Raw genomic sequence first — 51,637 nt, 5'->3', positions numbered from 1 at the left:
TTATTTACGTCTGTGACGTCATTTTCATGGGAGATAACTCAAGTACAAATCAACAATCTCAAAAGGTTATTCGCCGGTGAATAATAGGGTTATTCACCGATGGTGGAAATTTTTAGTGTTATATAATTCGTCCTTCCTTACAATTGAATGAAAAACAACTGAATTATCCCATGTCACGTGATAACATTTCACCCAATAGAATTGTTTAAAATATATGTAAGGTATAATAATATTAATACACCTTTATATCGCTATTTGTCCGCCATTACTGGATATCACACAGGTTCCCGTATAAAATTGTTGACGTCACAAAACAAAACATCTGACGCCACAATGGAAAAGTGATTGTTGTATGCGTCAAAAGTTCAAGCGGCCGGGTCAGCCGGGATTAGCGATAAGGTGTATTAAACCCTGTTATCCAGTGGTTGTCGTTCGATGCTCTGTTGTATAATTAAACCCTGTTATCCAGTAGTTGTCGTTCGATGCTCTGTTGTATACTATTAATTAAACCCTGTTATCCAGTGGTTGTCGTTCGATGCTCTGTTGTATACTATTAATTAAATCCTGTTATCCAGTGGTTGTCGTTCGATGCTCTGTTGTATACTATTAATTAAACCCTGTTATCCAGTGGTTGTCGTTCGATGCTCTGTTGTATAATTAAACCCTGTCATCCAGTGGTTGCCGTTCGATGCTCTGTTGTATACTATTAATTAAACCATGTCATCCAGTGGTTGTCGTTCGATGCTCTGTTGTATAATTAAACCCTGTTATCCAGTGGTTGTCGTTCGATGCTAGGTTGTATAATTAAACCCTGTTATCCAGTGGTTGCCGTTCGATGCTCTGTTGTATACTATTAATTAAACCCTGTCATCAAAAATGTCAATTTTGTCGTCACAAAAATGAATTTTGTCGTCACATAATTGACTTTTGTCTCAACAAAATTGACAAAATGTCAATTTTGTCGTCACAAAAATGAATTTTGTCGTCACAAAATTGACTTTTGTCTCAACAAAATTGACAAAATTGACTTTTGTCTCAACAAAATTAACAAAATTGACTTTTGTCTCAACAAAATTAACAAAATTGACTTTTGTCTCAACAAAATTAACAAAATTGACCTTTGTCTCAACAAAATTAATTTTTGTCTCAACAAAATTGACAGAATTGACTTTTGTCTCAACAAAATTAACAAAATTGACTTTTGTCTCAACAAAATTAATTTTTGTCTCAACAAAATTAATTTTTGTCTCAACAAAATTGACAGAATTGACTTTTGTCTCAACAAAATTAACAAAATTGACTTTTGTCTCAACAAAATTGACAAAATTGAATTTTGTCTCACAAAATTGAATTTTGTCTCACAAAAGTTAATTTTGTCTCACAAAAGTCAATTTTGTCTCACAAAATTGAATCTTACCTCACACAATTGACTTTTGTGATTTAATTTCCATATCAGGTAACAAAAGTCAATTTTGTATGCAAATATGTTTAAATTTGCATACCTTTTAGACAAAATTGTCTTTTGTCATGACAAATATGAATTTTGTCTACAAAAATAAATTTTGTCATGACAAAAATGAATTTTGTCTACACAAATGAATTTTGTCATCACAAAATTGAAGTTCTCACAAAACAAGTCTGTAGCACATAGTTTTGTAAGACAAAAATGATTTTGTTATGACAGAATTGAATTTTGTACAAAACCACAAGAGTCCCATTCGGCGCCCCGTAGTTATCCAGTGGTTGCCGTTCGATGCTATGTTGTATACTATTAATTAAACCATGTTATCCAGTGGTTGTCGTTCGATGCTCTGTTGTATAATTAAACCCTGTTATCCAGTGGTTGCCATTCGATGCTCTGTTGTATAATTAAACCCTGTTATCCAGTGGTTGTCGTTCGATGCTCTGTTGTATACTATTAATTAAACCGTGTTATCCAGTGGTTGTCGTTCGATGCTCTGTTGTATAATTAAACCCTGTTATCCAGTGGTTGCCGCTCGATGCTCTGTTGTATACTATTAATTAAAACCTGTTATCCAGTGGTTGTCGTTCGATGCTCTGTTGTATACTATTAATTAAACCCTGTTATCCAGTGGTTGCCGTTCGATGCTCTGTTGTATACTATTAATTAAACCCTGTTATCCAGTGGTTGTCGTTCGATGCTCTGTTGTATAATTAAACCCTGTTATCCAGTGGTTGTCGTTCGATGCTCTGTTGTATACTATTAATTAAACCCTGTTATCCAGTGGTTGTCGTTCGATGCTCTGTTGTATACTATTAATTAAACCCTGTTATCCAGTAGTTGCCGTTCGATGCTCTGTTGTATACTATTAATTAAACCCTGTCATCCAGTGGTTGTCGTTCGATGCTCTGTTGTATAGTTAAACCCTGTTATCCAGTGGTTGTCGTTCGATGCTCTGTTGTATAATGAAACCCTGTTATCCAGTGGTTGTCGTTCGAAGCTCTGTTGTATAATTACACCCTGTTATCCAGTGGTTGTCGTTCGATGCTCTGTTGTATACTATTAATTAAACCCTGTCATCCAGTGGTTGTCGTTCGATGCTTTGTTGTATACTATTAATTAAACCCTGTCATCCAGTGGTTGTCGTTCGATGCTCTGTTGTATACTATTAATTTAACCCTGTTATCCAGTGGTTGTCGTTCGATGCTCTGTTGTATACTATTAATTAAACCCTGTTATCCAGTGGTTGTCGTTTGATGCTCTGTTGTATACTATTAATTAAACCCTGTTATCCAGTGGTTGTCGTTCGATGCTCTGTTGTATAATTAAACCCTGTTATCCAGTGGTTTCCGTTCGATGCTCTGTTGTATACTATTAATTAAACCCTGTCATCCAGTGGTTGTCGTTCGATGCTCGGTTGTATAATTAAACCCTGTCATCCAGTGGTTGCTGTTCGATGCTCTGTTGTATAATTAAACCCTGTTATCCAGTGGTTGTCTTTCGATGCTCTGTTGTATAATTGTATAATTAAACTGTTGTCGTTCGATGCTCTGTTGTATAATTAAACCCTGTTATCCAGTGGTTGTCGTTCGATGCTCTGTTGTATAGTTAAACCCTGTTATCCAGTGGTTGTCGTTCTATGCTCTGTTGTATAATTAAACCCTGTTATTCAGTAGTTGTCGTTCGATGCTCTGTAGTATACTATTAATTAAACCATGTTATCCAGTGGTTGTCGTTCGATGCTCTGTTGTATAATTAAACCCTGTTATCCAGTGGTTGTCGTTCGATGCTCTTTTGTATAATTAAACCCTGTTATCCAGTGGTTGTCGTTCGATGCTCTGTTGTATAATTAAACCCTGTTATCCAGTGGTTGTCGTTCGATGCTCTGTTGTATAGTTAAACCCTGTTATCCAGTGGTTGTCGTTCTATGCTCTGCTGTATACTATTAATTAAACCCTGTTATTCAGTGGTTGTCGTTCTATGCTCTGTTGTATAATCAAACCCTGTTATCCAGTAGTTGTCGTTCGATGCTCTATTGTATACTATTAATTAAACCATGTCATCCAGTGGTTGTCGTTCGATGCTCTGTTGTATACTATTAATTAAACCCTGTTATCCAGTGGTTGTCGTTCGATGCTCTGTTGTATAATTAAACCCTGTCATCCAGTGGTTGTCGTTCGATGCTCTGTTGTATAATTAAACCCTGTTATCCAGTGGTTGTCGTTCGATGCTCTGTTGTATACTATTAATTAAACCCTGTTATCCAGTGGTTGTCGTTCGATGCTCTGTTGTGTACTATTAATTTAACCCTGTTATCCAGTGGTTGTCGTTCGATGCTCTGTTGTATACTATTAATTAAACTCTGTCATCTGGTGGTTGTCGTTCCATGCTCTGCTGTATACTATTAATTAAACCCTGTTATCCAGTGGTTGTCGTTCGATGCTCTGTTGTATAATTAAACCCTGTTATCCAGTGGTGGTCGTTCGATGCTCTGTTGTATACTATTAATTAAACCCTGTTATCCAGTGGTTGTCGGTCGATGCTCTGTTGTATACTATTAATTAAACCCTGTTATCCAGTGGTTGTCGTTCGATGCTCTGTTGTATACTATTAATTAAACCCTGTCATCCAGTGGTTGTCGTTCTATGCTCTGCTGTATACTATTAATTAAACCATGTTATCCAGTGGTTGTCGTTCGATGCTCTGTTGTATAATTAAACCCTGTTATCCAGTGGTTGTCGTTCGATGCTCTGTTGTATCATGGAAGTAATATTTAGAAGGAATAACAACGACTAATTAGCATGTATTTATAGCATGCTGAGCTCTGTACTAAAGTCATACGATTTCATCCAATTATAGTCTCAGCGGTAAGACGCCTTTGGTTACTATCTGCGTTACCGCGGTTGTAAAAGGCATCTGGAATTTCTTATCAGTCACGTGGTTTTATCGAGTCCGGTAATTATAGCGCACCTGTGGGAAACCCCTAGTTTATTAATAACAAGGTAGCGCTGTATCACATAGAATATCTACCTTTAGAAAGAAATCGAATGGTGAAAAAAACTTGAAAAACGGACGAGAATTGTTCAAACTACAGCAGTTTAACATGGAAAATTGTATTTAATTTAGCATATTTTTGCTTTTTACCGTTTGTTTTAAACTGTTCTAAAAGTATTTTCCGGTTAAAAGCGGATCCCGAGTTAAACAGTTAAATACCGATGAATCGATCAGGTTTCACATGATGTTTAACAAAATAATGTAGGCAAATGTAGGCATAGATTTTTTTACTGTTGAAATGTGCAAATAAAATTGAGAAAGGAAATGGTGAATATGTCAAAGCGACAACCACCCGACCATAGAGCAAACAACAGCCGAAGGCAACCAAAGTTTATCGAGATTGAATGAAATAATATTTACTTTCAAGTATTCTAAATTTATGTATATGTCATAAATGTCATTGATTGCATTATTGAAACTGGACAACTAAAACGGGGATAATATTTTCGTAAATATATATTTAAAAAGTGTTTATTGTGGAATGCTTGTATTAATATAATAAGCTATACAGCAAAAAAAATAACAAACCGACGAAATGGGCTTGCATCTATCTGTCTTACGGTAAATTCATTTTTACACAAATTAGTTTATGTATCAAGAACTTAAATTGAAGGATAGAACCGTTTAGAATTGTTAATAATTTAATTGACTATAAATACACGAGAGATTTAGATTTTTCGTATTTAATAAAGGGTGTCCAAACGTATTTTTTGTACAGTCATCTTCTTAACTTTATACGGAAATGGTTTTTTAATTGTCTGTAAATTTTAAAATTGAAATGACACAACTTTGTTCTCCAATTTCGTATGTGATAGCTGTCGGTTTTAACTATTAAGTTCAAACTAACCAAAAATAGGGAAAAATTGGACTAAAATAAAAATTGAACGAATGACTCTTTTCGGCAGCGTACATCAACGGAATGTAACGAATGGACTATTCGGGTTACTTCGCATGTATATTCGACAAAAACTTGTCTGTTCGTAGTTCTCCGTGAACACGAAAATGACCGATAAGTGTCAGTGATTTGATCGATCACATGCGGAGAATAAACTTCCATGCCAGATATTGAACCAATTAACGAGTTATTGAAAGATGGGCGGTAACGCAGATGAAACCTTTGAAGTGACGACGATGTTATTCCTTCCAATATTACTTCCATGGTTGTATAATTAAACCCTGTTATCCAGTGGTTGTCGTTCGATGCTCTGTTGTATACTATTAATTAAACCCTGTTATCCAGTGGTTGTCGTTCGATGCTCTGTTGTGTACTATTAATTTAACCCTGTTATCCAGTGGTTGTCGTTCGATGCTCTGTTGTATACTATTAATTAAACTCTGTCATCCGGTGGTTGTCGTTCCATGCTCTGTTGTATACTATTATTTGTCGTATGATGCTGCAGTACAATTAATTGCAATAAAAATATCATATCTTATATCGAACTTGTGTTGTGTTGTAGCATTTCCCCCCCAGATTGTGTATGCAACTATTATCTACTTTTTTATATGCTCAGTAACTGTTATAATTGATACATCCTTGTAGGATACATATACATTTATATTATAATAGGTTGTTAAAAGTGCTTTCTAAAATTGATTTAAGTTTAGATTGATACATTAAGTTGTTTAAGGGTAAATTTTACATAAACTTTTTTCATAGTAAATCTACCAGTTACTTTGATAGAGGTTAAAGTTCTCTAAACTTAATTACGACTTTATTAATACATTTTGCTAGAGGGAGATTGAGAGGTGTGCACTAGGTGCATTCGTTTACATTTGTGTCAGTCACCGAAAATGTATCAAACTGTTTTTTTTTTATCAAGTGTAAAACTATAAATTGAAAAAGCTTAAGTGAATGTAACTCAAAGGTCTCAGATGCTCATTTCGCCTTTTAATTTTCAATTCGTTTATTTATAATTAAACGACGACAACATTGTGACTCATTCATATTATGAACCATACTTTCAATTACTGTTCAAAATTTCACATTAAATTTTACTGATTTAAAACCCGATAAGCATTCATTTAAAATGAATGTATACAATATTATTAAATGCAGTAAAATTTAACTGTAAAATATATTAGTTTCTTTAAAATCTTTCCCCTTAAATAACAATTAGAAGTCGGGTTGGATTATTTAAGTTATATTACAAAATGAATTAGCCAGCACACCTGTATTATTTTACAAAGAAAATAAGTAATCTTCCAAAGACGTTCTCACGTATGGTACAATCATTTCAGGTCTTTATACTTTTATTTCACAAAAAGTAAACATAATTTGTAAAAAGTATTTCCTCATATAAATAACACTTCACGTTCACTTTCACCTTTTATTAACTTTTTATTGTCATGAAGAATTATAATAACGGTGAAATAAATTGAGGAGAAAGTCAATTATAGGTTGACAAAATAAAACTCGAGATTTCAAATATATTAATATGATACTGGTTGATATTCAAGACTCCAGATATAGAGGTTGGGAGCTGGTATACATATATACGACTCGTCTAAACATCAACCCAACATCTAAATCGGAATATGTCTTTATATTTTTGATTTTGGGTCCAGTTTTCTAGTTGGTCCAAATCGGGGTCCAAATTAAACTTTGTTTGATTTCAACAAAAATTGAATATATGCGGTTCTTTGATATGCTGAATCTAACCATGTATTTAGATTTTGGATATTAGACCATAATAGGTAAATGTCCAATTTCAATTTTTTAAGTTCTTAGACCACATTCTTTCTGTGTCAGAAACCTATGCTGTGTCAAATATTTAATCACAATTCAAATTCAGAGCTGTATCAAGCTTGAATGTTATGTCCATACTTGCCCCAACTGTCACAAGTCAGGGTTCGAAATCTGCGGTCGTATCAAGCTGCGCCCTGCGGAACATTTTATTGTCTTTAATCTTGAAAATAATACTGATTAATAGATTGAAACTTAAAAGCAGCAAAAATTATCAGCTTAACAAGATCTTCAAATGGACGAACTCATCAGCTGATTCCTTATTAGTTCAGGCCCTTCAATAATGATTTTTAGCAATGTTTGTGTTCAGTCGATAAAAACTGTAAACATTAAACTGTAAATATTATCCTTCAAGTTGACTTACATGTAAAAGTGGACTCCAAGAAGTCTGGAAATTGTCAAGTTCGGATCTGTTTTCTTCTGTGACAATTTTGACAGTCTTTTTTACTCATAGTATTGCAGTACTAGTGCATGTGAAAAGTAAAAACACAAAAATACTGAACTCCGAGGAAAATTCAAAAAGGAAAATCAAAAATCAAAAGGCAAAATCAAAAGTCCAAACACATCAAACGAATGGATAACAACTGTCATATTCCTGACTTGGTACAGGCATTTTCTAATGTAGAAAATGGTGGATTGAACCTGGTTTTATAGCTAGCTAAACCTCTCACTTGTATGACAGTCGCATCAAATTCCATTACATTGTCAACGATGCATGAACAAAACAAACATACTCAAAGAGTAAAAATGTCAAAAATAGGGGTACAACAGTCAATATTGTGTTATCATCTTAATATCACTACATAAACAACAAATGTAACAAAGTAGCACAAAAAGGCATACATCAAATTTAACATTCAGGGGGTTTCCTTTTGTGACCACACTGGCAGTTTTAGTTTTCTTTATTTGTTTCCAAATGATACAGAAGGAAATTCAATATTATAAGAAGTCATAGGATTGCTTTTCACCAATTATACTTGGATAATTCTTGTAAACTTTTAGAAAAACTATTTGATTCATTAGTAGGTCCAATCTTGCTTTATTGTAGTGAGGTTTGGAGTCTTAATAATGTGAATTCAGGAGACAGTTCATTTTTGGACCTAAAAGTTCTGAATGTGACTAGTTCTATGTATACATTAAAGTCTAGATTGCAGAAATAAGATTTAATCTTCTTAATTATAACATATTATTTCATTATGCTGTACTACTGAATTCATTGTAATCGATGAATAATGTACGGAAATCATGGAACTGATATATGGGTATTTTTTGAAGAAAAAAAAACATTGCAAGAAATAAACTTGGTGTAAGAAAAAATAATGTTGTGTCTAATTGTTGTTTAGACAGCAAACTAACGAGGTTTATTATATATTCCTCCTCAATTTATATAAAAAATATTTATAAGATAAAAAAAAAACTACCATACAACTTCATGGCTGAAACTAAACGAAGTATGGCCGACGTAGCTGTGTGCCGAAACAACCTTGTAATCGGAACACAGTATGGCGGAAAGAGAAAGGGATCGAAAGTGCGACTATCGCCAATTCAAAAAAAGGTTTTGTTAACGGCAGTAAATTACACGACGTCATACATTTCTTTTTTTTATTGAAAAGATTATTTGCAGGAACTTCATGTGTACATATTGTAACCTATCAAAAAAGGACCAGTCGCCCTAAAATTGGTGAAGTGTTCCTTGGCCTGCCGTCTCCCTTGACTATGTTTACAATTGGGTTTATATGAAGCCTGTAGTTCAGGAGTATAAATGTGAAGAACTGAAGTTATGACTCCCGAGTTGAGTTAACAAGCAGGGCTGTTTACTGCTATCCGAAGCCTTTGAGACGTTCCGGTCACACATCCAGTTCGGCCACAGTAACAATTCGGCCATAATTATCCATAAGCATGTTTTGACAGTTTGTTTTCCAAATAAGGAATACTGCGTTAAAACAACAGACCCCTGATATCTTCAGAAAAATATTTTTATTTCATTTGTAAAATTAAAGAGGGAGGATATGACCTTTATCAAGACTCCAGGACCAGGTGTTTTTAAGCACAGGATTCAAGAGATAACTGTATTGTATTAGAAGCTTTAAGGACGTCCATCGGTAGTTTTACTGTCGCAAATTTAGTTTAACTGGCGACGCGTAGCGGAGACAGGTAAACGGGTATTTGCGACAGTAAAACTACTGATGGACGTCCGCAAAACTTCAAATACAATACAGTTATCTCTATTCAAATGCAAAACAAGTTCCTAATTAAATTTCAATCATTAATTCAGTGTCAAAGCTTCATTAAAGAAAATTCCGCGAAAAAATGTTATCCTCCTTGGTACGTACACTTGGTGACGTCATAGGTATGCTTCCGGCGTCAAACATAAACACCGGGGGTTTTCTGGCGACTGCCGCTTCAAAATATAATAAAATTTAATAAAAAGAAGATTTTTAGGTGCAACATGTGAGTTTTTTGGCTTATTATTGTAGAAATAACATGTCAATGTATTCAGCAATTCAAAATGTCGACTTCCTTAGTTACAGACAAATGACAGACAAGGAGATAGAGAATTTTACACTAACTGTCATCCAATCAGAACCATTGATACAAAATAACTGCATTAGAATTTGGGATTGACCTTTTTCGGGATCTGGGAATTCTTTTTTACGAAATTTTGGGACTTCAGGATTTCGTGTTTTTAAGCCCGGGATTTCGGGATCTGGTGTTATTAAGCCCGGGATTTCGGGATCAGGATCCCTCCTAATCTTCCCCTCCATTACACTTTGTTTGATTTCATAAAAAATTAAATTACAATGTACTGTATTGTGATATATGCCAAGTCTACTTTGTATTTAGATTTTTGATTTTGGGCCCCGTTTTTAAATTGTTCCACATTAAGGTCCAAAGGGTCCAAAATTAAAAATTTATAAAAAGTTCTTTGGAAAGATATAATATGTGCAAAGTTGGGGACATTTGTTCTTTTGTTTTGATGAGGACCTGATGTAACTGCAGAATTTATACTGATTTAAGATAGATCTGATGTCTTCCACCATCTTGGATTGTAAAATACATTGGTTGCATATTTTGGCGTTCATATTGATTCACTTATAGGGTCTTTGCATCGGAACTAAACACATTTATTCAAAAACCAGTTGTTGGCATGACACGGGTTATGTTCTTCTCATATATGTTATGATGGTATGATACTAAACCCCTAACGGGAAGGATTGTGCCTGATGTTCATATGACATGTATGATGAAATCCTAATCTTTCAGTCAGTTTAATTGAAGTCTGGAGCTGGCATGTCAGTTAACTGCTAGTAGTCTGTTGTTATTTATGTATTATTGTCATTTTGTTTATTTTCTTTGATTACATCTTCTGACATCAGACTCGGACTTCTCTTGAACTGAATTTTAATGTGCGTATTGTTATGCGTTTACTTTTCTACATTGGCTAGAGGTATAGGGGAAGGGTTGAGATCTCACAAACATGTTTCACCCCGCCGCATTTTTGCGCCTGTCCCAAGTCAGGAGCCTCTGGCCTTTGTTAGTCTTGTTTTATTTTAATTTTAGTTTCTTGTGTACAATTTGGAAATTAGTATGGCGTTCATTATCACTGAACTAGTATATATTTGTTTAGGGGATAGTTGGAGGACGCCTCCGGGTGCGGGAATTTCTCGCTACTTTGAAGACCTGTTGGTGACCTTCTGCTGTTGTTTTTTTCTATGGTCGGGTTGTTGTCTCTTTGGCACATTCCCCATTTCCATTCTCAATTTTATTGAAATAGCAGAAAACAATTGGTCTACATCTTCAATGAAATGTGCAAATTTTGAGAGAAGAAATTAATTCATTTATAACACTTATCATCTAAATGAAGAAATTACATGTGCTTTATCATATTTTTGGACTGTTATTTACAAATACAGAATATTTTTTGTTTGATTCAATCTTTTTCAACTTTGCCATATACATGTATACATGATATAAGTGGAGATAACTCAGATAATGTAACTTTTATAAATTTATGTGTTATGAATTTACCTATTTTGTTTTGTAGCAATAAAAAAGTCCCATGACCCTATTTTTTCCTTTTTCTTTTTATTTTCAGCACATTATAAGAGCTATATCTTCTCATATTTTATCTTGAAAAATCTATTTTGTAATTTTCTTTCTATCACAAAAAATTGGGTTTATCATGTACAAATGTATAATCTATACCAAATCTGAAGCTGTAGCTTGTAGAAAAGTTCTATCAATTTTAATTTAGACCCCCATCTACCTTAACTGAGAAAAAAATGTATCAGCTACAAGTACCAAAATCCCACATGGATTTCAATAGCTCTGGATCACTTTACTTGCTGTACTGCCTTCGACATTGAGCAAAACTTTATTGTACTCAATATTATACGCTAAAAATGTGATAAAAAGTGTCCTGGCATGGACTTGTCGAGTCTATCTTCTGAAATTAATTGTCTGCTTGTGACTTTTGCTTTCCAATACAAGTTAATTATATTTATTTTATATCTAGAAATGGAGGAAGAGTACCATGTGTGTCACTAGGAAATTCTTATTTGGACAACGATGTTACAGGGGAGATAACTGGAATATGCTTTCAAAAAGTTGATGACGGAAAAGTAAATCCAGTTATAGACACTGATGAGTTTTTGAAGGTTGATTGGCCCTGTGCTCCAACAAAACCTGCAGTACAACATCTATATTTGGAATTAGATTACCATTCAGTACCATCTCAGAAATGGCAATTATTTGTAGATGTTATGGCAAACTTGAGAACAGCTTTACTTGTTCAGGTAATTGTCATGTATAACACAGTTAAAATGACCTTTCACAAAGTATGAGTACAGGCATCCCCAGGAACATCATCAGTTAGGAAACTAACTGTAGATGAAGGGGGCAATGAGGCTGATACATCATCAAAAAGGAAAAATATGACTAAGGGAGAAAAAAACTTTCATTTTAGGTAACAGCATTTTTTCATTGATAAGTAAAGACATTCAAAATCATAGACAATTGATAGCATATCAGAAACAAAGTGAAAGTTTTGACTTTGAAGACCGATCTATTTTATTTCAAAGGAACAAGTCAACAATTTATGCAAACCAATCAAAATGATCAAATGAATTTGTTACTTCATTAAAACGTGATTAAAATTGTCTATAGTTTATGTTTGATCCATTTATTGCTTTTAAGCCCTCATATTTCTTCCCAAATCTCTTGTCAAAGATTGTTTATTTGTAATTTTTTCTAAGCTGCTATTGCATTTAATGTACCCTAGGATCAGGATCAGGACTTAAGATAATAACTGCAGACGTATGCTTGGCTCAGCTGACAGAATATTAATGAGCAAAAAATATGTATTCCATATGCACTAATAGACATATAGTTAGATTCTCTAGGTACAAGACAAGTAAACTGGGAATGATAAAAGGTGCCACAGAAGGGTAAGCAGATCCTGTTTCGTTGTTTCATGCAATAAAAATCAATAAATTTGATGAATAATCTTTCAACATGTATTTTAGATGACCCCTCAAAATAATGTTGCTCCAACGACTCTTTATGATGGTTTTCACAAAGATGTGTGGCAAGGTGCTGGAAATAATATACCATACTCATCAGCCACTTTGCCGAGCAGAATTGCTGATGTACTTCCAGTTGTAAGACAGGCTGGAGAGGTAAGGCAACAACTTTTGGGAAAAGATGGCTGCCAAGTTATCTTGTGGCCTTTAAGCAAATGTTAAGGGAATTGGCTTCTCAGTTTCAAAAAAAACTATAAACTTTTCAAAACACTAGCATATATTGATAGGGGATTAACCCTAATGGAATCAAAAGAGCAAAAAAAAAATATATAGTTCACCATGGTTGTTTTCTTTCGAGATATTAGCCATTGAAATTTTGGCGGGAAAATGTTTTTCCTTGACTTTTCATACATGTAGCGTTATCATTGACAAGTTTAAGTCCATGGATCAGTGATCAAGGTTAAAGTTGCGTGATTAAGTCTGTTTCTCAGATAAGGTAAGCAGTATGTCAAATATATTTGTTGTATGGAATGATTGTAAGGTGTACATGTCAGTTTGCCAGGTTTCATCTGACCTTGACCTCATTTTCATGGTGCATTGGTCAATGGCAAGTTTTTGTGTTTTGGTCTGTTTTTCTAATACTATAAACAATAGGTCAACTATATTTGGTGTACATGGAATGATTGTAAGGTGTACATGTTTGTCTGGCATATGTCATATGTCCTTGACCTCATTTTTATGGTTCATTGGTCAATGTTTAGTTTTTGTGTTTAAGTTTTTTCTTATATTTTAGGCAATAGGTCAACTATATTTGGTGTATGGAATGATTGTAAGGTGTACATGTCTGTCTGGCAGGTGTCATTTTTGTCCTTTGCCTCATTTTCATGGTTCATTGGTCAATGGTAAGTTTTTGTGTATTGGTCTGTTTTTCTAATACTATAAGCAATATGTCAACTATATTTGGTGTATGGAATGAATGTAAGGTGTACATGTCTGTCTGGCAGGTGTCATTTGTCCTTGACTTCATATTCATGGTTCATTAGTCACTGTTAAGTTTTTGTGTTTTGATCTTTCCTAAGATACTATAAGTAATAGGTCAACTATATTTAGTGTGTGGAATGATTGTAAGGTGTATATGTCTGTCTGGCTTGGTTTATCTGACCAGGACCTCATTTTCATGGATCATTGATAGTTTTAAGTTTATGCATATATATATGTGATACTTGAAGTAAAACTTTATCTTTAGGACTGTCAACATAAAAGCAATCAGTAAATGGTCAGTAAAGCAGGCAAGACATTTCAGCGTGTGCACTCTTCGTTGTTGAAGATATCATGTTGGATTCTTGTCTATTTATTATAGTTGGACTACAATGTGGAATACACAACCTCTTTTTCTATATTTGAATAAAGATCATGCTAGAGTATCCAGAGTATCCTTAGAATTGAAGTGTTCTCTTTAGAAACTTTTTTTTTGGGGGGGGGGGGGGAGTAATTGGACTTCTTAAAGACACTTGAGAAAAAAAATACTATAAAGGGGGATATATGATAAGAGCTATTGTTAGCGCCTGAAATTCAAACATAGTTATTTTGCCATTCTTTTTTTAATATTATGATAAAACTATGGTTATAAAGACGGTGATAAGTACAGAAATGCCATTTTACTATGAGGTTATCAACATATTAACAAATTTTACCAAAAACATTTAACAGGCATACAGTTTGATACAGTATTGTTTCTTACTGTTTTACTTGTTCATGTCTTTCTTTTATTTACTTTATTTACCATTGCAATGGCTGTTATAACAATGAATCATACTTTGAACAATAGCTAGATTAGATAATCATTCTTTGACATCATAATTAGCATCAATTTCAATTTTCCAACAACACATGAACAAAAACAGAGAGAGAAGGCAAGTTTCCATTGTTTTTCAGGATCAGAAACATAGCGCTTGTGTCGACAAACAGATCTTGTAACATTATGATTATTATACATGATCGTATGTTATGATAAATAAGATATCTGACTTAAATTTTTTGTTTTTTGGATTACTGCACTTTATTTCTTTCAAGTCTAAATTTGGTAAAAATTTAGAAGATTTGGAAAATTTCATCAAATCTGTATCAGAGTAATATAAAGATAAGGAGCTGTGGTAGGATTGCCAATGAGACAACTATCAACTAGAGTTCAAATGACGAAGAGTAATAATAGGTCACCCTACGGCCTTCAACAATGAGAAAGACCCATACCATATAGCCAGCTATAAAAGGCCCCGACATGAAAAACGTAAAACAGTTCAATCCAGAAAACTAACAGCCTAATTTATACAATACAATTTACGAAAAACATATATATGACAGACATGAACCAACAGAATTACAGGCTTCTGACTTGGGACAGGCACATTATGAATGTGGCGGGGTTAAACATATTTGTAAGTGCTCAATCCTCCCCCTAAACTGGGACAGTGGTGTTGCAGTACAACATAAGAACAAAATGTAAAAATCTGTTGCAATGGCTATTAAGTCAGTAAATGGGTACGAAGCACAAATACACCAACTAACAAAAAAACAATAAACACTTAGCACTGATATAGAGGCATATTTTTGGTAAAAATTCAAATGTAAATTTGGAAACGTGAGACAAATTTGTTCAATTTCAATTTGTTGTTAATTCATCAACTTAAAACACTTTTCATCCTGAAATAATGGACGTGATCATGACGATATTTTGAGTCAAATAGGGCCGTTATCATACTTACATCCAGTCAAAGCCAAACAAACTAAATTGACATTTTTTTTTGTGGGAGACCGTATGTATGTTGACATATATATATATATACATGTAGATGTTTTTTTTTGTTTTATGATCAAAGTATTTGTATTTTTATACATGTTTTTAAATTCTTCTAGAAAACAACAAACTTCTAATAATAATTTCTAATGCCAACAGTAATTTTGTCTTTTAAACATGTAAAATGTGTATTTCTTTTCTTTCCCTTTCTCTCATATAGGTCATATAGAATGTATAACTAGTATAAATAGTCGCTACCATCTCATAAGAAGTTTGTTTCTGACTCTGTTCTTTGTTTTTAGTTATATTTTGATTCATTTTTATACGAATGCAAAAAAAACTTTAGTTTAAGTGAATGGATCTCTATGAAATTTTACCAGAAGTTTCAATACCACAAAAGGAAGGTTGGGATTGATTTGGGGGGTCATGGTACCAACAGTTTAGGAATAAAGGGCCAAAAACAAGCATTTTTCTAAATTCAAGACAATAACTTGTGTGTAAGTGTATCGATCTCTCTGAAATTGTACTACAAGGTTCCACACAACAAAGGGAAAGCTGGGAATTAGTTTGGGGGTAATTACTCAAAGGGAAGGAGGGGGGGTCAAAAAGTTTGGGCGGATTTTTTTTCAAATTTTATTTTGGGGGTTCATATTTTTTTCTTCAAAATTTTGAATATTTTTTTTAATACTAAAATTGATATAAAAAAGAGACAATTTTGGGTCCCTATTGTTTATTTTCATTTTTTCTATGGCAATGTTCAACTTTGTACCTTCTTACAGGGTGTTTATTCAGATTCTTTCCCATTTTATTTCCCTGTTCCTTTGATAGCGTACAATCTGGTATTGATTTTGATTATTGTTGAAGGCTGTGTATGCATTGTGACCTGTAGTTGTTTACTTCAGATCTTCCATGTCCTTTGGGGTTTGGTGGATGGGTGTCTGATTGACAGTCATACAAAATCTTGGGTTTATATCTGCACCGGTTAGACAGAGTTAACTTGACCTTAACCTCTTTCAAATTTTTCTTGATATGGTCATTTTTCAAAAAGTATAAGTAAACAGTCAGTTATGTTTGCTGTATTGAATGATTGTAAGGTGCAGGTGTCCATCTGACAGGCATCATCCTACCTTATATAATAATTATAAGATGCACTTGTCTGTGTGGCAGGGTTAATTAGACCTTGACCTCATTTCATGGTTCCTTGCTCAATGTTAAGTCTCGTGATTAGGTCAGTTTCTCAGATACTATATAGTTATATAGATTACCAATATTTGGTATATAGAACAATGCAAGGTGTACATGTATTGTTTGTCTGACCTTGACATAAATTTCATGGATCATTGATTATTTCTAAGTAGTAAGACCTTAATTTTTAAGGCTTTCAAAATCAGTAAAGCAAGTGAGACATTTCAGTATGTATGCTCTTGTTTGAGATCTCAACCTTCCCCCTTCTGATCATGATCAATTGACTTATAAAAGGTGCATAAAAATATGTACAATAAAAATCATTACATACACTGAACTGTATAATGGTATGATAGATAACAAAAACACAAGTAGAAACAAAATAGTAATTAACATTATACCTATTTCAGAGAATGATTGCAGTTACTTAATTTGTGTAATGAACTCATGCTATACTACATACTGACAGTATTCTTATTTTAACTTGTTATAATAATCATTTTTCAGATTAATACATTGGATATTCAGACCATACTTCATGCTATGCTGGAAGGGTTTCATTCAATGGGAGAACTAATGATGAAATTCTTTATAGACAATATTTTAAATGTAACAGTTTTTGGGGAGACTGACAATTTTACAGTTATACCACCATCAAATCCTTCATTTAACAGCTCAATAGAAAATGGAGTTCTTCACTGCTTAGTTTATGGTTGTCATGAGGATCAGCTGGAATATGAAGAGTTAAAACATCAAAATGGTCAAGTTCGAGGTAGAGTACGGTTACGTCAGAACATTTTGCATCCTAAAGCTAATGGTTTTAGATCCAGATCGAGGTCACGTTCTCCGTCACCTACAGGGAACAATATCTTGTCAGACATTGAAAACACAAAAAATCTTGATCCAAATACAGATACTGATATGTCTCTTTTGCTTGAAAATCCAGGCAACTTCCTTGTTAAGCCTTATTTATTACACAAGTACTTTGAGCCACATAAACCACATCTTGTTCTGTTAAAAGATACCATTGAGGAAAGGCAAGTAAAAATTGTAGTGGAAATATCATCCTACAATAAATATGGAACACATGTATTGTTTGCTACACATTTGAAGCGATCTACTGAGCAGTGTTTTCAGCAGTGTATGGCAGGTTTATCCTTTAACCAGGAAGAAATAGCAGGACTTGTTGTAGTGCCTGATGGAATGAAACTCATGGTTGTTAATAAAGTTGAAAATGAAAATAATACTTTTTCTTATATAGTTAAAGAAACAGACCTTGTCAAATGGAATGAAAAATATGAACTTTTTTGTATAATGCAGAAATTGATCGATTGTAGCTTTTAAATATAAGAAAAGAAAAATAAAGGAATGTTAACAGTATTTAGGTTTAACTTTAACTTGTATTCTAAATATCAATTTCTAGACATTAATCATGTTAATGGAAATTATCATATTTTTGTTTAATTTTGTATCGAAAGTCATCATTAACATAAATGAATTATTTTTTTATCTGAAAGACAATATTTAAAATACTTCCAATAAAATTTTGGTTCTGGTTAAGAATGTCCTTATAATCACTCAAAATTTGCCAAAATTGAAGTGTTTAACCATATATAAGGGAGAAATTCAAAGTAAATGAGGCACAGCATATTTGGCCAATTAACTTAATTTACAGACAGTCTGAATGATTTGAGGCACACCATAGCATGTGTCATGATATTCTGCACTTGTATACCAAAAATCTAAAGAGATATCTTTCAAAATAATGAATCGGTTCCCGAAGATGATGCTAATAACGTCAGGAGTGCAACACCTTTTTGTGACATAAAAAAGAGACTTTTTCAAAGTCTTGCCGTTTAAAATAAAAAGATTTATATCAAAAAGCAGCTGTTGTGTCAAAAACTTCAATGTATATACCTTTAATTTCCAATAATGATTAAACATTTGAGGCATAGGATGTCACTTTTTTATCAATTAAAAAAAGGTGTAGTACCCTGTCAGGAGTGCAACACACAAAATGACCAATTTGTATAGAATTGTGTATTTTTGGAAAATGACGCAGTCATTGTTCCATTACTGGCGACCTGAACTTCATTACATTTCTCTGCCTACTGCGCTTGGTTTCGTATTTACTATTTTCTATACAAACTGGAATTTGCTTGTGTTATCATCATTATGCATGAGAGGTCATCCCAAGTCAAAGTGAACTGCAGTTATTTAGCAGTTATTTAGCATTCACAGTTCTCACTTGACAGCAGTTCTTTGGCAGTTCATTAGCATTCACAGTTCCCAAATGTGAGGCAATGATTAATTTGCATAAAGGCATTCTAATAGCATTTCATAGCTGTTTTTTAGCAGTTTCTTTAGCATTCACAGTTCTTTGGCAGTTATTTTTAACGAAAAATTTAAATGAGATCTGAATATTCATGAGAACTGCTATAATAACAGCTATCAAATAATGAATATTCATGAGAACTGCTATAATAACAGCTGTCAAATAATGAATATTCATGTTAACTGCTAAGTTGACCATCCTAATATGGCCTTCTACACTGCAATGGAATGCTATGGAATGCTATGGAATGCTATGGAATGCTATCGTATTCTTCAAAAGGTTGAAAATTGGTGTAGGTATTGATACCAAATATGGATGTACATGTATGATTACATGTATGATATATCTTTTTCCTGTCATGCATATACAAATTAAATTTTGAGCAGCACTGTATCACCAACCTGCAGCGCCAACAAAAAGGTGTTTTAGAGTTTAAACCGCCAAAAATCAAATCAATTACAAACATGATATAATGTCATGATTTTTATCCAATTGCAGACTTGCAATTGACATTCCCATTTCTTTCCAGTAAGCCTGTTATTGATAATACATGTATATACTACAAATTCACTTTGAACATATCTTTATTCATAAGTAGAAATATTATACATTTTAACATGCATTTGACATTCAATGCAATTATAACATTTTCATCAGAAAACTTATCCTGCAAAGGTCTCATTTATAATACAAAGCTGATCAATGTACATGCAATTAAAAAAATATGTTTGCATGCATGTATTTATATGTATTAAAGTTCTCACTTACCAACTGTCTTTATAGAATTGAAAAAATGATATAAACAACGTAATTTACCATATACTACAACAAACAAAACAATCCAAACTGGCACTAATTGGAAAGAAAATAATGCAAAACCAGACCACACTTTAAAATCCATAATGAAATGTAGGATAATAAAATAGAAGAATCGTTGATGTCAACACTCCACTTTAGAATTCAAACATAAATCCAGTAATATAGCGATCATTTATATTCAAATTGTTGAAAGTTTTGGCGATTTTATAATTTTTCTCCTTGCATTGCCAATTTTGTTGGTCACTGTCGTATTAAATGCCACAGTCGACACACATTCCCATTTATTTGTTTGGCAGTGGTAATTCACATATTCTGCAATAAAATAGATAAAAACACATTTAAAAATTTGGATTGAAAAAAACTGATTGAACGTCCATAATTTTGTTATCAAATTACGTGATAAAATAACCCATGCACACATTATTTTAGTACCTGTTTTAAAATGGCTCATCACATATTTTCACTTGACATTATATAAAAAGAATTTTTCAATATAACAAAGAATGAAAACAAGAAAAATGATGGAGACCATGCAAATAGAAGAAAACAGTTCAACTCAATGCCTCCAATCAAGTTCATTGAATTTTCCTATACATGTACAGAGCTCCAGATAAGCTGCGTATTTGCGTGATCACGCAATACAATTAATAAAAAACCCAATGCAATTGCCCATTGCAGGGTTCAATAACCCAATTAATTCAAAGGAAAACCCAATTATATTCCAAAACCATGAGTTCTCAACCCTTTTATTGGCTACCTTTTGCGTTATTTACCCTTATCTGTTTACAGTCGTCGCGTAAACTATTTTTATAATATTTATAATTGGAAATTTCCTTTTGTTTTAAAAATAGATCCCTGCATCAAGTAGCTGAAATGGGTCCCTGTTTGAGTTTTCCGTTGCTCAATAGGTACACGTGTTTTTGAAAACATTTCGATCTTCTTTGCGTTTATCCAACTAGCGTGTGTCATGAAGTCATATTTTTTTCGCATTGCTCGGGATTTATCATAACATACATTGAATTAAAACAAAAGTGAATGTCCGGTAAAAATATTGAATAGAAGCATGTTTTCTGCTTCTTTTGAAAAGCTTAGGGAAAGTTATGATGATAACAAGACTCAGCCAGTGTTTTAAGGAAGCGTCCATCGAACACACAGGCGTGTGTGCGTACCTTAACGAGAACATTGCTAATAAAAGCAGGGTTTCCTCAAAAACGAAATCAGTTGGAAAAAGTGAAAGGCCAAATCAATTATGACATGATAAAGCATCAGAAACCAAAAGTTCTAATAAAGACAACTAAACCCAGATTATGAAAATTGGAATAAAACATAAACATTCAAGTATAATTAGAGTTTATTTACTATTTTTTTTTTCATTTTACGGTTAATTAATGAATACACACACAGGCACTGGTCTCAGAATTTATTATATAAAGGTATAAGACGAGTGCCTGTGAATACACATATCCATTTTTTTACAGTTTATATGAGAAAATACAAAACTGGCAGAAGGTTTGAAATGGAACACAAATTAAACTTCTCAGTCAATAAACCAAATAAAACAGCTAGCAAATAACCCTAACCCTAAAATTAAACCAAATAAAACAGCTAAACAAAGAAAGAAACATATTTAAGATGGGAAAAAAATCCGGGGTTGATATTGCCTAAATATTCAATATTGTGTTGATGAAAAAACCCAATACATTAAGGAGCTTGGTGGTGAAAAACCCAATTTGATATTAACATGAGGGGTGAATTGGAATTGATAATGCAATCAAAAAACTTTATCACCCAATTATATAAGAAAATGGTGGGTAAAAAACCCAATTTGTGAATTCTTATCTGGAGCTCTGCATGTATCTCTTAAAAAGATAAGATTGGTTGTCAACTGACCCCTGGCATCAAATTGAATTGTTACACTTTGGCTATTTTGGGGTCCTTAATACCTGTAGCTTGCTGTTTGGTGTGAGCCAAGGCTCTTGGTTGAAGTCAATACTGTAAACAATAATTGCTTACTTATACTCCATTGTGTCTTTGTCAGATCAAAAATTGTCTCATTGGTACCACATCTTATTTATAATTATGATTTTTATCAGGGCCTTTTTTTTGGCACAAGTAGCTGTCATACCATAAAATAAATTCCTTGTATTGTAAATTTTTGAAAAGCTCTCAATAAATAATTAGTCTATTTGCCTATTAAATATTATTTGAGCATCTCCTTTTTAAGTTGATATTACCTTGAATAGCCTCAATCTTCACGGGATCCAGAACAGGTTTATTTAAGCTCTCTTTTTTCCTTTTGAGACCCAATCCACCACTGCTGGCGAGTTCTTCCTCTGTAAAAACTAGAGCAAGGATCCCATTTAATAAAGTATTACCAGGCAATTTGGACCTTTTTGCCATAATAAGTACATCTCTCTCCTTTTTTTTGTCCACCAACACTGTTTGATATTTATCTGGACAATTAGGATCCCTCAGCAATGGTCTAAATTCTATTTTTTCTGCACTGGGACTAGAACTTAATGTAGAGCTTGGTGTTACATTAACTGAAGATCCATTTGTGCTTGTGGTTTTCTTTTTTGGGGTCTTCTTTTTTTTAGGAGTCTTAGGTTTTGTTGGAGTAACGTCGACTGCTGCAATCTCCTCTCTATATGAGGTGTCAGCAGTATCAGCAGGGTCATCCTTTAACAAAAACAAAAATTCATTAACAGGTAAATGCAAAATTGTTCAAGTCATTTCAGCAATTTATAGCATATCTTTTATTTAAATGTATCATTTTTTTTTGTATATTAAAATACGTTAACAAAAAATTATATAATGTGAGATAACAGCTAATATTTGGATGTTGAATGGTTTATGTATATTGGCACTGGCTAGTTACGTAACTTGTATTAAAGTGCAAATTCATAATAATTATAATAATAATAATAATAATAATAATCATGATGGGAACATGATGCAATCAATGGGACATGTCAACCGTACATTATTCTGAATCCAGACCTAGGCCACTCAGACAGAAATACATTTTATCTATGGTTTGATTTGGACTAGTCATGCTAGTTCTGAGCTCTCTCTGAATTACTTTAAACAGACAAATTTATTTGTTCGTTTAAACCTACATTAACTTAATTATTAAGTTATATGCTTCATGCATGTAACCAAATTAAGCACTAGGACGATTTTATCACAATGTCACCTACACAGGTATATCTATACAAAGATTTTTTTCCCATTAAAATAATAATATTGCCATCTCAAGAAACTGGTTCTTTTATTCACATGCATGCAGTGACACCCATCTCCAGCACCTTTTGTTTTCATTTATTTGGCATCGGTATTTTTTTCAATTAATTATTGAAGCACTCTATTCTATTGAAAATTTAAGATGTTTAATCAATTAATCATTTGTCTTCCACTTCGTACTTTATTTGATTTTTTTTTTACTTTTTTGGATTCAAGCATCTCGGATGAGTCTTTTTGTAAACGAAACGTGTGTCTGGCGCAACATATATAAAATTTCAATCCTGGTATCTATGATGAGTTTATTTGCAAAATTTAGCTTGTTTTGTGAGAACTTACTATATGTATATTTTTTACTTACTCGTTAATGTACAGGTTATCAGTCTGTATCACAGGATAATTACATGCAGTTGAATCTAATCATGCAAAAAAAGGACACATTAGCAACATACATGACATGACATGATGGTGAAAATTTCAAAAATATGCAAATTGTGATGCATGCAGACAAGTGAACAAATGCAGGAACGAGTGAAGTTAATTACAGAACAAATAAACATGCAGTTAGATTTATACAGTCATGGGACAAAAGTGAGTTCCCACTCAAAAAATGTCCTATCATTTCAACCAAAATCGATATTTTTCAAAAAATATTACCAACTAACTGTATGAGCGATTTTTATAAAATATAAAAATGTCTGAAGTTTTATTGTTTATTTAGTCATAATTTTCTTGAGTTTTGTTTTCATCATCTTATAAGTTAAACTGTTAAACACAATTGCAAATATTTACTATTTTAATTTGGTTAGAATTATAGCAAACTTTTCAAGAAATATTTTTCATTGTGTTTATCTCGTCAGAAAATTAAAATGAGCATGAATAATATTATAACCAAATAAACAATGAAAACTTCAGATATTTCTACATCTTTTGGTATCTATATTTAGAAAATCGCTCATGCAGTTACTTGGTAATATTTTTTTGAAAATTAACGATTTTAGTTGAAATGATAGGACTTTTTTTGACTGGGAACTCACTTTTGTCCAATGACTGTAGACACATTTTTCTTCCTACAAAATTTAGAAGATAAGAAGCATGTACATAAAGATGTTTACAACTCTGTTTCAAAATAACTTTTATAAGACTGGTACCTTTGAAATCTGTTATAAAATGATAGTAGTGGGACATTTTTCTCTGGACTTAACATACATTAATTAGCATTCACAATTTTTTTTCAAAAACAATGAAATTAAGATTTTAACGAATTTTCAAACTATATTCGTGACCTGAATATGCATGAAATATTGCCACTGGATATTAAGCAAACAACAATCAATCAATCAATTGATGAACTATAATGAGAAAAATTAAAAAAAGAAAAGTCAGGGCTATAGCAGTCAATTTTTTTAATGGCTCTACATGTATAAAACCAGGATTCAAATCAACACATTTCTACGTTTCATTGTGCATGTTGTGTGTTAAGGGTTGTTTTTGAAAAACCATGCACACTGATTTTGATTGTTATTCAAACACAGAAATTCATACATATTTTAGTTTTATAACTTTACCTGGAATTCAATTGAATTGTCTACAGTATAGGATTCTCTGTTTAAATAGTCTATGTCATCATTCATATGGCCATCTTCAGTTCTGTCCCCTATGATTATATATGTATATATTTTAAAGCACAATTATCACACTGAGTATGTTCCTATTCAATGCTATTCAAATACAATATGACCTTTATCAAACTACATGTACTGTTTACACAGATTTGTTGTGAAAATCAAGATCAAACTCTCAAAAATAAATTGCTATTTTATCATATTTAATTATTTTAAAAACACCTATACAAGACTAACAAAAATTAAAGCTTTAAATAGTACATTTGTAATTTATAAATAAAATGGACTGTTAAAATGTATAATTCTGGAAATGCTCATTTTGTTGACAAGTACAGTAAATGGTATCATGCTTTCTGTCAGTCAAGAGTTTCATCTATTTCATTATGAAGTTCAAGTTACAACTTACCATCAAGTAGATCAGCAACTTTTCTGAATATTTTTGAAGCCACAACTGCTTCTGTCTCTGATATCCCTAATACTGAAGAAAAAAAACTATATTTTAAATTGAATTTTAACACTTATTTAGTGTACACGTCGTAGTATCATAACATTGTACGTGTGCATACATGTACAAATCCTTTGAAATACAGACAAAAAATCTTACGATTTCTAAAAGGCATTCAACCTCCTCCAATGCCTATTCAATCAGATTTACATGATAATAAAATAATTCAATATCTCATAGATCTAAGGTATTATTGCAATTGGAATTTTGCATAAATGGATGATAAATTCTTGAAAATACTGTGGCATCACAGCGTATGCTACTGTCATGATGGTTAATATAGAAATTTAATGTCAATTATTTTTTTTGAAAATTGCTCCCTGACCCTATTTCAAATCTAGAAGTAACATACATATATATACATGTATATACAACATGTACAAGTGTTTATTAAATGATATACAGTATATATAAAAAAAAATGCAATCACTGCAGTGAATCATGCCCAACTTTAAGTTTTTATTTCATATAAAAATTAAGGTTTTCACCATCTCATAATGAACAATTGCAAGTACTCAAAATATTTTGACTTACTTATTAAATACAAATGTTTTTCCATTAAGATTATTTATTGTTTGCACTTGTATTGATAGAGATATGGATTATACTCACAGTCACATATTTTTTCTTGGCTTTTACTACATGTAGTTTCAATGCTGTTGTTTTGTAGTCCATCATCAGGTATATGCCAATTTGTTGAGGTCTGGTTATCAAGATCAAGAAGTACTCTTGTGGATCCAGTGAACATTCCATCCCACCTGTTTTCTGGGGGAAAGTCCTCATCTGGTAGGGATAATTTTTTGGTGGTTGACTTCTTTGGTGTTGACTTCTTAGGGGTAACCATTTTAGAGGTGGAAGCAGAACTACCAGTAGCAAAAGGTGGAATAACTAGCTTTCCATGTTCAGTTGATTTTCCTTGTATACCGGTACTATGAATTGGTGTTATGTCCTTCTGAGGTAAATCATTTATCACCCTTGGAGATTTTCTTGGTGTTATATTTGATCTTGGAGACTTCTTTGGTGTTGACTTCTTAGGGGTAACCATTTTAGAGGTGGAAGCAGAACTACCAGTAGCAAAAGGTGGCCTTCCATGTTTACTATGAATTGGTGTTATGTCCTTTTGAGGTAAATTATTTATCACCCTTGGAGATTTTCTTGGTGTTATATTTAATCTTGGAGACTTCTTTGGTGTTGACTTCTTTGGTGTTGACTTCTTAGGGGTAACCATTTTAGAGGTGGAAGCAGAACTACCAGTAGCAAAAGGTGGCATAACTAGCTTTCCATGTTCAGTTGATTTTCCTTGTTTACTATGAATTGGTGTTATGTCCTTTTGATGTAAATTATTCATCACCCTTGGAGATTTCTTTGGTGTTATAATTGATCTTGGAGATGGTGGTGGTGTTTTTTTAGGGTTAATCGTAATAATTTCATTTGTGCCAAGAAGTTCTCCAATTTCTGCGATTTTTTCAGCACTAATAGCAACCTTTTTGGCAGTTGCACTAGATGTTGTTTCAGTTGTGTTGGACTTCTGTTTTTCTGCTTTGCTTTTAGATGTTCTTTGTTTCTTGGCAGCTGTAGGTAGATCTTCAACCTGTGGTACATTTTTTAACTGTCCACTTCTTTTGGTTCCCTTCTTATTGATAACGGGTTCTTCCCTTAATTGATCAATTGCTTCCTTCATTTTGGTTCCACAATCACGCTTTCCAAATTTTTGTTGGTTTTCATAAATAAGGTTTTCAATTTTCAGTCCCTCTTTCAACTGGTTTGAAATCTTGTTAGCTACAGTAGTAGCAGATTTTTTGGCTGAAATGGAACAAACATGTAAATTTAATGAATAAAATATTTTGTTTCACAGTTTGTATTTGGCTACATGTTTTATCCCTGCTTCACTGTTTTCATTTTGAAATTGAGTATTTAGACCTAAGCATCATTTATTTATAAAGTTGCAATTTCCATTTAAGACATTAATTTTATACCCATCTCTTTGTTCATTGTTTTATTAAATATATAGCGAAGATGACTAAATAAAGAATGATTAAATAGAAGACCAGAACTGGTCATTCATTGTTATCTTGTTTGTGGTTGTGGAAAATTAAAAGGTTTTTTTTTGCAATTCATGCAAAGGAAAACACAATAGTTTGGCAAAACCATGTGTCATAATTAACACTTATAGTCAATATTGTGTGCGCTATTTACCCATATATACATGTATATATCTATTAAAAGTTGTCGCATAAATCTATTTTTATAATATTAAAAATCAGAAAAGTCCTTTCTTTCTTAAAATAGAGCGTTAATAGCTCCCTGTTAAAATTTTCTGTTATTAAAAGTACAGGTCGTGATGAAAACATTTGGATCTTTTCTGTCTCTATCCAATTTTCAAAAGTGAAAAATAGCAAAAATGCCAATATAAATTTGATAAATATCATTATCTGTGTAAAAATGTATGTTTCCATTTATCGTGTCGTTAAAATGGGAAATGAGGTCTAGCGGGACCTGGGAAATGGGACAACATCCCTAATGCTCCTTGAAATGAGGAACTCAAAAGTCACGTGTAAAGAAAAAATCTCTGTGTAGTGATATTGGACATGTTTCTATTTTAACCACATATGTGAAAATGTCACAGCTTCGAAACAAGCTATCATACATATCCTAGTTAACGATATGGACTGAGCTACAGGAAAAAACGTTACCATTACGGCCTATGTAAAAACAATTAAAGATTTTGACCCAAATGACAAAAACATGAGAATTGCCTACGAATAGAGTGTAAGTGGGATACGGGTATCTGACAAAACAGTAAGCGGGATCCGGGATCAGAACCCTCCAATGAGATCCCAGATGGAGTGTTGCATGACATCTCATTGACACTAGTTTGTACCACAGCTTTTTGTATCAACATCCTTAGGCAGCAACCATTTGATTTTCTGGGGGGGGGGGGGGGGGGGGGCTATTTTTTTTCTTTCTAATTCTGTGCAAACTTTTGTTTTCGCCTTCGGCAAAGTACAATTTATTTTTTTAGCGACAAACCGAAAACAATTTTCTTCTTACAATATTAGCATTATAGTGGCAACTGAGGGTGAAACAAAAAAAAAAAAAAAATTCAGGGTACAAAACAAATTTTTTTTTTCACCTAAACCTGGAAACCAACGTTTTTTTCCAAAAAAAAACATAGCCCTTCCCCAGAAAAAAGGGTACTTATAAAGTGAGAAACGGAATCGAAACGAAACGAAACGAAATATAACGAAACGAAACGAAAAAATGAAGAAACGAAATACAACGAAATGAATCTGACCCTTATGTTATGCAATTGTGTGGTGCTGTTGATGTAGTTATCATTGTTACATCCACGCTTAAACAGTATGTAAGATGAAAAGAAAAACTCCTTTGATCTCTTAATTGAGGATTGTAAATTAATTTATTGTTTATTGAAAGATTGCATACTTTTCTACAACCCGTGTGGACGTGCTACCCGTTCTGACGTACAATTTAACACTTTGATGTTCCAAAAATACTTTTTAAAGGCATTGTCTTTCATCCTGTCGGCTCCCTTTATCATGCCTGAGTTTATATATGGGTAAGTTGTGAGCGTGAGAAAAAAAATCAAAGGGCTTTGAAGTTTTCTAAAACGCATTCAGCACCAGATGTTGCACGGGCTCCAGCCGGGTATATATAAAAGGAATATTTTTTATTCAACCGTTATTACGCAAAATGGAGCCCAATGAGAAGGAAAAGAAAATGTAAGTACCCTTATACATGTACATTTCAAAATTTATTTCGACAGTGTTAGTAGTTAAGGAAACAGAAACATTAAAAACATTTTGATGTTGAGTCATTGCAATTTTTAGTAGCTAACCAGCTGATATCTGATATCTTTATAGACCATAATGGCAAAATATTTCAATAGCCCAGGTCATAATAAATTGTGAATAAAAAAATGATTTATTTTAAGAGTATTTTAGGGGTTTGAGGGTTAATGTATATAAATGGTCTTTAACGTCCAGTGGCAAGTTAAATAAATATTCAGGACGAGAACATTTATAATATAATAAGATATGAATGTTTTACCCTGTTTTGTGCAAGAATTTCGAAAACGATTCCACTCTGGTTTTTGTCTATGTATTTCTATTTGTATCCATCTGATGAGTTAAGCCCTTTTCAATTGATTTTTATAGTTCGTTCCTATATTTTACTGTTACATCACTGTCCCACGTTAGGGGAGGGTTGGGATCCCGCTAACGTGTTTACCCCGCCACAGTATGCATGTATGTGTATATGTATGTGCCTGTCCCAAGTCAGGTGCCTGTAATTCAGTGGTTGCCGTTTGTTGCTGTGTTACATATTTTGTTTTTTTTTCGTTAATTTTTTGTACATTAATTAGGCCGTTAGTTTTCTCGTTTGAATGGTTTTACATTTGTCATTTCGGGGCATTTTATAGCTGACTATGCGGTACGGGCTTTGCTCATTGTTGAAGACCGTCCAATATAGGAACGAACTATAAAAAGCCGTTGAAAAAAATCTTTTGGCCTTTATATCAGAAATGGAGAACTATTGGGTACTACGGGAGTTTTTAACGACCTTGACTGGCTATAAAGCCCTTGCACGGTCGGTACTATTGGGGAAAAACAAGTTCCTGTCCTAATAATTTTTTTCGAATATAAGTACTTACATAGCATTATTAAACTCGGTAAATCCGAGAAACTTGAGAAAGGGGAGATCATTTTTTCTTGTGAGGGGCGTCACCATTTAAATATTTGTGTTCGTGACTCTTTCTGCACGGCAATCCCTTTTACACCACCCGTATTGAAATCATGGACCTGCCCAATTACAGGGTCGTTGAAAAGACTTCTTTATACATGACATTTGTATAATTGAATTTGAAAATATCTTTTCTATATAATAGTTTTATTTTGAAGTATTTGTATTATGATTGAGGAAAATTTCTTTTGAACTAAAAGGGCTGGGGAGGGGCAATATATTTGATGCTTTTGAAGAGGGTTTCGTTTCTTCATTTTTACATTTCGTTTCGTTATATTTCGTTTCGTTTCGTTGTATTTCGTTGCGTTTCGTTGTATTTCGTTTCGTTTCGTTATATTTCGTTTCGTTTCGTTTCGATTCCGTTTCTCACTTTATAAGTACCCCAGAAAATCAAGTGGTTGCTATCTTAAAATTTGATGAACACAAGATTTATTAGTTTATGGATTAATAAATAAATTTTGCCCCGACATAGGCGTATAGTTGCATGTAATTTCAACTATTGCAGAAAAGGGGGGTTGATTTGTGATTTCCGATTTTTTATTTAATAAATCGTAAATAGGATTACTCGAAATTGAATTAAATGAAATATCTTTATATATTCACCTTCACATAGCCATAAAATCTTCCCGATGTAGTTCTTTTCCTCGATGACTGTACTGCCATCGTCGGTAATCCCTTCGGTTTCATACGGGACCTCACATTCTTCGCCTATCTTCAATGTGTTGCTTTCATTCTGATTCACTTTTAAGCTTGACAAAACTTCAACTGTTTGGTCAAATACAAAATAAACTACCACGAACATTGCCATCTCTGTAAAATTTCTATTATTTTTCCAAGTATATCAGGTTACCGCGTACTTTTCAAACATCAACTAGTAACGCATACATGAAAAGGTGCTCCGTCATTGGATGAAATAAAACACATAATATTTCTTAACGGTAATATATATTTTTGGGAGTCTTATTTATATTGAAAATTCAAATATTAATTAATGGTACAATAAAAGTCGAAAAAGTCAATTTTTAAACATGTTCGTAAAAAAATCATTCACACTGGTTCCCGGTATTATTCACTGCTGACAGTGGGGAGCAGATAGTATTCCTTTCAAACAACAACAAAGACAAAGTTGGAAAGAAGCATGTCGTGTAGAAAAAGGGGACCTTACAAAAAACAGAAACTAAAGGCAAGTACTTTATCTTTTTAACTTATATGATATTAATGAACTGCTTTATGTTTACTTGTCAATCTGGCAAACATATCGACACCGAGCATTTATAACAATTTTGGAAAATTGTTAAATTTTGCACAGTACTATAAAAGTAGACACACGTACACAGTATTGACCATAGTATGGTACTTTTCTGTAAATGATTTTTTTCTTAATGTTATGGAATAACATAAATGGATACACCTGAGCAAAATTTACATTTTTAATACCCCCCTTTTTTACCTGGTGTTTAAATTGAACATCTAGTTGTGAATACATGTAAATATTCACTGAACACATAGACTATTCAAGCACAAGGATGTGCAATACAAACCCTTATTATGTTTGGCTATATGACATTGTACAGCTACATTGTATATTTAGTGTCACATGTAGCTACATGTACTACTGCATTGTACTGTGCATATAAAAAGAAGATGTGGTATGATTGCAAATGAGACAACTATCCACATAAGACTAAAATGACACAAACATTAACTATAGGTCACCCTACAGCCTTCAGCAATGAGCAAAGCCCATACCGCATAGTAAGCTATAAAAGGCCCTGATAAGACAGTGTTAAACAATTCAAACGAGAAAACTAATGGACTCATTTATGTAAAAAATGAACGAAAAACAAATATGTAATACATAAACAAGTGACAACCAATGAATTACAGGCTCCTGACTTGGGACAGGCACATACATAAATAATGTGGCGGGGTTAAACATGTTAGCGGGATCCCAACCCTCCCCCTAACCTGGGACAGTGATAAAACAGTACAACATAAGAACGAACTATGAAAATCAGTTAAAAAAGTCTTAACTCATCAGATAGACAAAAAATACAAGTGGACGTGGCAGGGTACTTATACATCTCGACACAAAAAGACACAATGAACAGATCTGAGAGTACTCACAGTTATCTGACAACTACATTTGTACATGTAGTTCAAAGCCACTAACAACTAATAAAAAAATCATGCCTCTAAGACTAAACACTCAATCCATATATATATTATATAACTATTGTAAATTGTACTATATATATTTACATCTTCTACCAAGTCATATTTGTAAGCCAAAATGATGTTAAAACAATGAATCAAAGAATTCAACTTAAATTGTAACTATTATATATATGACAATGGTGTTGAGTAAAATGACAACATTCCAGGCCTTTCATTTTCCCACATATATATATTGATATGACGTGCGTATCACTTCATATATATTCATATGACGTGCATATCACATCCTAAAAAAACAAAGTTCAGAGTCGAAAACAATACCAATTAATATATAACATATACATGTTAATTTACATGTACAATGAAAATACTGTACCTGTTATCACCAGTCATTCCGCCACTTTTAGATGAAAGTCCAAACAGTGCATACAGTGTATGATGTTATGCAAAAACACTATGTGACAACACTTCATGACTTTGTTAAAGTCACAAACAAGGTGATACTACTCATATTCATAGTATGATTGCAGTTTCATTATTAATATATGTATGTACATGTATGTAAATTTCTGTATCATTATTGATTACAGGATGATGCAAGTACAGTAGTTTTAAAATCAGAATCAGAAGTGGTGACAGTTATAACCAAACAAGCAAGGTCAAATGAAATCACAGAAGTCAAACCATCAATTATCAAATCCACTTGTGCAGGCCTAGAGAGACAAGTAAGTATATATTATATACAGACTAGTAATTGAATATGCCAACTTCCACCACACTTTTTAAATAAATAACTTCCTTAGTCAATTGTACATTTTCTCTTAACCAGACAAAATAGGCTTTTACCTACATGCATGCCAAGAATTATATTTAGTTGAAGTGGCGGATCCTGGAATTTTATAAAGGGGCCCACTGACTGCTAAGAAAGAGCCCATTTAAGTCATGCTTTATTGAATTTTCAAATCAAAGACAATTTTTATTCAACAAACAACAAAATATGGTGTCTAAGACTACATCCCCTGCTGACTATTTTGTGTAAATTATATATAGCAATACAGATGGTTGCTGGGTTTTTTTTCACATACCGACACTTAATTGCAAATAAAGGTAGCAAATTTTAACGATGTGACTTGTACATTGTAAAGATTTCACCTTATAAATGTAGCTTTGTTTTATTATAATCATCATGATCATTGAGACAAAAAAAAGATTACCAATACAAATATCTTGTGGATCCACATATACAATATATCATCATTGCTAGCCAAGGGTTATGTGATCCAGTTCCCATGTACAAGTGTACCACTTTTATTGTTATCTGAATCAATATTTTTTTTTCATCATTCAAAATTACATTTAGAAGAAGCTGGGATGACCACGATAGTTATTTAATTAAAACGTTTCTTTATCCATGTTAATTATAATTTATGATTACACTGTAATTAGAATAATTTGATATAATTTAATTTTGGATATACAGTGTCTTCTGATTGGCTGACATTATTTTGTTATGAGCCCATAGACATAATTTATTCATGTGACAGTGACGTCATGAACATTTTTTCTTGGCTTTCTATGGTTTAAAATGGAATTTTGAATTAAATTATTAAAAATGATTGTTATATTTTTTCTGTCTATTCGAAATAACATAAAAAATTTGGTGCACACTGTTAAATAACCCGCTATGTGTGGTATTCAGTGTGCACCAAATTTTTTATATATTTAATTTCGTCATAGACAGAAAAAATATTAGTCATTCCTTAAGAAACATATGCATGAAAAATAAACCAAGCTACATTATTTGTATCCGAGTACAATGTAGTCATTGCAGTTACAAGCAAGTTGTAAAATTTGTTATTTTTTCTTCTTCAGAATCAGATTACTGCAGTATCTAATGCTACCACCACAATACTTAATGCTGATGAAAAAAGTGAGGACGATACCATTACAGTTGCTGGTGAATTAAGTGAGGACGATACCATCACAGTCAGTCAGAGATCTGACATAAACAAGTCAGAATAAACTGACTTCTTCAAGTCAGAAAATGTTTTGAAATTCTGACCTGTACGGGTCAATTTTTGTTTTGCGTGGTTTTCCATCGAGTCCGTCAAACCAGAAGTTATTTTGAATTTGCCGCCGATCTAAGACACATACGATCACGTGGTTTTTTGCGAGAGATCACGTGTTTGAGAGTCGTTGTTTTGGGAGTTTCTCGAACGAGAAGTTATTGAAAATATAGTGATTATTTACGTTTTTTTAGTGAAAATCTAGGTCAATGTGGTCATTTTCAGATGGTAATTCATATTACCTCCGTATTTTCATGGCCATTTTAATATTTTTTACGTGTAAAGAAGGTCTTTGCAAGTGATTTTGTTGCTGTTTCATGAAGGCGCGTGACCTGTAAATACGGACGCGTGGCCTTTGAGATGACCTGGTGTCTGACAATTCTGACTTGTTCAGGTCAGAAAATATTGTTATGATAATGAACTGTTATTTTCGGGAGACAACTCGTGTTGTCTTAAACAGTATTAACATTAATAACCAGTCAGTGCAATTTTAAAAGTGAAATTATTGCTTCGAGATGAACATCGTCACGTGATTTTTCTATTTTTAAACTCAATCATGAATTGACTTTTAAACCTTTCCGAGTTTGCGGCTTATTAAATATATTTGTTTTTTCGTTTCTCCCAATGAGAAAAACGATCTTTTGAATATTGATATTTATGAAAATTAAATGAAAATCGGAATAATTTAAATAAAGGAAAAAGGAAGGGAGGGATTAACTAAAGAACCAAATATTTTTTTAGTTTTATTTAAAAAAAAAATGATTTTAACTTGAGAATATTAAAAGATTCACAAAACGGGTTTTCAGTTATGATTATGGAATATGATATTAAAAATAAATAAAATGAAATGTAGGGTGAGTCTCAAAGGGATAACCCCTACCCCTGTCATTTAACTTGTGAACAGTCGAGAATCCTGCCCCTAAACTCAATTTGTTCTCTCTGTAAAGTATCATGAAATATACCAGGCAAGTCTCTATGGGTCGCCCCACCCCTTGTCATTTGAGAAAAATCTTACATCTTGAAAATGATAAGATCCCCTTTAAACCATATATATTCCTTTTTATAATGTCAAATTGATTTGAATGAAATATACTGGGCTAGTCTCTGGGTTTAACCCCCCCCCCCTTTGCCATTTGTGAATGTTCTCATATTTTGCAAACGGTCGAGATCCCCATCCATAAACCATATATATTCTTGTATGGGAAAATAAAACAAACCCAATGAAATATAGGGGAAGTCCCTTGGGGGGGGGGGGGGGTCACACCACCCCTCCTGTGTGAAAACATGTAAATGGTCAAGACCCCCACAACTGTACCATATATATAAGTGTAAGTGACAACAAGACAAATCAAATGAAATAAAGATAAAGTCCCTTGGGGTCACCCTACTCCCTTATGTTTGTAAATTTGTAAGCGGTTGAGATGGGTACAGATGCGCATTAGTTTTTCCATAGGCCGTAATGGTAACTTTTTCTTCTGTTGCTCAGTCCATATCGTTAACTTGGATATGTGTGATGGCTCGTTTCGAAGCTGAGACATTTTGACATATGTGGTTAAATTTTCGGGGTACGAAGTGAGATTACTTTTTCCGTAAATTAGCAAACCCCGAGTATCCTTTTGTGATGCGGCTCCTCATGGTAAATAATCCCATTTTTAACACAAAAAGTTCTTTGAAAATTTAATACTTTGAACACATTTAATAGCTCCATAGATTTTACACATTTATTCTGTGTTCCCCTACTTTCTAAATTAACTCAAATGGTTAAGCTCAGTCACTTGTTTATCATAGAAAAGTGTCAAATATCACTACACAGAGAATTTTTGTTTACACGTGACTTTTGAGTTCCTCATTTCAAGGCGCATTAGGGATCTTGTCCCAGATCCCCACCCCTTAAGCCTATATATTATTATATGGGACAATACAACGAATCAAATAAAATAAAGGGGAAAGTCCATGGGGGTCATCCCCATCCACCTTTCTGAAATGGTCTGGATCACCACCCCTTAACCGTATAATTTTCCTGTTCGTCATTTCAAGAAGATTTGAATGACATACAGGGTCAATCCCTAGAAGTTACCTACATGTATGCAGATCACTTTACTAGACCAAACCAATTTTTACTTGAACTTGCTCAATGTCAGGCGACCATGGGAATGACAAATTATTGGAACTTTGTTTGAGAGACCTCCTAACAGCATCCTGTTACAATTATTTTTATTTGCTGAGAGACCACCTTTACATATTATATTGATCAGTGTTTCAGCAAACAACAGAATTGTCTATTCAGTATTATTTTCCTCTCACATGAATCACTTCTTATTAATTACATGGCATATATGTTTTCCTATGAAGTTACGCATCTATAATTCTTACCCCAGATGCATAGCCACATAAAGCATTAACCTTTTATTTAAAATAAAGATAGTCTTTGTTTCTACAGAAGTGAGAAGAACATTGGAAGTCAGTATGTTCTGACTTATAAAAGTCTGAATGAAACGCACGTCTGGCGTACTAAATTACAATCCTGGTACTTTTGATAACTATTCTGACTTTAATTCAATAAGACTCAGAATGATCTGAAGATACTGACTTGTTTTTAATGTTAAGAGTATTTTAGAATATGAATGCTCTTGTCATGCAAGTACCATAAGAAATCCTGACAAGATTTTGGTCCCAAAAAATATATATTAAAAATAACAAGTGTACAATTGAACATAATTACAAAGTTATAAATGTTGCTAAAAAATCTATTTAAAAACACCCAATAGATAGTTATCTTTCAACTTTTACATGTATTTAAAAAACAGTGAAAATATTATGTATTATATGTACCGCTTCTTGAAGGAAAACAAAGTCACCAAACTTGACTGATTTTCTAAGTATTTTCTCCTCAACATTTTTTTAAAACAGAACATAATTTGACCTATTTAAGTCAGTTTACAGAAGAAGAAAAAAATCCGATCAAACTAGGTTTCTTTATCTTAGCCCCCCCCCTTTTTTCTCCTTATCTGAATCTTCTACTGTTGAGTTAATTAATTGATATTTTTTCAAATGGTTTTTGGAATAATGTTTTTACAATCAAAAGTTTTATATGTTAACATAACAGAAAAAAAGTCATGAAAATACAAAAATAAAATAATTTTTTAAGATATTAATTTGATGAAATTTGTTAACAAAATACATTTGAATATAAAATATACCAAATACATTTTTTTACAGTCCTCATTATTGTGACTTTAGGGGACCTTATTTCGTCAGTCTTTTATCTGGTTTCCCATACATTTTAAAATCAATATGAAAATCCTAGACTTAAAAGTTGAAATAAGTTTAGTTTTGACTGATTCTTTGAAGTCAGAACATGAATTTGACCTGTAAAAGTCAAATGGTTAAAAATAATTTATTTTACAATCAAAAGTTCCATGTGTTAACTTACCAGAAAAGAAAGGTCACGAAAATACAGAAATATAATAAAATTTCAAGATGATTTGATGAAATTTGTAAACAAAATATATTTGAATATAAAATATACCAAAGACATTTTTTTATAGTCCTTGTTATTGTGACTTTATTATTGGGTGTCTTTTATCTGATTTTCGAATACATTCTTAAATGCATATGACAATGCCAGACTAAAAAGTTGTACTAATAAGCTAAAGTGAAGTTTTTGACTGACTCTTTGAAGTCAGAACATAACTTGCAAATTATACATTTAAATATTGAATATGCAAAATAAACTTTTTTTATAGTCCTCATTATTGCGCCGTATGGGGACCTTATTTCCTCTGTCTTGTATCTGGCTTTTCCGTACATTTTTAAATCAATATGAAAAAACTAGACTATAAAGTTGAAATAAGTTTAGTTGGGACTGACTCTTTGAAGTCAGAACACGATTTGACCTGTTAAAGTCAGTTGACAGGGAAAAAATGTTCAATCAAAACTAGGTCTTCTTCCTTTAAGCCCCCTCCATATCTGAATCTGCTACTGTAGAGGTTTAATATTTTAAGAAACAATTCAGTCAAATGGTTTTTGAAATAATGTTTTTTTTTAAAACCAAAAGTTCCAAATGTTAATTTAATAGAAAAAAAGTCATGAAAATACAGAAATAATACATTGTTTTTTTTTTTTAGATAATTTGATGAAAATCTTTAGAAATCAAAATGCATTTGAATATTGAATATATATATCAACTAAAAATGTTCCATACAATTTTAAATCAATATGAAAGTCCTGGCCTTAAAAGTTGAAATTAGTTTAGTTTTGACTGACTCTTTGAAGTCAGAACATGATTTGACCTGTTTAAAACAAAACTATACATTTAAATATTGAATATGCAAAATAAACTTTTTTTATAGTCCTCATTATTGCGCCGTATGGGGACCTTATTTCCTCTGTCTTGTATCTGGCTTTTCCGTACATTTTTAAATCAATATGAAAAAACTAGACTATAAAGTTGAAATAAGTTTGAGTTGGGACTGACTCTTTGAAGTCAGAACACGATTTGACCTGTTAAAGTCAGTTGACAGGGAAAAAATGTTCAATCAAAACTAGGTCTTCTTCCTTTAAGCCCCCTCCATATCTGAATCTGCTACTGTAGAGGTTTAATATTTTAAGAAACAATTCAGTCAAATGGTTTTTGAAATAATGTTTTTTTTTTAAACCAAAAGTTCCAAATGTTAATTTAACAGAAAAAAAGTCATGAAAATACAGAAATAATACATTTTTTTTTTTTAGATAATTTGATGAAAATCTTTAGAAATCAAAATGCATTTGAATATTGAATATATATATCAACTAAAAATGTTCCATACAATTTTAAATCAATATGAAAGTCCTGGCCTTAAAAGTTGAAATTAGTTTAGTTTTGACTGACTCTTTGAAGTCAGAACATGATTTGACCTGTTTAAAACAAAATTATACATTTAAATATTGAATATGCAAAATAAACTTTTTTATAGTCCTCATTATTGCGCTGTATGGGGACCTTATTTCCTCTGTCTTGTATCTGGCTTTTCCGTACATTTTTAAATCAATATGAAAAAACTAGACTATAAAGTTGAAATAAGTTTAGTTGGAACTGACTCTTTGAAGTCAGAACACGATTTGACCTGTTAAAGTCAGTTGACAGGGAAAAAATGTCCAATCAAAACTAGGTCTTCTTCCTTTAAGCCTCCTCCATATCTGAATCTGCTACTGTAGAGTTAATTAATTCATAATTTTTTTCAATCTTATTAAAATAAGTTCTCATCACTTGCTCCTTGATTTTTTATATGTCGCACACGGCGACATATAAAAAATCGAGGAGCAAGTGATGAGAACTTATTTTAATAAGATTGAATTTTTTTAAGAAACAATTCAGTCAAATGGTTTTTAAAATAATGGTTTTTTTTAAAACCAAAAGTTCCAAATGTTAATTTAACAGAAAATAGTCATGAAAATACAGAAATATAATATTTTTTTAAGATAATTTGAAGAAATTTGTTAACAAAATATATTTGAATTTTAAATACTAGTATACCATACACTTTTTTATAGTCCACATTTTTGTGACTTTATTATTGGGTGTCTTTAACTGAGTTTCTTATACATTCTTAAATGCATATGACAATCCCAGACTTAAAGTTGCAATACTTAATTAAAGTATAGTATTTTACTGACTCCTTGAAGTCAGAACATAATGTGACTTGTTCAAGTCAGTTTGCACTTACAGGATTTACCTCAATGAAATATTAAGATATCAAAAATATACCAAATTATCTTTTATATAGTTCTTACAATTGTGACTTAATATTTGTGATTTTTTTTCTTACTTGTATCCATACATTCTAACTATTACATCACAATCATGATAATGCCCGACTATTACAGAACTTTGCAAACCATTCAGTTTTTGACGGACTCTTAAGTCAGAACATGATTTGACATGTTCAAGTCAGTTTGAAGAACAAAAATTTTGAAAATTTCCAATCAAAGCTAAGTGATCTTCCTCTTAGTCTTAGCCCCCTTCTGAATATGCCACTGTTGAGTTTATTTATTAATAAGTTTTTTAAGAAACAATTAAATCAAATGGTAATTTATCTTAGAGGATCTTGCATGTAGTTTATGTGTCTTTTATCTGACTCTTCCATACATAACATTAATATCATACATGTATGGCAATGCCTGACTTAAAAAATTCAAAATTTCCATAAACTTAGCTTTTGACTGATTTTTTTAAGTAAGAACATGATTTGACCTGTTTAAGTCAATTTGTCTGAACATGCCCATTTGACCTGTTAAAGTCAATTTGCCTGAACATGATTTGACCTGTTAAAGTCAGATTGCAGAACAAATTATCAAATCAATGCTAGGTGTACAATATTAATGAGTTCCTTAAAGCCCTGCTTCTGAATCTGCCATCTGTGAATTTATTATTTGATAAATGTTTAGAAACAATTTAGTCAAATGGTTATTTATTTTAGGGGATCTTAGATACATTTCCTATATTCTGACGTTCCCATACTTTCATTTAATATCATATGTCAGTGCCCCACTCTAAAAATTGCAATACAATTAGTTTTGGACTGACTGTTAAAATTCAAAACATGATTTGACTTGTTTAAAAGAAAATGCATTTAAATATTGAATACACCAAATATTTTTTTTATAGTCCTCATTGTGACTTGAGGGGACCTTATTTCCTCTGTGCTATATCTGGCTTTCCAATACATTTTTAAATCAATATGACAGAACTAGACTTGGTTGAAATTAGTTTAGTTTTGACTGACTTTTTTAAGTCAGAACATAGTGTGACTTGTTTGAGTCAGTTAGCACAGCAGTATTTACCTCAATGAAATATTAAAATAATAAATGTTTTGCTCTTGATAAATTTAGCTAAAAGTGGATGAGAATAGATCCTTTATTTTTTCCTTGGAAGATTGAAGGTATTGTCATGGTACTAGTACAGTGTTCTCCCCAGGCCGTTTTAGCGTCGCGGTACCGCGACGCTATAATTTTTCACCGTGATGCTATAATAATTCCCGTGACGCTATAATTATTTTGAAGATGCTATTTTACTTGTCCTCAATTTTGAACTTTCATCTATTATCGATTATGATCATAAAAATTATATCACCTTTAATTGTAATCCCTTTAAGTCTGACACTAAAGGCAATTAAGAGATTAAATAGCCAGGTGTTAATTGCCCTCATGGTGATAACTGTTTGGATGCGAATATCCCAAGCTGACACTTGTGACATAATTGATACCACGTGTCTGCAATCACCAATTTCGACATGGAAAAATGCAATCACAAAAGAATTCGAAATCTACGTTTTGTATTACGAAATTTCAAAGATTGAAACGATTTTTTTTTTAAAAGGTCGTTTATTTGTGCAACTCTCCAAAAAATATTTTCTTTCTCTTCCGGTAATACGAGAGGGAGAATTTTGGTTTTGAGCTAAAATAAGTTTTATACTTCTTTAAGAAGTAATCATAATTGGCTTAAGTTTATGTTTAATCCATTTAATGCATTAAAAGCGTCTTATTCATTCTCAATCTCTTGTCAAACAATGTTTATTCTCGGACTCATTTTCGTAATTTTTTCTACGGCCGCCATTGCACATTTTGTGTTAACTACGGATCGGAACCGGACCAGATATGACAAAAATCCGCATTTTCACGATAATGACAACAGATGGACAGTAGACAGAAAAAATATATCAATAGAGAAAACTACGCATTAACAGACTATTTGTTAGATAACTTTGTTAAAAATACATATCATTTTGATGTAAAGATTAGAAACAATTGGGACTAATTCATTGAGTGCCATGAAACAATGAATTTCATTGCCATGAAACAATGAATTTCATAAACATGATAAAAAAAAGTTTATAAATTGATTTTTTTTTGCTACTTTTGCTGCTTTATCTTTACTTAATATAATATAAAAATAGTTAATTTTGTGTACTAGATATTTAGTTTTGTATATGTACAGGTTGCACTATAATGAACCATTCATTCATTTGACTTATTGTTGGGTAACTGAAACCACATATTTATTTTTATTTGGCACAAGAGGAAAACAATAATTCTGTAACTATAAATGAATAAAGAAAACATAAACTGAACACAACTGTTTTTGTGGTTATAATATAATTGTATTCTCAGTTATGAATTGAACAATATAAACTAAAACATAAAAAGAAAATAGCTAGAGCATTAACGCGACGCGACAAATGACATTAAAAAAAAAAATACAGTTAATTTTTTTTACGCAAAATGTGATGCTATCCAAAATTTCTGGGGAGAACACTGCTAGTAAATGTATCCAATATTGTATTTTGTAAATCTTTTGATATTGACAGAAAATTGTATGATCCTTTTTTTCTCCCCTGGTTTTTGTTTGTATTTTGAAATGATTAAATTTAATGAGATAAATATTTTATGTTAAGATTCTGGAAAGAAGAAGGTTTGATGAGCCCCACTTTTTAAACTCTTTGATTGGATACAAGTAATCACTATATTTTTATGGAGATTGATAACAAAGTGGTAGTAATGACTGCTTCAAGTCAGAACAAAAAATGACCTCTCTAAGTCAAAATGCATCAAAAAGGGACATAAATCTAATTAGAATATGACGATATTAAGTCACAATATTTTGTGCAAAAGCTGACCTGTGGAAGTCATTTTATGATAAATTAAAGTCTGACATAAACTGACCTGTACAAGTCATATTCTGTTGAGTGCAAGAAGGGAGACAACACTTACATCAAATTATATCTGACCTATGGAAGTCATTTTATTCTGACTTGTTTATGTCAGAGCTCTGACTGACAGTTGCTGGTGAATTAAGTGAGGACGATACCACCATAATACTTGATGAAATAAGTGAGGACGATACCACCACATTACTTGAGGACAATATAGATGTTTCTGTGTTGGTTGATCAACCAAATATAGTTATAAATAACTTTAATATTGATTGCGAATATGAACAACCAGAAATTGGAGGAGAAAATTCTCATATTGATTATATTCTCTCCGAACTGCAGAATGAAATAGTTAATATCGATGACCAGGAGTATGCTGATATAAACGAATCAAGTGAAGCTACAGTATTAACTGACCCAGTTGTAGAGCTCCAGCCTGATGAAGTAGCAGAAATTGAAAAGTCTCAAACATTGGAAAATGAAAAAGACAAGGGACAAGATCCAGTATTTCCTGGTAGTTCACGTAAACTTGGATTTATGATCCTTTTCATCTGCTGTTTGAGCATAAGATTCAAGTTGCCAGATGAAGCATTGAACTATATAATGATGTTGACTGGAATGGTTCTTCCAGCAGGACACAATATGATACAAAGTATATATACCTTAAAGGAATACTTGAGAAAGTTTGTGTCCTGTCCAAAAATCCATTATTTATGCTCCACATGTGGAACACATGTGTCCAAAAATGACAAAACTTGTAAAAATAAGACGTGCAATCAAAATCTTTCTACTCAAGGTGCTATTGGTTATTTTATTCAACACTCTGTTATTGACCAGTTGCAGGTAATGTGTCAACGTTCATCATTTTTAAAGAAAATAAGAACCCACCGCTTTGAACACTATAAGGCTAACACAGATGAACACCTTACAGATGTTTATGATGGATATATGTACAAAAAAATGTTTGACAGTGGTTTTCTGCGTAATCCCAATGGAATTTCTTTTTCAATGAATACTGATGGTGTACCGGTGTTTAAGAGCTCACGAATCTCAATGTGGCCTGTATATATGCTTATAAATGAACTGCCAATTGGTGAAAGAAAACTTAAAGAAAATATTGTATACTATGGATTATGGATATGTTCCAAAAAACCTGTAATGTGGAGTTATCTGAAACCTCTTCATGAAGAGTTGAGCAAACTAGAAGATGGGGTTGAGATGAAAGATAACAAAGATGAAATTTTTACTATGTATGCTAGTCTTTTTAATTGTGTATGTGATCTTCCAGCAAAATGCATGATGAGCAATAGTATGCAATTTAATGGAGCTTATGGGTGTTGGTATTGTTACCAGCCTGGTACTACTTATAAAACTGATAAAGGAGGTCATACACATATTTTTCCGTATCAGGAAGGAAATCCTAAAGGTCCTGAAAGAACAGTTGAATCACTTCAGAGTGATGTCAATGAAGTAATTGCTAAAATTCATCAAAATGAAAAGAATTACATTGTGCGTGGTGTAAAAGGACCATTTTGGTTCATGTTTCTTAAAAATTTTGATGTTATTCATGGATTTGTCATTGACTACATGCATGGCATTTGTGGAGGTATTATGAAAATGTTGCTGACTTTTTGGTTTGACAAAAAATTCAAGCACCAGACATTTTCTTTATTCAATGAAAAGAACAATGTCAATAGAAGACTTGCAGCAATTAAACCAAATATCCATATAACAAGACCTCCAAGAAGCTTGGATGAATTATGCCACTGGAAATCTTCTGAATACAGGAACTTTTTGTTTTTATGGGGTATTCCAGTTCTGAAAGGGATAATGCCTCAGCAATATTTAATGCATTTTACATTATTAGTTCGCAGTATATATAACCTTTCACGTGAAAATATCTCTGGTCCAGAACTAGACAATGCTGAACAATGTCTCTTTAAGTTTGTTGAACTTTTTACAAGTTTCTACCCTGAAAGAAATTTAACAATGAACTGCCATCAATTACTGCACATAACTGATTCTGTAAGAGCAAATGGACCACTTTTTGCTAATAATTGCTTTATTTTTGAAGACTTAAATGGTTATTTATTAAAAAATATTCATGGAACCACAGGTGTAGAAACGCAGGTGATAAATGCAATTACAATGATGCAAGCTATACCAACATTGCAGGAATTATATGTTGAAGATTCTGAGGATTCTGTATTAATAAATAGCATTCTTCGACCAAACTATATGTACCAGAATGTTTGCATTGAAGAAGGAATATATCAATTAGGTCAAACATTTAAAAAGATTTTGAATGGAGAAGAGTACTGTGCTGTTTCTAAGATTTTGCCATTTCTGGATGTTTCAGTGGTTGGATATAATAAGGTTTTTTTTGTAAAGTTGTCATGTCCTGTATATGGTTCTGAATACGGACGTTTATTGAAGCGCAATCAGAGCATAGTAAAGTTTAAAGACTTTTCAGGAGTCGAAAAATATGGTAGTGTTAAAACATTCATTCAGAATACAGAAGTTAATTCTTGTACTTCACATAACTTTGCATTAATTTATCCTTTTGAATGTATCTCAGTCTATTCACATCAACAATCCTCACATGAAGTGACACCACAGTATATTGAGATTTCTGCAGTGCCTTTATTAAAAATACTGAAAGTTTGTAACATTATTGTCTCAGGAGATATAACATATGTTTCAGAATTTCCAAACAAACATGAAAAGGATTAGCTATATATCATTCATATACTGTACATGAACATAATGAATAGCAATCATGCAATCATACATGACATATTTTTACTCTATTTATTCTAAAAACAACCCAAAACAATTTCATTTTTGTGCTCAAATCTAATTTTTGTTCGTGATGCAGTTTTGAGTAATGTTATTTCAAAATTAAATTTTTTTAAGTCAGTAATACACATGATACATGTAGGAAATCCATATTTATACATTAACATTGTACATGAAAGTATATGTATACTGTCATGACATTTAACAACATTACATGTACTTCATTTATTATCTATTTGTATTTATAAATTTTTTCTTTGTCAAATTTATACAAATTACTACGAACAATAATTGACAATATTGTGGTTAATTAAAATGAAAAAGTTATTATTTCCTTTCAACCTGGTGTTTTCAATTTGTCTTTTTTTTTTTTAAATAAATGTGGAAATTGATCATTTCTAGATTGATCTGTACAAAGTTTAAAGGTCACCATGATCTGCATAGATTTGATATTTTTGAAACCATGCTTAAGGGAATTATAATATACTTTATAATGTTCTTATATTTAAATTCAGTTCATTCAGTCATCAATATCTTATTCTTAATCATGTTAATACAAATGCAATCTTCAATGAATGTATTAAGATAAAAATAAAATATATATAGTATATAAACATGATGTATTAATTGTCTTTGTTCTTTTTAGAACTTCATTGGTCATTGAAATGAAAAAATAAAAATTGCATTTATGTACTGCTAAGGCAACTAACTTACTGGTAAATTCTACAAGAAAATATACGGGTTAATCATTAACTGCTAAAACTTTCTATAAGATTCATATATCGATATACACATGATAGCTGTCTAAATGTGGACTGCTGATGGGAATGCTAAGGAATGGTAAACTACAGCAGTCGTGTAAATGCAATTTGTGTAACTGTTGTGAACTGCCAAGTGACTGCTAATAGGAATGCTAAAGAATGGCAAAGTACAGCAGTTCGTGTAACTACTATTTGGGTAACTGCTGTAAACAGCTAAATGACTGCTATAAATATGTTGGAATGGTAAAAAACAGCTAAATAACTGCTAAAATTAGCAGTTCACTTTGACTTGGGATTGTGTAGTAATCAGCCAGGAACCAGTTTACAAACTAACTGGTTTCTGCTTGTATTCCACTACACTCGAACAAGTGTTGTAGTTTGAGGGAAAACGGTAGTATTAAATTTTCCCAGCATTAGGTTGGCCTTTTGTGTACCCAAGGCAGGTGAAGGAAGTCAAATTAGGAGCGCTGTGATTGGATGTAAGGGTACAATATATTTTTGATTTATCTATGAATAACTGCAGTGTGTATATTTACACTATAAATTTTAATACCTATTGAAATATTATCTAGAGAATTATTCGAAAAGACTTGCAAAAATTCATAAATTTGGTGCAAAATGACGGTAGGTATGGATAACATAAACCAGCTCCGTTGGAAGTTGGTCATGATACTATTTGGCTTTAATTTTTAAAACAGAATAATAAAGTACTAACATAACATATAACTGTTTTATCCAGGTTTTTATCTTAAAAAGTGGTAAATTTAGAAAATGTTAACATTGTCGCCTATGGCAGAATAAATAGTACTGTTTTCCCTATACTGAAGATAGCAAGGGAAATCAAAGTCACTCAAACTTCAATTCTTTTATACTATTTTGAAGCTTTTGATTAGTACATTTGATTTTTATCACAAAGAATAGAAATTTTTCACTGAGAACAATACTGTGTTGAGAAAAGTGCTGAGTCATCATGATAGGTCAAATTGATTGGTAATGATATAAAACTTAATTCTAGGATGTCAATATTAACTATATTGTGTAAAATGCACCATATTATAGTTCTTTTGTATTTGATTTCACCTTTCGCAATGATTTTTTCAATTGGAAACACCAGAATTCAAGTCGCGACAAATATTTTTTACTGAAATGTTTGCCTTTTTTGCTGCGTAATTCCCTAAATGTATAACTTTGGTATTTCTGTAAACATAATCTATTAAAATGGGAAATTGTCTGGTTTAGTTTGTACTGTTTATGGAATTAGGCAATATTTGGTCACATTGGAAGCATTTTCGGGGTTAGAATTGTTCATCTAAGAAAAAAGAGGCCCACTTGAGGCTAAATTTACATAGAATTTATACTCTCCTGTGTAAAGAATTGTTCACATTCTTGATAATTCATGCAGCAAATATTTCAAAAGTGCTTCATTTTGTAGTTTCTTTCTTTTATTATATCAGACATAAATAATTTTTCATTTCCTACTGTTTGAAAGGACTTTTGTTGGAAATTAATACTCCCAAGGGACATAATTCAGCTTTTTCATTGATTAATACAGGCAACAAAAGCAACTTTACAGCTGAGTAGTTTGCATATTTAATGTTTAAGTGTCTGATATCTTTGTTTTCATCATCTCAAGACAGAATAATAGATTTTATAACAAGCTCTGAAATTTTTACCCACAATATGGCATATACTAAAGCATGGAATGGAGATTAGTATGAAAAATCTTGAATTTGTGCATTTGTTGTAAATTTTTGATTAAATGAATACAAATTGAATGGAACTGTCCATTTTATCTGTTTAAATGGAACTATTTATCATTCTTTTTAAATAAGATAAGATATGATTGGATACATGTTGTTTATTAAGGCTTTTCTGAAAGAAGTAGAGAATGAGGTAAACCAGCATGTAGGGGTGGGGACATAAAATTGTCTATGGTTCTTTAAGTGATGGGGACATACAAGTATTTATTGTAGCCAAGGTTTTCACAATAGCCCAGTATTGCATTAATAATGTCATAAGAATTCTTTATATCTTTATTAAAACGGTAGTATTAAATTTTCCCAGCATTAGGTTGGCCTTTTGTGTACCCAAGGCAGGTGAAGGAAGTCAAATTAGGAGCGCTGTGTTTGGATGTAAGGGTACAATATATTTTTGATTTATCTATGAATAACTGCAGTGTGTATATTTACACTATAAATTTTAAAACCTATTGAAATATTATCTAGAGAATTATTCGAAAAGACTTGCAAAAATTCATAAATTTGGTGCAAAATGACGGTAGGCATGGATAACATAAACAAGCTCCGTTGGAAGTTGGTCATGATACTATTTGGCTTTAATTTTTAAAACAGAATAATAAAGTACTAACACAACATATAACTGTTTTATCCAGGTTTTTATCTTAAAAAGTGGTAAATTTAGAAAATGTTAACATTGTCGCCTATGGCAGAATATAGTACCGTTTTCCCTTGACGGGAACCAGTTTAGAATTTGTAAACTACAAAACGTAATCGGTTATTGTTCATTCCGTTTTGGTGTTTCATACCGACTTTTATGGTTTAAATAAGCTTAAGACCCTTCAAACATTAATGTGATAGGTATATTAAAAACTGGTTTACAAAAGGATGGAACTGTTTTGCTTTCAAAGTCGTACTATAGTGATATCTGTTATGTACGGATTTCCACTCTCACCGGTTAATTTCTTCTTTTACACGTGCTTTTGAAACTTCCTATTTTATCCTGAGCGAAAAGTAACGCTCAGGATAAAATTCGAATATCACGGCCCAGGCCATGTGTAAATTTCCAACAAATCTATGGCTTCCATGAATTATTTCGATTCTAATAGGACAAATAAGTTCATTCAAATACTGAAGCGAGGGTGGGTATGCCGTGTGTGTAGCTGTTCTTTTTTTTACTCCTTGTTAGATAAAGCTCAAATATTGTCATAAATCTTTAGCTTGCATTGTTTAGTTCGTTAATAACCGCTTGAAAAAATATGTTTAATTCTCAAACCCAATATTTGCGATTTTTAATTGACATGTTTTCTCGTAAGCTACTGTTAAATCCAAAATTGACATTTCGTAACGAACGAGTTGCCATGTTGACTCGCTGAAATCAGTTAAGATGCAAATAATGCAACAGAATAGAAAATAAAATAAAACCTACCTCAGAATTCCATTTTAATACAATATTATACGAACTTCGATGGTTACAAAATAGTTTTATATTTTTGTGACATAAAATCTTAACATAAATAAATAGCTTATTTTCATCCCTTAATGAACCCCTGATTGTGGAGAAAGTGTTCCATGATGAAATTGACATTGCACAAAATATAGCTGTGTCACTATATTTAGGAAATAAACACAACTAGTTGCAGTATATTAATTCTTTTTATTATGCATCCGAATAAGAATAAAAGTTCTTTTGTCTTTTGTTTTATTACAATTTCTAATAGAATAAATTTAAATCAACAATGCGTTTGCAAATAGGTTCAAATACATGTGGATTTACGTGGGAGGTATATTGTAACATCCATTACTAAGTTTATCTCTGAGTCTGCGCTAAGTATAGATATATCGAGAATTTTCACACGGCGTTGTTTACAAAGCGAAAGAAGCACGTCATATTAGAATAATGCATAAAAATATCCAATATCTCATGTATTAGTCCAAATAATTAGGACGTCTGGCAAGGCTATTTTATTTTTTTTCTGTGATGTCTTCCTACGAAGTTCGTAGGAAGGCTTCGTAGGAAGGCGTCCCAGAAAAAAATAAACATAGCCTTGCGGTCATAGAAAGGTGTCCCAGAATAAAATTTAAAAAGCCTTGCCAGACGTAATAATTATTTTGACTACTCATATATATATCATTAAAAATACACCAAAAAAGTCATTAAGTTGAGAAAAATAAATATATACAAAATGTACATGAACACCCAAAAATGTGAAAGTTAGTATTTAACTCTTTTTGCTTAAATACTGAAAAAAATTCTGGCAACCCCTTACTTATTTTTACTCTTTTTGCTTAAAATACTGTTAAAATTTATATTTAACAAGGGTGACGAATTGACTATATCAGGTGTCGATTTAACCAGGTGCTGATTTGTCCAGGTGCCAATTTAACCAGGTTTGACTAGAATTCTTTGACAAATGTTTGAAATTACCTGAGTTTCATTAGACCTTTGATAACAGTAACAAAAAGATTATTTACTTAATATTTTGTGGTATCAGGTCTGTTCGCGCCCAATACACTTTCGCACCTTGCAGGTTCGCACCTCGCACGTTTGCACCCAAGGTCCGTTCGCACTCTACTCATTCGCGCTCAATTATAATTCAAATTCAAGTTGAATAATTGGAAAATCATGATTGTTGTTTTAAAGTGCTTTGGTGTAAATACTGAATGTATTTATAGCTTGGTATGAGTAAAACATTGAAGATTTTAAAGGAAAAACACAAAAGATAATTGTTTTTAACAGCTTGGTCCCTTTGATCTGAAACAACGAAACAATAAAATATAGGAACCAAAATATAGCAATCCACTATTATAACCAAAACATGATAAAATCTATTCAACACACAGAAAAAAACATAGTCAGAATCTCACTTCATTTTGAAAGAAGTCAATGAAACAAAGTTAAAGCAATACACTAACCAAAACATGATTAAGAGTTATTCAACACAAAATAAAACGTTGACAAAATACCACTTTATTTAGAAAGGATTATTATAATTTTTAACAATACGCTATCTAAAACATGATTAAGATTTATTCAACACAAAAAAAAATGCTGTCTCACTTTATTTTGAGACAATGACAACAATTATACTTATAAGAAAATACTTGCTTACAGAGTTATTAAACACAAAACCAATTAAGATTGGGTGCGAACATGTAGGGTGTGAAAGTGAAAGGGGCGAACATGAGTGGGCGCGAACGGACCCGGATTCAGACTATGTACCAGTGAGAAATATACAAGCCTTTCTACGGTATTTATTTGTACAATTCAGGTCGTCTTGACCTATTCATTTGTCTTAAAAAACAGCCAGTTGTCACCTTCACTTCACACACACACACACATATACGAATATCAATTATATGCT

General features: G+C 32.2%; 2 protein-coding genes across 2 annotated transcripts; one reads left to right on the top strand and one right to left on the bottom strand.

Annotated features, from left to right (window-relative positions):
* Positions 1 to 8,730: 8,730 nt before the first annotated feature.
* Positions 8,731 to 18,140, top strand: LOC143082158 (uncharacterized). The gene is made up of 4 exons (XM_076257720.1): positions 8,731 to 8,814; positions 11,776 to 12,055; positions 12,785 to 12,937; positions 17,268 to 18,140. Exons 1-4 carry the CDS (start codon positions 8,762 to 8,764, stop codon positions 18,102 to 18,104), a joined length of 1,323 nt encoding a protein of 440 aa, XP_076113835.1. The 5' UTR covers positions 8,731 to 8,761; the 3' UTR covers positions 18,105 to 18,140.
* A 1,471-nt stretch (positions 18,141 to 19,611) lies between these two features.
* Positions 19,612 to 31,357, bottom strand: LOC143082157 (uncharacterized). Its single transcript, XM_076257719.1, has 6 exons — positions 30,646 to 31,357; positions 25,897 to 27,087; positions 25,186 to 25,257; positions 24,723 to 24,811; positions 22,149 to 22,593; positions 19,612 to 20,226 (listed from the first exon to the last, which is right to left on the bottom strand). The coding sequence occupies exons 1-6, from the start codon at positions 30,848 to 30,850 to the stop codon at positions 20,093 to 20,095; spliced, it is 2,136 nt and encodes a 711-aa protein (XP_076113834.1). The 5' UTR covers positions 30,851 to 31,357; the 3' UTR covers positions 19,612 to 20,092.
* Positions 31,358 to 51,637: the final 20,280 nt, after the last annotated feature.

The sequence above is a fragment of the Mytilus galloprovincialis genome, chromosome 7, assembly GCF_965363235.1.
Source record: "Mytilus galloprovincialis chromosome 7, xbMytGall1.hap1.1, whole genome shotgun sequence".
In the NCBI taxonomy this organism is placed as follows: domain Eukaryota; kingdom Metazoa; phylum Mollusca; class Bivalvia; order Mytilida; family Mytilidae; genus Mytilus; species Mytilus galloprovincialis.
The sequence above is the reverse complement of the archived record's forward strand: the minus strand, read 5'-3'. Positions and strand labels throughout refer to the sequence as shown.

Coding starts and splice junctions, on each gene's coding strand:
- LOC143082158 (XM_076257720.1), top strand. CDS start 8,762: ATGGCGGAAAGAGAAAGGGATCGAAAGTGCGACTATCGCCAATTCAAA. Junction 8,815..11,775: donor TATCGCCAATTCAAAAAAAG/GTTTTGTTAACG, acceptor TTTTATATCTAG/AAATGGAGGAAGAGTACCAT. Junction 12,056..12,784: donor GAACAGCTTTACTTGTTCAG/GTAATTGTCATG, acceptor CATGTATTTTAG/ATGACCCCTCAAAATAATGT.
- LOC143082157 (XM_076257719.1), bottom strand. CDS start 30,850: ATGGCAATGTTCGTGGTAGTTTATTTTGTATTTGACCAAACAGTTGAA. Junction 27,088..30,645: donor GATTTTATGGCTATGTGAAG/GTGAATATATAA, acceptor GTTCCATTTCAG/CCAAAAAATCTGCTACTACT. Junction 25,258..25,896: donor CCAAGAAAAAATATGTGACT/GTGAGTATAATC, acceptor TTTTTTCTTCAG/TATTAGGGATATCAGAGACA.